This window comes from Cornus florida, unplaced genomic scaffold (assembly GCF_030987335.1).
Source record: "Cornus florida cultivar Cherokee Brave unplaced genomic scaffold, ASM3098733v1 CherokeeBrave_3.0.0_Hap2_Chr08, whole genome shotgun sequence".
In the NCBI taxonomy this organism is placed as follows: Eukaryota; Viridiplantae; Streptophyta; class Magnoliopsida; order Cornales; family Cornaceae; genus Cornus; species Cornus florida.
The window spans coordinates 53803380-53875468 of NW_026775578.1; the positions used below are offsets into that span (position 1 = coordinate 53803380).

The 72089-nt window shown below is 35.3% G+C and overlaps 1 protein-coding gene and 1 long non-coding RNA gene across 4 annotated transcripts; one reads left to right on the forward strand and one right to left on the reverse strand.

The window, feature by feature from the left end:
• Window positions 1-10480: 10480 nt before the first annotated feature.
• LOC132271753 (uncharacterized) lies at window positions 10481-31306 on the reverse strand. Of its 3 annotated transcripts, none has more exons than XR_009469804.1 (8): window positions 30627-31306; window positions 26969-27119; window positions 22006-24905; window positions 18492-18630; window positions 16129-16285; window positions 14126-15928; window positions 11313-11474; window positions 10481-11042 (listed from the first exon to the last, which is right to left on the reverse strand). It is a non-coding gene; the product is annotated as an uncharacterized LOC132271753 (long non-coding RNA). The 3 variants fall into 3 exon arrangements; XR_009469803.1 differs by having other exon boundaries at window positions 16129-16288; XR_009469805.1 differs by lacking the exon at window positions 18492-18630 and having other exon boundaries at window positions 16129-16288.
• A 10489-nt stretch (window positions 31307-41795) lies between these two features.
• LOC132270275 (putative F-box protein At3g25750) lies at window positions 41796-44628 on the forward strand. Its single transcript, XM_059771462.1, has 3 exons — window positions 41796-41799; window positions 41878-42016; window positions 43437-44628. Exons 1-3 carry the CDS (start codon window positions 41796-41798, stop codon window positions 44626-44628), a joined length of 1335 nt encoding a protein of 444 aa, XP_059627445.1.
• Window positions 44629-72089: the final 27461 nt, after the last annotated feature.

Genomic DNA, 72089 nt, shown 5'->3' on the forward strand with positions numbered 1-72089 from the left:
AATTAAGTTCGGTTAAATGGGGATTCCCTTTCATGTACTAAAGAATTGGATGACATTCATAAAGGAAGCCTATGTAGTTCTTTGAGTTTTATATTTTTTATTTTTAAAATTCCCTGGCATGTCTTGAAGTTACTCTTGAGGGCTTGATCATATTAAATGATCTGAGTTTGGTTGAAAGTAAATCTATTGTTGATCAATGTTTAACTTTTTATTGAGTGCTAGATTAATGAGTTGTCGCGTTCACTTGTGATGCCAAAACTGATTGGTAGTAGATAATTTGATTGATTCCCCTAGATAGGTTTTTATTTGTATGGCTGTTAAAGTAGTTCTTTAAAGCATGTTACTTAGATATTCTTTATTAAAATGTTTTGCCAAATTTATATACAATATCTGTGTTTCAGATGCATTGGGTTGCTGGTTGCTGGTTTTGATGATTGGATCTAATTTCATTGTAGAGGCCAAAACCGAACAACTTGAGTAATCACCTTCCTAACATATGTTTAATGGTTTTTGAGGCTGTAGCTCCAGTCATCAATTATTATTATTATTTCTTACACATGTTTACTCTTTCTTTGAATTAGTCCGTCATCCCTTGTATGTCCTGGATCTGCTAGTAACTCTTTTCCAATAACTTTTTGGTGCATGAATGATGGTCTTGTGCATGTGTGGTTTCTAGATTGAGTGATTCTTGCAGTGAGAATTTTCATCCGGTGATGTAGATAATTGCTGTAACAGAAGAAATTTACATAGCTGCAATTATGTTTCTTTTCTTTTGTCGGCACTATGAGCCTGACTTGTTCAATGAATTCTAAGTTTTGCTTCATTTGTTGTTCTCTTTGCAGGCAAGAATCTTAGCACTGAATTCATCATATATCCTCACTGCAAGTGAATGAGAAAATGATGGCGGATGTATAACAACAGTCTAAATAAACAGCTGCAGGAGCCCCTTTATGCCAGCCTTTTTCGCTAACCTACGAACAAACAGAGTAAGAGAGACATTTTAAGAGATAATGTGATCGCCACTCAAACTATTTTATTAATTTTCCCCCAATTACCCAAAGTACTATTCTTGTACTACACCCCTCTCACTATGCACAAAGCTATTCAAACCCAAAAAGAACAATCATCTATCTCTTAGAATGTTTCTCTGACTCTATCTTCTCTTATAGATTACTTTTATTTCTCTCTTGCAATCATACTCTCTAGCTCTCTCTTCTCTCACTTCGTATTTATACAGAGTTTTCATTGAAATACATAGTCCTGTAACTGGAAAATCAGTGTCAACTCTCTCTCTCTCTCTACATATAAGCATATTATACATATATAAATATATGTGTGTATTAGAGCTGAATGATTTATCAGCATGCACTGAACTCTGTTTCTCTCTTAAAAATATATTTGCCATACCTGTGCTGTTAGGGTTAAAATTAATCAATGCATGTAGTTGATTATGAAGCATAAGCAGCTATTGGAGCTCAAATGGGAATCTAAAGCAGCTATTGAAGCTGAATTATGTTCGATTGGGGCTCAGCTATTGAAGTAATCAATCAATGCATGTGTTTGATTTGGGCCAACTGATTTCCTGCGGGCAATAAGGTTAGAAATTTTGATTACGTGCACATGATTTTCTATTTCTCTGTTTGGTTGTTTTGAAATGAAATGGAAATTGTGCTAGATCATGTTTATGGTTTTTGAACACTTCATTTGAAGAGTTGAAAGACAGAGATTGAGCATGGTTTTTGTATAAACTCTTTGCATTTGAGAAGTTGGAAGAGAAAGATTGAGGAAAAAAAATGATTGATCTGGTTTTCCTTTATGTTTATCGTAATTTACACTGTCATACAAACCACACATATTTCATTTAATGTATGTAGTATAGGTTGGATAGCAAAGTTCTTCAAACAAGTGCAACATTTATCATTCAATTTTTATAGTTTTAGTGTGAATATGGTTATATTAGTAGTTACCAATCTCAGTAGAAAATTTATATCATCATACACGACTTTAAGAGTTGAAAGAGAGAGATGAGGGGGAAAAATGATTGATCTGAATTTCCTTTATGTGTATTGTAATTTACACTATCATGCAGACATGTTTCATTTAATGTATGTAGTATAAACAAATGCAACATTTATCTCGTCATACATGACTTTACGACACATGTTTTGATGCTTTGGAATAATGCCAAGGACTTTCAGAAGTTATTTCGATGGTGAAGATAATAGACATTTTGTTAGGATATAATTTAATAATAGTTCGAAGCAAACAACAAGGAAGCTTAGTGGCCTGCAGGTCATAACATAACCATTGGTTTGGCATGGTTTCTAAATCCTGTTTTGTTGCACATATTTGGCAGAATTTTCCAGATGTATATCTAATAAAAGAATAATTAGAACTTGTTGAGTTGCCTTAAAAGGTGTCATGTGGACTAACGCAGACCTCCTTTTCATCTGTTTCATCTACCAGGGTATGTTTGTCTGCACAGGTCAAATGCCTCTCTATATGATTCCTATTTCAGCTTATGAACACCCTGATGTGAACTCAGCTTATAACAATGTAATCTGATCAGTTGTGTTTCACAAAGTAAGTGTTCTTACCTGATGTTGATTTTTGAAAGCACCGATTCGATTGTTAGTGATTAATCTTAATAACTGATATTCTGCTTTTTTTATTTATACTTTTCTCATCTTCTAGAAATTGGTTAAGTGATTCTTATGTTGGTGTAAACTTGATGCAGACACTCAGAAAATGCAACAATTATTGTTTATTTCGGTGAATAAATTTTGTTCTCTCTCTTCGACTATAAGCAACTTTCCATTTATTGGATTTTGCAATTGCATTTTGGCATGAGTTTTAGCCTTTTACTACAAATGGAAAAAATCATTATGAGTATGCTTAACACTATTACAGACTCCACTAATTTGAGCTTTATGTGGTCATGGTAATTTCAGAACTTTTCCTTTATTGGTAAATTGGATAAAAGAAGGAAATAAGTTAAGTACTTGTGACCATTCAAATTTAAGTATATAGGTTCTTCCTCCCCTGTAATTTAGCTGAGGCCTAAACTAAAATTTCGAAATGCAAACTATCTTTCTAAAATTTATAAACTCAAATAGTGAAATGGTCATTTGGTATAACATTTCTTTGAATTCTAGTGAATTCATGGATTTGTTTAATGCTTAAAAAACAACTGAGTCCTTTCCTCACTCTTCAGAAGGTGTTCTAGTCTTTTGAGCTGAAAATAGAAAAGAAGATTTGATCTTATCCCTTACTTTAAGCTCCAATATTTGTGCTCAAGTTAGTATCTCAAAATTCTTATAGTTGGCATTTTTAAGCTCCAAGTAGTGTTATATACTTCAATTTTTTAGGGTTGAGAATAAGAAGGCTACTTGAAGGAGACAAACCGTGACTTGATTTTTATTTATTTATTGAGTGGCATGCATTACTGGGTCTCTTTATCGTTTGGCAAATGAAAGACCTTTCTGCTATATAACCAAATGCACATAGTTTACAAATAATAAATGGTGTTTCAAACCAGATATCATTTTGTAAACTTAATCTATTACATTGAAGTAAGCCTATTATCATCTCCTTAACTTATGTTGTTCGGTCAGATGATAAAGGTGTCGATGTGGTACCAAGTTAAGACTGAATGTTAGTTACTATCACTAGCAATGCCAGATGAAAATATGAATGTATTGTAAAATTTAGATGAATTCTTTTGCTAATATTTTAACTTTCACAGTAATCTATAACTAGTGCAAAGAACACTATTGATCTTGTGACTTTTTAGTAGTTTAGAGTTGAGACATTTTCTATTTCTTGAGGTTGCCAGTTTATAATTATGTTTGGTCAAATGTGGATTCCTTTTCATGTACTAAAGAATTGGATGACATTCATAAAGGAAGCCTATGTAGTTCTTTAATTTTTTATTTTTAAAATTCCCTGGCATGTCTTGAATTTACTCTTGAGGGCTTGATCATAATAATGGATCTGAGTTTGGTTGAAAGTAAATCTATTGCTGATCAATGTTTTAACTTATTATTGAGTGCTAGATTAATGAGTTGTCGTGTTCACTTGTGATGCCAAAATTGATCAATAGTGATAATTTGATTGATTCCCCTGGATAGGTTTTTATTTGTATGGCTGTTACAGTAGTTCTTTAAAGCATGTTGCTTAGATATTCTTTATTAAAATGCTTTGCCAAAATATATATAATATCTCTGTTTCCGATGCATTGGGTTGCTGGTTTTGATGATTGGATCTAATTTCATTGCAGAGGCCAAAACCGAACAACTTGAGTAACCACCTTCCTAACATAAGTTTAGTGGTTTTTGAGGCTGTAGCTCCAGTAATCAATTATTATTTTTATTTCTACACATGTTTTCTCTTTCTTTGAATTAGTCCCTTATCCCTTGTATGTCCTGGATCTGCTAGTAACTCTTTTCCAAAAACTTTTTCGTCCACGAATGATGGTCTTGTGCATGTGTGGTTTCTAGATTGAGTGATTCCTGCAGTGAGAATTTTCATTTGGTGATGTGGATAATTGCTGTAACAGAAGAAATTTACATAGCTGCAATTATTTATCTTTTCTTTTGTCGGTACTATGAGCCTGACTTGTTCAATGAATTCGGAGTTTTGCTTTCATTTGTTGTACTCTTTGCAGGCAAGAATCTTAGCACTGAATTCATCATATATCCCCACTGCAAGTTAATGACGAAATTATGGCAGATATAGCAGCGGTCTAAATAAACAGATGCAGGAGCCCCTTTATGCCAGCCTTTTTCTCTAACCTACGAACAAACAGAGTCAGATAGACATTCTAAGTGATAATGTGACCGCTACTCGAACTATTTTATTAATTTTCCTCCAATTACCTAAAGTACTATTCCGTGAAACTCATTTTTCCTGGACTACACCCCTCAGACTATGCACAAAGCTATTCAAACCCCAAAAGAACAATCATCTGTCTCTTAGAATGTCTCTCTAACTATCTTCTCTCATAGATTACTCTTATTTCTCTCTTGCAGTCATTCTCTCTAGCTCTCTCTACTCTCACTTCGTATTTATACAGAGTTTTCATTGAAATACGTAGTCATGTAACTAGAAAATCAGTGTCAACGCTCTTTCTCTCTTTACATATAAGCATATTATACATATATAAATATATGTGTGTATTAGAGCTGAATGATTTATCAGAATGTACTGAACTCTGTTTCTCTCTTAAAAATATATTTGCCATACCTGTGCTGTTAGGGCTAAAATTAATCAATGCATGCAGTTGATTATGAAGCATAAGCAGCTATTGGAGCTCAAATGGGAATCTAAAGCAGCTATTGAAGCTGAATAATGTTCGATTGGGGCTCAGCTATTGAAGTAATCAATCAATGCATGTGTTTGATTTGGGCCAACTGATTTCCTGCGGGCAATAAGGTTAGAAATTTTGATTACGTGCACATGATTTTCTATTTCTCTGTTTGGTTGTTTTGAAATGAAATGGAAATTGTGCTAGATCATGTTTATGGTTTTTGAACACTTTTCATTTGAAGAGTTGAAAGATTGAGCATGGTTTTTGTATGAACTCTTTGCATTTGAAAAGTTGGAAGAGAAAGATTGAGGAAAAAAAAAATGATTGATCTGGTTTTCCTTTACGTTTATCGTAATTTACAGTGTCATACAGACAACACATATTTCATTTAATGTATGTAGTATAGGTTGGATAGCAAAGTTCTTCAAACAAGTGAAACATTTATCATTCAATTTTTATAGTTTTAGTGTGAATATGGTTATATTAGTAGTTACCAATCTCAGTAGAAAATTTATATCATCATACACGACTCTAAGAGTTGAAAGAGAGAGATAGGGGGGAAAAAATGATTGATCTGGATTTCCTTTATGTGTATTGTAATTTACACTATCATACAGACATATTTCATTTAATGTATGTAGTATAAACAAATGCAACATTTATCTCATCATACATGACCTTACGACACGTGTTTTGATGCTTTGGAATAATGCCAAGGACTTTCAGAAGTTATTTCGATGGTGAAGATAATAGACATTTTGTTAGGATATAATTTAATAATAGTTCGAAGCATACACCAAGGAAGCTTAGTGGCCTGCAGGTCATAACATAACCATTGGTTTGGCATGGTTTCTAAATCCTGTTTTGTTGCACATATTTGGCAGAATTTTCCAGATTTATATCTAATAAAAGAATAATTAGAACTTGTTGAGTTGCCTTAAAAGGTGTCATGTGGACTAACGCAGACCTCCTTTTCATCTGTTTCAGCTACCAGGGTATGTTTGTCTGCACGGGTCAAATGCCTCTCTATATGATTCTTATTGCCAGCTTATGAACACCCTGATGTGAACTCAGCTTATAACAATGTAATCTGATCAGTTGTGTTTCACAAAGTAAGTGTTCTTATCTGATGTTGATTTTTGAAAGCACCGATTCGATTGTTAGTGATTAATCTTAATAACTGATATTCTGCTTTTTTTATTTATACTTTTCTTATCTTCTAGAAATTGGTTAAGTGATTCTTATGTTGGTGTAAACTTGATGCAGACACTCAGAAAATGCAACAATTATTGTTTATTTCGGTGAATAAATTTTGTTCTCTCTCTTGGACTATAAGCAACTCTCCATTTATTGGATTTTGCAATTGCATTTTGGCATGAGTTTTAGCCTTTTACTACAAATGGAAAAAATCATTATGAGTATGCTTAACACTATTACAGACTCCACTAATTTGAGCTTTATGTGGTCATGGTAATTTCAGAACTTTTCCTTTATTGGTAAATTGGATAAAAGAAGGAAATAAGTTAAGTACTTGTGACCATTCAAATTTAAGTATATAGGTTCTTCCTCCCCTGTAATTTAGCTGAGGCCTAAACTAAAATTTCGAAATGCAAACTATCTTTCTAAAATTTATAAACTCAAATAGTGAAATGGTCATTTGGTATAACATTTCTTTGAATTCTAGTGAATTCATGGATTTGTTTAATGCTTAAAAAACAACTGAGTCCTTTCCTCACTCTTCAGAAGGTGTTCTAGTCTTTTGAGCTGAAAATAGAAAAGAAGATTTGATCTTATCCCTTACTTTAAGCTCCAATCTTTGTGCTCAAGTTAGTATCTCAAAATTCTTATAGTTGGCATTTTTAAGCTCCAAGTAGTGTTATATACTTCAATTTTTTAGGGTTGAGAATAAGAAGGCTACTTGAAGGAGACAAACTGTGTCTTGAATTTTTTTTATTTATTGTGTGGCATGCGTTACTGGGTCTCTTTGTCGTTTGGCAAATGAAAGACCTTTCTGCTATATAACCAAATGCACATAGTTTACAAATAATAAATGGTGTTTCAAACCAGATATCATTTTGTAAACTTAATCTATTACATTGAAGTAAGCCTATTATCATCTCCTTAACTTATGTTGTTCGGTCATATAATAAAGGTGTCGATGTGGTACCAAGTTAAGACTGAATGTTAGTTACTATCACTAGCAATGCCAGATGAAAATATGAAAGTATTGTAAAATTTAGATGAATTCTTTTGGTAATATTTTAGCTTTCACAGTAATCTATAACTAGTGCAAAGAACACTATTGATCTTGTGACTCTTTAGTAGTTTAGAGTTAAGACGTTTTGTATTTCTTGAGGTTGCCTGTTTATAATTAAGTTTGGTCAAATGTGGATTCCTTTTCATGTACTAAAGAATTGGATGACATTCATAAAGGAGGCCTATGTAGTTCTTTAATTTTTTTATTTTTTATTTTTAAAATTCCCTGGCATGTCTTGAATTTACTCTTGAGGGCTTGATCATAATAATGGATCTGAGTTTGGTTGAAAGTAAATCTATTGTTGATCAATGTTTAACTTATTATTGAGTGCTAGATTTATGAGTTGCCGTGTTCACTTGTGATGCCAAAACTGATCGGTAGTGATAATTTGATTTATTCCCCTGGATAGGTTTTTATTTGTATAGCTTCTTTAAAGCATGTTGCTTAGATATTCTTTATTAAAATGCTTTGCAGAGGCCAAAACCGAACAACTTGAGTAACCACCTTCCTAACATATGTTTAGTGGTTTTTGAGGCTGTAGCTCCAGTAATCAATTATTATTTTTATTTCTACACATGTTCTCTCTTGCTTTGAATTAGTCCCTCATCCCTTGTATGTTAGTAACTCTTTTCCAAAAACTTTTTCGCCCATGAATGATGGTCTTCAGCAATTGTATGATTAATATTGTTTGGCAAGTTTTTTTTTTTAATGGAATTGGGGGGGAAAGTGAATTCATTTTGTCAACTGAGATTATGGTTCCAGTCCAAGTGCAAAGGTAATCAAAAGTTAAACTGTCATATAGAACAACTGGAAACAATAGAAACTAGGTTAAAACAGTCCAGCAAAACAACATCAACTAAGAACGCAAATTAAAACTAGCAACGAGCTTTCTTCTTGCGTGTTCCAAAGGCTTGAGATGTCCGCAAAGCCACCTTTAGACCCACCAGCTATAAGCTATCAACCATTCCTACCCGCTTACAATCCTAATCTGTCAGTGAGCCCACCCCCGGTGTTCCACCACCTCTGCTTCATTTCTGAATTTGATGAGGCATGAGGCACACTCCGGTTCATTTCTGTGTTTTGAGGCTTGATGATTCACCAAAGCCGATTGTGTGCCATATAATCTGTCACATAGGCTGCAAGAAAATGCTTCCGACCTTTGCGGCCCGGGTGCACAGGCACACATTCTAGGGTTCTCTACATTGTGAACCACAATGAAACCAAAACAATTCTTGCATGACTTGTTGGGCATCTTTTTGACTGCAATATCAAATGGCTACACAACTCAATATATATGACTGGAATCCAAATATTAAATAATCCATTAGAGGAGGACAAATTTAATTGCTGGTTTAATATATTAAATAATCCACCACACTTTTCAAATAAACAAGTGAGTGTAAATACTAAATAGTTTTAGTGCTCCAATAATTGTGCCGGAAGACCGAAAATTGAAAGGAAAAAAAAAATTAATAATAAAAAAATAAGAGACACTAAAATATAATTTCATTACCATATCCCAACCCAATTGCTTCTGAGACCCTTGCAAGTTTAACTTTATGTACTAGGGCTATTTTCTTTGCTCTATATTTTCTTGGTGACCAAACAAAGCAATGGAAAGTGAATCACTCAATTGCATAATAAGTGACTTCATAAATGCTATCAAATACCAGTATCACACAACACACCATGTTGGTATCTAATCAAATTGACCAATCAGGAGCCCATCTTAAGAGAGGATATTCTTGTTAATTTTTTAAAATAGCGCAAGTCTTGAACATAAAAAGATACATGGGTTAATATATATATATTACATAAAAAGATACATGGGTTAATATATATATATATATATATATATATATATATATATATATATATGTATATATGACAAAATGATTGGGAAGAATAATGATCCAATAAAAAAAACTCTTAACTATTAGAATCTAGAAATTAACAAATCAAACAATTTAAAACCAACACAAATCAGGTCCAAAACATACGGAAGTAAAAATACTCCATCTCATCACATGTCATTCAACAATACAAACCACGAACTACAACACAGAGTTGATGCAAAGATGTACCAAATTTACCATAAACCTAAACTAAATAGTTGCAGCAGTTTGAACTAATATTTATTCCCAAAACAAACATGGATGCAAAACAAAATAATTATAGACTGAAAAATATTACCAGCAAGAGTAAGCCCGTTTTTTATTAAAAAAAAAAACCCACAATCAACATAAAACTAAAATTCCAAAAACAAAAAAACAACTTTGCTAAAAGAATATATAGATTACCTCAATATGAAATGATACGATTCAGGTTCAAGACAAATAATCTCGCAAGATCCTAAAAATGCACTGCCAAACAAGGAAGAATATGATTTAGAGAGAAAAAAAAAAAACACATAAGGTGAGGAAGGGTATTGTGTGTGTGTGTGTATATAATGGTCAAAAGGCAAGTATAATGGAGCTTGTGTGTGTGTGTGTGTGTGTATAATGGTAGACAGATAGATAATATATACCTATTATATGTGTGTATAATGAAGTTCTCTGGCCAGCCCCTATTTTGCAGCTGTAGTGTGCTATGCAGAGTAAGAGATAGAGACTGGGAGAAGCGTGCTAGAGAGGGGTTTAGTGCAGGAAAGATACTGTGTGTATACATAATGGTCAAAAGGCGTGCTAGAGAGATGGTAATGAAGCCTCTCTTGTTTAAGAGCCAAAAATGGGTAGCTTTGCCCAATCGGTTTCTTTTCGCCAGAGGTCCCTAAATACTCAATATGACAATGATGTGCCCTTCGAATACCAAGGGGCAATGCCATTTAAAATGTCCACAAGCTTGCTCTTAATATATATGGATGTGCAAATATATATATATATATATATATATAGAGAGAGAGAGAGAGAGAGAGAGAGAGAGACCAGTATTAACCTTTGATGCTGCAGTCAAAGACGTTTACATCAATTGTTAGCTGGCCAGCATCATTTGAGTTCAGATGCTTTTAATAGCTGCTCCTTATGATTCATAATCAACCACATGCATTTGTTTATCTAGTGCTAAAAACACATGTATGGAAAATATGTTTCGTTGGGAGATGGAAAGAGAGGTTTGTACAATTAAGGAAAAATAAAAGATGAGGTTTGTACATGCTGCTAAATCAGATCAGCTCTAATACACATTTTTTTATACAATATACATGTTTATATGCTCAAGCAAGCATGAATTAAAATTCACGAATTAAATGGACTATTATCCTATTATTATTTCAGTAAGATGAAGGACATCTCCCTCTTAATTCACGAATTAAAATCACTCTAATACCAAGGCAAGGAACCACAAATTGGCTATGTAGCAAGTTTTGTTACTTTGGCACACATTAGGCTCCAACAACACAACACGGTGTTCCCTTCGAAAGATTCAAAAATGACCGGTTCAATAGGCTTGAAACTGCTCGGCCTGCAGCTTCTTCACTTCCTGAGCAAAAATTGACTCATCAAATTTTTGCCTAAAATATTGAAACAAATCTAACCAAATTTTCCCACCCCTACCAAGCCAAAAACAAGAAAGAAAGGTATTTAACTTACTTCAGGGAAACCAGATTTATTTTTCCTCTCTCTTTCAATTCTTAAAATGCAAAGAATGCTTACAAAAACCATAAAAATCATGTAGCACAATTTCCATTTCATTTCACAACCACCAAACAAAGAAATAGAAAATCAACTGCAGGAGATCAAATTTTCTCACCTTATCGCCCCACAATAGCTGAGCCCTAACCGAAAACAGTTGAGCTTCAATAGCGGCTTTAGAAAATCCCACGCTAATTCTGAGTTTTTCCAGCAGATAAACTGCTGCCATATAGTTTGAGAATTCTCAGCAATTATGACTGCTTAAGCTGCTACAAAATGTCTACAAAATGGCAAAAAAATATCATGATGTATCAATACAAATATAAAAAATATATAAAACAGTAGCTAGTTGACACGTTACTGGCAGAAACTAAAAACAATGAAGCCCTACTAACAGGATAATTACTGAGATGAATCTAGAAACTTCTTAGTTTGATGTCCACTCAAATGATCAAAAACAACTAACAACAATGAAGCCCTACTAACAGGGTAACATGATGTCTATTCCATTAAATTTCAAAATGATATAAACTCAGTTCCCAACAAGTTCAAAGAAAATTTGAATTAGGGAGCAATTATTCCAAAATATGTAATATAAAGTAATTTAACTGCGTCACATCCTAACATATAGATTAAACCATACGGAATTAAGAAAACACGTGTTATCCTATTCTTCAAGCAACCAGAAAATAGAATATTAAAAACACAAAAAAATAAAATAAATAAAAGCTAACAATGGTTCTGCCATTCATTTTAATAAGTGCATAATTTTCACTTCAACCTTTTTTTTTTTTGGAAATTAAAGCAAAAACACACCCATTATCTGTAATATGTCCCTAGTGGGACTAAAACTCTCAACCTCCCCTTTTGGTTCAGGCTAAGGAATGTGTGTGTGTGTGTGTGTGTGGGTGGGTGGGGGGTGTTTGGGGAAGAGAGAGATTGTACCATTGGGCTGGTGGGTGGGGGGTGTTTGGGGAAGAGAGAGATTGTACCATTGGGCTAGAGGCCCTTTGGTTGTCAAGTGCATAAGTTGCTACTTGCTACCATAGACTCCTCAACAAAAATAAGTGTCATGCAAAGAACACATGAAGCATTAGTAACTAGATCAATAGCAAATAGAAATGGTTTTAACTCTAAACTACTAAAAAGTCACAAGCTCAATAGTGTTCTTAGTGCTAGTTATAGATTACCATGAAAGCTAGAATATAAGCAAAAGAATACATCTAAATAGTACAATACTTTCATATTTTCATCCGGCATTGCTAGTGATAGCAATTATCACTAGCACACTCAGATCCATTATTATCAAGCCCTCAAGAGTAAATTCAAGACATGCTAGGGAATTTAAAAAAATAAAAAACCCAAAGAACTACATAGGTTTCCTTCATGAATGGCATCCAATTCTTTAGTACATGAAAAGGATTCCACATTTGATCATGAAGTGGAATCCACATTTGACCAAACTTAATTATAAACAGGCAACCTCAAGAAACTACCATGTAACTACCAATCAAGCAAGGCTACTTGGCGCAACCCAGCAAGGCTCTTTCATCATACACTGAAGGTAACAAACTGTGACAAGTTTGAGAAATGTCATTGACACACCAAACACTGAAAAAAAGATTGACGAAAAATATACACACTACTAAAAAAGAACAGAAAAAATAAGATAGAGAGAGTTGTCAGGATTCACCATTTTTGCACGACAAGATCTGGTTCTCTCTTGCGATTAGGGTTTAACAACGTCGAAGCGCAAACCCTAAAAACTATGGCAGCCCCAGTCGTGCTCGAGAAAAGTTTGATTATATATTAGGTTGTTAAATGCTTGGAGACACCATCGTCTATTGTTGATATTCTACCAATTGGCACCGTATATATCAAGCCTAGTTACTCATGCGCCAATGTGGTTTTCTAAGGTCTACCCCCAATGAAAATCTAAACCCTAGCCCACAGTGCGTGTGTAGCCCAACCCACAAAAGTATTTGGATAATAAAAAATACGTTAATCACTATAGGCCTCACTGAAATTCGTTTATCACTCAAAGTTTATCACTATAGTGAGGAAAGGACTCAATTGTATTTTAAGCATTAAACAGATCAATGGACTCACTGAAATTCAAAGAAATGTTGTACCATATGACCATTTCACTATTTGAGTTTATAAATTTTTGAGAGATAGTTCGCATATTGAAATTTCAGGTTAGGCCTCTGCTAAATTGCAGGGGAGGAAAAATCTATATGCTTAATTTTACATGGTCAAAAGCACTTAATATTTTTCCTTCTTTTACTCACCATCGGAATAACTTCGAAAATACTAAACCAAATCCGAAAATACACTGCGTTAGTCCACATGACACCTTTTAAGGCAACTCAACAAGTTCTAACTTTTCTTTTATTAGATACAAAATTGGAAAATTCTGCCATGCCAAACCAATGGTTATGTTTTGACCTATACTACTTGTCAGCATGTCGATTGCAGGTCACTAAGCTTCCTTGGTGTATGCTTCTAACTTTTATCAAATTCTATTTACCAGGAGAAAAGGAGGTGAACTCCATGGCATTATTCCAAAGCATCAAAACACATGTGTTGTGAAGTCATGTATGATGACTGATGAGATAAAATTTCTTCTCAGATTGATAACTACTAAGATAACCATATTCACACTAAAGCCATAATATTGAATGATAAACGTTGCCCTTGTTAAAATAACTCTGCTATCCAACCTATACTACATTAAATGAAATATGTAGTGTAAATTACGATAAACATAAAGAAAAACTAGATCAATCAATTTTTTTCCCACAATCTCTCTCTCTCTCTCAACCCTTCAAATGCAAAGAGTTCATACAAAAACCACAAACATCATCTAGCACAATTTCCATTTCATTTCAAAACAACCAAAGAGATAAATACAAAATCAAATTTTCTCACCTTATTGTCCAGGAAATCAATCGGCCCATATCGAAATAACTTCCATAGCTGAGACCCAATCAAACACAATTGAGCTTCAATAGCTGCTTTAGACTCTGATTTGAGCTCCTATAGTTGTTAATGCTTCATAATCGACTACATGAAATGATTAATTTTAGTCCTAACAGCATAGGTATGGCAAATATTTTTTTAAGCGAGAGTTCGGTACATACTGATAAATTAGCACTAATACACATATTTATATATGTATAATATGTTTATATGTAGAGAGAGAAAGAAAGAGTTGACATTGATTTTCGAGTTAAAGGACTGGACTACGTATTTCAATGAAAATTCTGTATTCTTGCTATGAAGTGAGAGAAGAGAGAGGGTAACTGCAAGAGAGAAACAAGAGTACTCTATGAGAGAAGATAAGAGTCAGAGAGGCATTCTCGGAGACAGATGATTGTTCTATCAATTTTTTTGGGCTTGAACAGTTTTGTGTGTAGTGCGAGAGAGAGGAGAGACGGGCGTAGAGCAGGAAAGAAAAGTTCACAGAAGAGTACTTCGGGTAACTGGGGGGAAATTAATAAAATAGTTTCAGCAGCGGTCACAATATCTCTTAGGCAGCAGTTAAGAGAAAAAGGCTGGCATAAAGGGGCTCCTGCAGCGGTTTATTTATTCCGCTGCAATACATCCACCATCATTTCCTTATTAACTTGCAGTAAGGATATATGATGAATTCAGTGCTAAGATTCTTGCCTGCAAAGAGAACAATAGATAAAAGCAAAACTCGTAATTCATTATAAAGTCAGGCTCATAGTACTGACAAAAGAAAATATACATACTTGCAGGAACCACTCAATCTAGCAAACCACACAAGCACATGCACGAAAAAGTTTTGGGAAAATAGTTCGTAGCAGATCCGGGACATACGAGAGAATGAGGGACTAATTCAAAGAAAGACAGAACATTTGTAAGGAAAAAAAAAAAAAAATTGATTACTGAAGCTACAGCTTCAAAAACCACTAAACATGTGTTAAACAAGTCGTTCGGGTTTGGCCTCGGCAGCTTTCACCATTAACAGAATGATATCAGAAGTACTAAGTTATGCACTGAAATTAGATCTAATCATCTAAACCAGTAACCCAAATCTAAAGAATATTTATAAAAATTTGGCAAAGCATTTTAATCTTCACATGCTTTAAAGAACTACTATGACAGATATACAAATAAAAACCTATACAGGGGAATCAATCAAATTATCTGCTGCTGATCAGTTAGCTGGCCAGCATCATTTGAGTTCAGATGCTTTTAATAGCTGCTCCTTATAATTCATAATCAACCACATGCATTTGTTTATCTAGTGCTAAAAACACATGTATGGAAAATATGTTTCAATGGGAGATGGAAAGAGAGGTTTGTACAATTAAGGAAAAATAAAAGAGGTTTGCACATGCTGCTAAATCAGCTCTAATACACATTTTTTTATACAATATACATGTTTATATGCTCAAGTAAGCATGAATTAAAAATCACGAATTAAAAGGACTATTATCCTATTATTATTTCAGTAAGATGAAGGACATCTCCCTCTTAATTCACGAATTAAAATCCACCAAGGCAAGGAAGCGCAAATTGGCTATGTAGCAAGTTTTGTTACTTCGGCACACAGTAGGCTCCAACAACACAACATGGTTCAATAGGCTTGAAACTGCTCGGCCTGCAGCTTCTTCACTTCCCGAGCAAAAATTGACTTATCATAGTCGAATCTTAGCAGTTTGCCTAAAATATTGAAGCAAATCTCACCAAATTTTCCCACCCCTACCAAGCCAAAAACAAGAAAGAAAGGTATTTAGCTTACTTCAGGGAAACCAGATTTATTTTTTCTCTCTCTTTCAATTCTTAAAATGAAAAGAATGCTTACAAAAACCATAAAAATCATGTCGCACAATTTCCATTTCATTTCACAACCACCAAACAAAGAAATAGAAAATCAACTGCGGGAGATCAAATTTTCTCACCTTATCGCCCCACAAAAACTTCAATAGCTGAGCCCTAACTGAAAACAGTTGAGTTTCAATAGCGGCTTTAAAAAATCCCACTCTAATTCTGGTTTTTTCCAGCAGATAAACTGCTGCCATATAGTTTGAGAATTCTCAGCAATTATGACTGCTTAAGCTGCTACAAAATGGCAAAAAAATATCATGATGTATCAATACAACTATAAAAAATGTATAAAACAGTAGCTAGTTGACATGTTACTGGCAAAAACTAAAAACAATGAAGCCCTACTAACAGGATAATTACTGAGACGAATCTAGAAACTTCTTAGTTTGATGTCTACTCAAATGATCAAAACAACTAAAAACAATGAAGCCCTACTAACAGGATAACATGATGTCTATTCCATTAAATTTCAAAATGATATAAACTCGGTTCCCAAGAAGTTCAAAGAAAATTTGAATTAGGGAGCAATTATTCCAAAATATGTATATAAAGTAATTTAACTGCCTCACATCCTAATATATAGATTAAACCACAAGGAAATAGAAAAACATATTTTCATCCGGCATTGCTAGTGATAGCGACTAATATTGAGTCTTAACTTGGTACCACATCAACACCTTTATAATGAGACTGAACATCATAAGTTAAAGAGATGACAATAGGCCACTTAATAAAAAAATCTAGACACAGTTTGTCTCACTTTTCTATTTTCAGCTCAAAAGACTATAACACCTTTGGAATAGTGAGGAAAGGACTCGGTTGTTTTTTAAGCATTAAACAGATCAATGGACTCACTGAAATTCAAAGAAATGTTGTTGTACCAAATGACCATTTCGCTATTTGAGTTTATAAATTTTTGAAAGATAGTTTGCATTTTGAAGTTTCAGTTTAGGCCTCTGCTACATTGTAGGAGAGGAGGAACCTATATACTTAAATTTAAATGGTCACAAGTAACTTTTTTTTTTTTTTTTTTTTTTTTCCATCTTTATTATGTAACCAATTAAGGAAAAGTTCTAAAATTAACATGACCATATAAAGCTCAAAATAGTGGAGTCCATAATTGTGTTAAGTATACTGAGAATGATTTTTGCCATTGGTAGTAATAGGCTAAAATTCATGTCAACATACAATTTCATAATCAAATAAATGGAGACTTGTTATAGTCTAAGAGAGAGAACAAAACTTATTCACACCCAAATAAAAAATAATTATTGCATTTTCTCAGCGCCTGCATCATGTTTACACCAAAATAAGAATCACTAAACTAATTTCTAGAAGATAAGAAAAAGTATAAATAAAAAAGGAACAATATCAGCTATAAGGATTTATCAATCTATATAACAATCTATACTTTCATAAATCAACATCAGATAAGAACACCTAATGAGTACACATCAGTGTGTTTATGAGCTGCATAATTGCGCAGAATTGTCTGCAATAAGAATCATGTTGAAGGATATATATAAAAGTTGCACCCTCTCTAACAGCTTAAGCTTTTGGAGTAAATGGTTGCTGATATTGTATCAGAGCCAAAGGTCTCGAGTTCAAACATCACCGTCACCCTAATTAAAAAAAAAATTTGAAAAACACGAGTTGAACCAAAAAGAAGGCCACATGTGAGGGGGTGTGTTGAAGGATATATATATAAAAGTTGCACCCTCTCTAACAACTTAAGCTTTTGGAGTACATGGTTGCTAACAACTCATATATAGAGGCATTTGACCCCTGCAGACAAACTTACACTGGTAGCAGAAACAGATAAGAAGACGGGCATTACTAAACAAAATCCGAAAAATACTGTGTTATCCACAGGACACCTTTTAAGGCTACTCAAGAAGTTCTAATTTTTCTTTTATTAGATACAAAACTGGAAAACCAATGGTGTATGCTTTTGACCTGCATTACTTATCAGCAGATCATGTCGATTGCAGGGCACTAAGTTTCCTTGGTGTATGCTTCTTTTACCAGGAGAAAAGGAAGTGAACTCCATGTACAAGACTCTATCCTAACAAAATATCTATTATCCTAACCATCGGAATAACTTCTCTTAGCATTATTCCAAAGCACCAAAACACACATGTCGTAAAGTCACGTATGATGAGATAAATTTTCTTCCGAGATTGATAACTCCTAGATGTTGCACTTGTTTACAATAGATACATTAAATGAAATATGTTTGTATGAAAGTGTAAATTACATTTAACATAAAGGAAAACCAGATCAATCATTTTTTCCCCTCAATCTTTCTCTTTCAACTCTTCAAATGCAAAGAGTTCATACAAAAACCAAAAACATCATCTAGCACAATTTCCATTTCATTTCAAAACAACCAGACAGAGAAATAGAAAATCTTGTGCAGGAAATCAAAATTTCTTACCTTTTTGCCCGCAGGAAATCAGCCTGCCCAAATCGAACACATGCATTGATGAGAACTCCAACAGTTGAGCCCCAATCAAACACAGTTGAGCTTCAATAGCTGCTTTGGATTCCGATTTGAGCTCTAATAGCTGCTTATCCTTTATAATCGATTACATGCATAGATTAATTTTAGCCCTTTTTTATAATTAATTAATTTTAGCCCTTAACAGCACAAATATGGCAAATATATTTTTAAGAGGGATGGAAAAAGAGTTCAGTACATGCTGATAAATCAGCTCTAACACACACATATGTAGAGAGAGAAAGAAAGAGTTGACATTGATTTTCCACTTACAGGACTAGGTATTTCAATGAAAATTCTGTATTCTGGCTATGAAGTGAGAGAAGAGAGGGAGCTAGAGAGAGAATGACAACAAAAGAGAAATAAGAATAATCTATGAGAGAAGATAGAGTCAGAGAGACATTCTAAGAGATAGATAGAGACTGGGAGAGACTAGAGAGAAGGGTTTACTGCAGGAAAGATAAGCTTCACGGAAGAGTACTTTGGGTAATTGGAGGAAAGTTAATAAAATAGATTGAGCAGCGGTCACACTATCTCTTAGGCAGCGATTAGAGAAAAAGGCTAGCATAAAGGCATTCCTGTATATTTGCCGAAAGAAAGAGAGAAAAAAAAAAAAAGTCAGGCTCCTGCAGCAGTTTATTTAGATTGCTACTATACATCCACCATCATTTCCTCATTAACTTGCAGTGAGGATATGAGATGAATTCAGTGCTAAGATTCTTGTCTGCAAAGAGAACAATAAATGAAAGCAAAACTCAGAATTCATTGAGAAGTCAGGCTCATAGTAAATTTCTTGTGTTACAGCAATTATCCACATCGCCGGATGAAAATTCTCACTGCAGGAATCACTCAATCTAGCAACCACACATGCACAACACCATCTTTCATGCACGAAAAAGTTTTTGGAAAAGAGTTACTAGCAGATCCAGGACATACAAGGGATGAGGGACTAATTTAAAGAAAGAGAAAACATGTGTAATATATAAATAATAATAATAATTGATTATTGGAGATACAGCCTGAAAAGCCACTAATCATTTGTTAGGAAGGTGGTTACTCAAGTTGTTCTGTTTTGGCCTCTGCAGCTTTCATCATTAACAGAATGATATCAGAAATACCAAGGTCTGCACTGAAAATTAGCTCTAATTATCTAAACCAGATACCAAATCTAAAGCAGCAACCCAACGCATCGGTAACTGAGATACTATATATAAATTTGGCAAAGCATATTAATAAAGAATATCTAAGCAATCTTCACATGCTTTAAAGAACTACTGCGACAGCCATACAAATAAATAAATAACAGGGGAATCAGTTTTGGCATCACAAGTGAACATGACTACTTATTAATCAATCGCTCAATAATATGCTAAACATTGATCAGCAATAGATTTACATTCAACCGAACTCAAACATTGATCAGCAATAGATTTACTTTCAATTACACTCAGATCCATTATTATCAAGCCCTCAAGAGTAAGTTCAAGACATGCCAGGGATTTTAAAAAATAAAAAATAAAAAACCCAAAGAACTACATATGTTTCCTTCATGAATGTCATCCAATTCTTTAGTACATGAAAAGGATTCCACATTTGATCATCAAAAGGATTCCAAATTTGACCAAACTTAATTATAAACAGGCAACCTCAAAAAACTACCATGTAACTACCAATCAAGCAAGGCTACTTGGCGACAACCCAGCAAGGCACTTTCATCATACACTGAAGGTAACAAATTGTGACAAGTTTGAGAAATGTCATCGACACACCAAACACTAGAAACAAAGATTGACGAAAAATATACACAGAACAGAAAAAATAAGATAGAGAGAGTTGTCAGGATTCACCATTTTTGCACGACAAGATCTGGTTCTCTCTTGCAATTAGGGTTTAAGAATGTCGAAGCGCAAACCCTAAAAACTATGGCAGCCCCAGTCGTGCTCGAGAAAAGTGTGATTATACATTAGGTTGTTAAATGCTTGGAGACACCATCGTCTATTGTTGATATTCTACCAAACGGCACCATATATATCAAGCCTAGTTACTCATGCGCCAATGTGCTTTTCTAATGTCTACCCCCAAGGAAAATGTAACCCTAGCCCACCGTGCGTGTGTAGCCCAACCCACGAAAGTAATTTGGATAATAAAAAATGCGTTTATCACTATAGGCCTCACTGAAATTCGTTTATCACTATACATTTATCACTCTAGTGAGGAAAGGACTCAATTGTTTTTTAAGCATTAAACAGATCAATGGACTCACTGAAATTACAAGAAATGTCGTAACCACATGACCAGTTCACCATTTGATTTTATAAATTTTTGAGAGAGAGTTCGCATTTTGAAATTTCAGTTTAGGCCTCTGCTAAATTGCAGGGGAGGAAAAATCTATACACTTAAATTTAAATGGTCACAAGCACTTAATATTTTTCCTTCTTTTACTCACCATCAGAATAACTTCGAAAATACTAAACCAAATCGGAAAATACGCTGCGTTAGTCCACAGGACACCTTTTAAGGCTACTCAACAAGTTCTAACTTTTCTTTTATTAGATACTGTTAGAAGATGCTATATTTGGAATATATTATTATAGGAATCCTTCAATTACTCCTTGACAGAATATTTGATATGAGAATATCACAGGAGAGATTTTAGCCTATAATAGAATATTGATTGGAGTGATTTATGGTATTGATTTTAGAAATCTTCCATTAATGTATTTTCCATATTTATCACCTCTATTCATTCACCTATAAATAGAGGTGATCATTGTATACAAAGATTAAGAGAGAATATATTATAAAGTGATGTAGCCCTTTGGGCTCTTTGTGCCGTGGATGTAGGCCCTAGTGACTAAACCACGTAATATCCTTGTGTTCTTAGTGTTTCATTTTTCTCTTCGCTTCCGTTTTGTGCTTTACAACAGATACAAAACTGGAAAATTACGCCATGCCAAACCAATGCTTATGTTATGACATGTATTACTTGTCAGCATGTCGATTGCAAGTCACTAAGCTTCCTTGGTGTATGCTTCTAACTTTTATCAAATTCTATTTACCAGGAGAAAAGGAGGTGAACTCCATGGCATTATTCCAAAGCATCAAAACACAAGTGTTGTAAAGTCATGTATGATGACTGATGAGATAAATTTTCTTCCCAGATTGATAACTACTAAGATAACCATATTCACACTAAAGCTATTAAATTGAATTTTAAATGTTGCCCTTGTTTAAATAACTCTGCTATCCAACCTATACTACATTAAATGAAATATGTAGTGTAAATTACAATAAACATAAAGGAAAAATCAATTTTTTTTTTCCCACAATCTCTCTCTCTCAACCCTTCAAATGCAAAGAATTCATACAAAAACCATAAACATCATCTAGCACAATTTCAATTTCATTTCAAAACAACCAAACAGATAAATAAAAAATCAAATTTTCTCACCTTATTATCCGCAGGAAATCAGTCAGCCCAAATCGAAAGAACTTCCACAGCTAAGCCCTAATCAAACTTAGTTGAGCTTCAATAGCTGCTTTAGACTCCAATTTGAGCTCCTATGGGTGCTTATGCTTCATAATCAACTACATGCAATGATTAATTTTAGTCCTAACAGCATAGGTATGTCAAATATTTTTTTAAGCGAGAGTTCGGCACATGCTGATAAATTAGCTCTAATACACATATATTTATATATGTATAATATGTTTATATGTAGAGAGAGAAAGAAAAAGTTGAGATTGATTTTCCAGTTGAGGACTGGACTACGTATTTCAATGAAAATTCTGTACTCTTGCTATGAAGTGAGAGAAGAGAGAGAGCTAGAGAGAGGGTGACTGCAAGAGATAAACAAGAGTAATCTTTGAGAGAAGATAGAGTAAGAGAGGAATTCTCAGAGATAGATGATTGTTCTCTAAATTTTTTTGGGCTTGAACAGTTTTGTGTGTAGTGCGAGAGAGAGGAGAGACGGGTGTAGAGCAGGAAAGATAAGTTTCACGAAAGAGTACTTTGGGTAACTGGGGGGAAATTAATAAAATAGTTTGAGCAGCGGTCACAATATCTCTTAGGCAGCAGTTAAGAGAAAAAGGCTGGCATAAAGGGGCTCCTGCAGCAGTTTATTTATACCGCTGTTATACATCCACCATCATTTCCTCATTAACTTGCAGTAAGGATATATGATGAATTCAGTGCTAAGATTCTTGCCTGCAAAGAGAATAATAGATAAAAGCAAAACTCAGAATTCATTATAAAGTCAGGCTCATAGTACTGACAAAAGAAAATATACATACTTGCAGGAACCATTCAATCTAGCAAACCACAAATGCACATGCACGAAAAAGTTTTTGGAAAAGAGTACGTAGCAGATCCGGGACATACAAGAGAATGAGGGACTAATTCAAAGAAAGAGAAAACATTTGAAAAAAAAAAAAAATTTGATTACTGAAGCTACAGCTTCAAAAACCACTAAACATGTGTTAAACAAGTCGTTCGGTTTTGGCCTCGGCAGCTTTCACCATTAATAGAATGATATCAGAAGTACCAAGTTGTGCACTGAAATTCGATCTAATCATCTAAACCAGCAACCCAAATCTAAAGAATATATATATAAATTTGGCAAAGCATTTTAATCTTCACATGCTTTAAAGAACTACTGTGACAGATATACAAATAAAAACCTATACAGGGGAATCAATCAAATTATCTGCTGCTGATCAGTTTTGGCATCATAAGTGAAGACGACTACTCGTTAACCAAGTAGCTCAATAATAAGCTATTCATTCATCAACAATAGATTTACATTCAACCAAACTCAGATCCATTATTATGATCGAGCCCTCAAGAGTAAATCAAGACATGTCAGGGAATTTAAAAAATAAAAAATTCAAACAACTACATAGGCTTCCTTCATGAATGTCATCCAATTCTTTAGTACATGAAAAGGAATCCACATTTGACTATACTTAATTATACTCTGGCAACCTCAAGAAATTGCCATACCACGTAACTAGCAAGCAAGGCTACTTGGCTGCAACCAAGGCTACTTGGCTGCAACCAAGCAGATCAAATATAAGAAAAATGTAGTCTAAAGAAAAGAAAAGAAGAGAAATATATATATATATATATATATATATATATATATATATACATATATATTCTAGCTCAGGAAATATTTATAATACAAAAAAGAAATGAGAAACAACCACAATAATATTTAATTAAAGGTCTTGCAAGCTTGATCTCACATTTTGAAAAAACAAGAGATAAAAATAGATTACTTTATCACAAAATGATAAGCAAAAAAAAAACTAAATTAAAATAGATTTGACTAAAAGACAATCCAAAAACAAATTAAGTCTATACTCATTTTCCTAAAACAGTTGGCACAATCCGAATTGAGGGTGGCATATGGTTATGTGAAGGATCAAGGATGTAATGGGTCCCAATGCTTCCATTCTCTATGTTGAAGATACCAATGTCGCGGCACCCAGATGCGGGATAGTATACAATGATATTATAATCTTCTGTGTAGAATATTGAATTTGCCTGACATCCGGGCCATTTGGAAGTTGAAACACAAATGGAATGGTTATCTCCCCAAAACAGGGTGGTGTCTCCGCCCAAGTTATTCACTTCAACCCGCATAGGCCAACCTTGCTCAAATTGCTCTAAGAGCAACTTGAAAACCTAAAATCTCTTTTTATCTAATGTAAGTCCAAGCTTCATCTCCTGCTCAAATAAATGCCAGGTTAGAACGACAACCACAGATGGCGGTAACAATATAGTTATTAGGATACGAAGCAGGGTCAACTAGCGATATAGTGTTTGCAACTTCAAGCTCAACCTCAGGAGGAACTGCGTCAATCTCGTATAAGATCTCACCATCACTATCACCGCCATTTTCATGAGGAGGTTCAAATTCTAAGCAGTCTATTATTGGAGGAAGCTCAATGGTGGCGCCAATAAAAATGATTCATTAGAGTTACGCCCAAGGATTCTTCCACAGTAAACAGCCAACCATGTAAGGAACCAGAAAGCCTCTTTCTGTAAGGCACCCGTAAATGAAAATCATATAGCTCATTATGAGTGATGCTATATAGACTACGTCTTTTGTCGGTATCATCTTTCCAAGGCACCATCAAGAATGGAACTAGTCTAAAAAACTTATTTTGAATGAATTTAAGTTTGTTGTCAATTGCCACACACTGCTATGGTTTGCAAACCACACCAAATCGAACATATTCAGAAACGAAACCAACTTGTCCAGAATCATATCCGATAAGTTCTTTGGCAGGGATGCCCAATCTGACTCCTCCATTGAACTCATCATGTTTATCTGGCTAATAGCACTGCAATGTCAATCAAAGAATCTATATAATCACAATACATTATATCTGCAATACTCAATTCGAATGGGTTTACAATTTTAAACTAATTGATTCACAAAAAACTTGCTGCATATAGTATGAATTAGTCATTGGTGCAATACCTCTTTCATCATACACTGAAGATAACAAATTTGCTACTAACAAATTCAAAAAAACTATTCTAATAAAATTCATTTTCAACATTAAAATCTAATTGAGCCACTACCAAATCCAAATCCCATAAAAACTATATATATTGTGAATATGAACAACCAAAAAAAATTACATCAAGGCAGCAATATTATTTAATCTTTATATGAACATATATATTTACTAATCAGGAATTATATGAATTATATATATATATATATATATATATATATATATAGTATGTATATATAAGTTCTGGAATATATATACACACACACAAGTAGATCACACCAATCACTTGAAAAGGAGATATATTAGGGTTATACATCATATGAATATGAATACATGACCGAATAATAGTAAATTCAGCTAACAAAGTAGGTAAAAGTAGAATAAGAATACACACAAAGGTTGGAGCTTAAAATAAAGGAAAAGATCAACTCTTCTTTTCTATTTTCAACTCAAAAAACTAGAACACCTTCTGAATCGTGAAGAAAGGACTCAGTTGTTTTTTAAGCATTAAACAGATCAAAGGACTCACTGAAATGCAAAGAAATGTTGTTGTACTAAATCACCCCTTCACTGTTTGAGTTCGTAAATTTTTGAAAGATAGTTTGCATTTTGAAATTTCAGTTTAGGCCTCTGCTAAGTTGCAGGGGAGGAGGAACCTATACGGTTAAATTTTAAATGGTCACAAGTACTTTATTTTTTTCCTTCTTTTATCTAATTTACCAAAAAGTTATGAAATTAACATGACAACATAAAGCTCAAATTAGTGGATTCGGTAACTGTATTTAGCATACTGCTAATGATTATTGCCATTGGTAATTAAAGGCTAAAACTCATGCCAACATGCAATTACAGAATCCAATAAATGGAGACTTGCTTATAGTGTAACAGAGAGATCAAAACTTACTCACCCAAATATACAATAATTGTTGCATCAAGTTTACACCAAAATAAGAATCACTTAACCAACTTCATTTAAGATTTATCACTAACAATCTATGCTTTCAAAAATCAACATCAGGTAAGAACACCTACTTTGTGAAACACAGCTGATCAGATTACTTTGTTATAAACTGACTTCACATCAGTGTGTTTATGATCTGCATAATTGTGCAGAATTGTCTGCAATAAGAATCACATACAGAGGCATTTGACCAGTGCAGACAAACTTACCTTGGTAACTAAAACAGACAAAAAGGAAGGGCATTACTAGACCAAATCCGAAAATAGACTACGTTAGTCCACAGGACACCTTTTGAGGTTACTCAACATGTTCTAATTTTTCTTCCATTAGATACAAAACCAGAAAATTCTGCCAAATATGTGCAACAAAACAGGATTTAGAATTAGAAACCATGCCAAACCAATGGCTATGTTATGACCTGCATTACTTGTCAGCAGATCATGTCGATTGCAGGGCACTAAGCTTCCTTGGTGTATGCTTCTAACTTTTATCAAATTCTATTTACCTGGTGAAAAGGAGGTGAACTCCATGTACAAGATTCCATCCTAACAAAATTTCTATTATCCTCACCATCGGAATAACTTTTGAAAGTCCTTGGCATTATTCCAAAACATCAAAACACGTGTCGTAAAGTCATGGATGATGAGATAAATTTTCTTCTGAGATTGATAACTCCTAAATGTTGCACTTGTTTATGCTACATACATTAAATGAAATATGTCTGTATGACAGTATAAATTACAATAAACATAAAGGAAAACCAGATCAATCATTTTTTTTCCTCAATCTTTTTCTTTCAGCTCTTAAAATGCAAAGAGTTCATACAAAAACTATAAACATCATCAAGCACAATTTTCATTTCATTTCAAAACAACCAGACAGAGAAATAGAAAATCATGTCCAGGAACTCAAATTTTCTTACCTTATTGCCTGCAGGATATCAGTCTGCACAAATTGAACACATCCATTGATGAAAACTTCAATAGTTGAACCCCAATCAAACATAGTTGAGCTTCAACAGCTGCTTTAGATTCCAATCCAAGCTCCCATAGCTACTTATGCTTCATAATCGACTACATGCATTGATTAATTTTAGCCCTTAAAAGCACAGGTATGGCAAATATATTTTAAAGAGAAAGAGATAGAGAGAGAAACAGAGTTCGGTACATGTTGACAATTGATCTCTAATACACATATTTATATATGTATAATATGTTTATATGTAGAGAGAGAAATGAAGAGTTGATATTGATTTTCCAGTTACAGGACTATGTATTTCAATGAAAATTATATTCTTGCTATGAAGTGAGAGAAGAGAGAGAATGGCTGCTAGAAAGAAATAAGAGTAATCTATGAGAGAAGACAGAGTCAGACAGACATTCTAAGAGATAGATGATTATTCTTTTTGGGCTTGAATAGCTTTGTGTGTAGTGAGAGAGAGACGGGAGAGAGACGGGTGTAGTGCAGGAAAGATAAGTTTCACGGAAGAGTACTTGGGGTAAGTGGGGGAAAACTAATAAAATAGTTTGAGTGTCGGTCAGCGGCGGCTAGAGAAAAAGGCAGGAATAAAGAGGCTCCTGCAGCGGTTTAGTTAGACCGCTGCCGATTAGTCCCACTCTGTGCTTCCAGCTTTCCTAAGTGAGTTAGTCAATAGTGAGTTAGTCGGTTAAGGGGTCTCTCGAGCCGGAAGTTCCGTTCACACTCCTATAAACATCTGCCATCATTTCCTTATTAACTTGCAGTGAGGATATATGATGAATTCAGTGCTACGATTCTTGCCTGCAAAGAGAACAATAAATGAAAGCAAAACTCAGACTTCGTTGAACAAGTCAGGCTTATAGTAAATCTGTTGCGTTACAGCAATTATCCAGGATGAAAATTCTCACTGCAGGAATCACTCAATCTGGCAACCATCTTTCATGCACAAAAAAGTTTTTGGAAAAGAGTTACTAGCAGATCCAGGACATACAAGAGATGAGGAACTAATTTAAAGAAAGAGAAAACATGTGTAAGAAAAAAAAATTATGATTACCGGAGTTGCAGCCTAAAAAACCACTAAACATGTGTTAGGAAGGTGGAAAGTCAAGTTGTTCGGTTTTGGTCTACACTGAAATTAAATCTAATCATCTAAACCAGCAACCCAATGCATCGGTAACAGATATTATACAAAATTTGGCAAAGCATTTTAGTAAAGAATATATAAGCAATCTTCACATGTTTTGAGGAACTACTGTAACAGCCATACATATAAAAACATATCCAGGGGAATCAGTTTTGGCATCACAAGTGAACACAACTACTCATTAATCGAGCGCTCAATAAAATGCTAAACATTGATCACCAATAGATTTACTTTCAACCAAACTCAGATTTATAATTATGATCGAGCCCTCGAGAGTAAATTCAAGATATGCCACGGAATTAAAAAATCAAAGAACTACATCCGCTTCCTTCATAAAATGTCAATCAATTCTTTAGTAAATGAAAAGGAATCCACATTGCAACATGATAAGGAACCCACATTTGACCAAACTTAATTATAAACTGGCAACCTCAAGAAATTGCCATACCATGTACCTAGCAATCAAGCAACGCTACTTGGCGCAACCCAGCAAAATCAAATATAAAAAATGTGGTCTTAATTCTTGGCCGAAGGACTACTGACAGCACAATAGATGAGAGCTGGATTGCATTACAAGGACACTTTAACCATCAAGAATTATGATTCCATGTAATTTCCAACCCTCATTTTAAGGAATTTGATTCATGATGCTAATAGAGAAAAAAGACTGTAACTTTCTTCTACGGAAAAAGACAATAAATTTCTTAAAAGGAAAAAGACAGTAACTTTCTTATAAGAAAAAATGAATTGCAGCTCAAAAATATTTATAATACCATAAAAATTGAGAGAAACGCACAATAATATTTAATTATATGTCTTACAAACTTTATCTCACATTTGCCACAGCAAGAGATAAAAATAGATTTTTTTTCACCACATTAAAATGATAAGCAAAAAAGATTAAACAAATTAGATTGACCAAAAGTCATGTGAAACAAATTAAGTCTATACTGAATTTCCCAACACAGTTGGGACAATCCAAATTGAGGGCGGCATATGGCTATGTGAACAATCAAGGATGTAATGCGTCCCAAAGCTTCCATTCACTATGTTGAAGATACCCATGCCGCGGTGCCCAGATGGGGGATAGAATAAAACGTCAATAGGATCATCAATATAGTATATGGAATTCGGTTGGCATCCGGGCCATTTGGAAACTGAAACACAAATGGAATGGTTATCTCCCAAAAACAGGGTTTCTCCACCCGAATTCTTCACTTCAACCAGCATATGCGACCCCTCCTCAAATTGGTCTAAGAGCAACTTGAAATTCTTAACCCTGAAGTTACATGCTGTGAATCGTCTCCAAGTTTTAAAAACCTTTGTACAAGAAGGATTTACCGGTAGATGATTCAACAAGATACTTCTGTTCAGAATATGGAATAGTCTGCATTGCAATCCCCTCCACTTGCGGAGCCTTACTCTCCCCAGCCCTTCTATTAGCATCAATCATTAGGATTTTATTTCTAATATCAACTGCAAAAATCCGGCATTTATAATATACGACATCAAAGATGGGCTTAAATCTCTCTTTATCTTTGTAAGTCCAAGCTTCATCTCCTGACCAAATAAATGCCAGGTTACAACAATCACCATAGATGGTGGTAACAATATAGTCATTGGGAGACGAAGCAAAGTTTGACAATATAGCCTTTACAACTTCAAACTCAGCCTCAACACCATCGTTGCCATTCTGATGATTTCTGAGAGGTCCATAATTGGAGGAAGCTCAATGGTAGCGCCAGAGAACGGATTCATTAGAGTTACGCCCAAGGATTCTTCCACCGTAAACAGCCAACCATGTGAGGAACCAAAAAACCTCTTTTTGTAAGGTACCTGTAACTAAAAATCATATAGCTTATTATGAGTGATGCTGCACAGACTACTCCTACTATTATCTTTTGAAGGCACCATCAAGAATGAAACTTGTGTGGAACATTTATTTTGAACAAATTTAACTTTGTTATCCATTGCCACAGACTGCCATGATTTGCAAACCGCACCAAATCAAACATATTCAAAAAACAAAACCAAATCGTCCAGAATCATAAAGCGATGCCCAATCTGACTCCTCGATTGTCATATCCAGTAAGTTCTTTGGCAGGGATTGTGAGGTCTTATACAAGATTGGTGCGATATTGGTGCAATACCTCTTTCATCATACACTGAAGATAACTGCTACTAACATATTTGAAAAAACTATTCTAATAAAATTAATTTTCAATATTAAAATCTAATTGAGCCACTACCAAATCCAATTCCCATGAAAAAAAACTATATATATTGTGAATATGAACAATCAAAACAAGTTAGGCTGCAATAATCTTAATCTTTATATGAATATATAAAGTATGCATATATAACTTCCGGAATATTAATACATAATAGTAAATTCAGCTAAGAAAGTAGGTAAAAGCAGAATAAGAATATAGGGTTTATTTGTCTATGGAAAACCAACCTATTCCTCTGTTGTACTTGCCGAGTACAGAAATCACTCCGAAGATTCATTAGGATATCTTGCAGCTCCACGTCGGCACCTCCCCTTTGCTAACGCCGATGGCTTTCCCGCAGTCACCGTCTCACAGTCGCCGTGCTGCAACAATCCCCACCCAACAGATGGAAGAAGCGTCTGGAACAAGCGACAATGAGCACGGCATCGGAGATGGAGACACGCGCTGTCTGCAAGTGAGGCGACAGCAAGTTCACAGCGGTGATGAGGTCGGGACGGCGATATTGAGAGAGAATGTGGCTGAGGACGCGGCGGTGGTGAAATTGAGAGAGAAGGCGGGTGGACTGGCGGCATCGCGCAGAGAGAGAGGAGGGGGAAACGAAAGTGGGTTAGGGTTTTTTTTACAAAATTACATTAACGAGGACGACGACTTCCTCTAGCATCAGTGGCGAAGTGGCAATGAGAACACCAATCACCTCTAGCACCAGTAGCGATGAGGACCACGACCGCCTTGTTCTCAAATCCATCCCTCTCCGCAATGACGATGACATCCTCAACGACTCTGTATCATCTTCCCTTACTCATTCTTCACTGTCTCGCTCGTACCTTCCACGCCCACGCTTCCCATCAGATCGCGTAAGAGGTTTTTGTCTTAGGCTATGTTTGGTGTGGGTTCGAAGGGAAGGATAACAGTTAGGATAATTTTAACCCTAGTATTTGATTGATTAACGAATAAAAAGAGAAGAAAGGATCATGTTTGGAAAAAGAAAGAAAAAGAAAGAGAAGAAAATTATGTTAATAAAATTATTATTATACCTTCTAATATTTTAAAAGATAAATTTATAAATGTAGTTATAAGGGTGATCACATATTCAATCGGTTCGGTTTGAGGTAAAGTTCAATCATAAACGATCCTTACGAATTGGAGAGATTTGAAATCGAACCGATCCGGATCTTCAATTCGAACCAAACCAATCCGTGAAATAACGAATCAGTTTGGGTGAATTGGGCTTTTCAAATAGCCCAATATAATTATACTTTATGGCCCATTAAAATCTCAAATTAGTATTAAAAACTAGTACTTAAAATTAGAAAAATAAAATAAATTTGTAAATCATATACCGGGTAACATGCTAACACTGATAGCAATAAAATTTGTAAATCATATACCAAATAAGAACAATAGATTTGTAAATTATATACTTAATAACTGGCAATATAAATTATCCAAATAAAATAATGAATAAAAAAAATAGAAATATAGTAAGTATATTCAATATTGTATATATATATATATATATATATATAATGTTAATATATTATTTAGACAACTGTTCGGATCGGTTCGAATTAGTTTTTTCAGGGCTTAATCCGTTAACCGAACTGTGAATAGTGGATTGCTATTTTTCTAAACCATCACCGAACCATGAGATCTGAAACTAAACCATACCACACGGATCAGATTGGTTCGAACCGGATTAACATATTGACGGATTATTTGTTCACCCCTACCTGTGGCCCAAGGCTGATGGGCCACCAGAAAAGAAAGAAAATATTTTTAGGGCAAATCATTTCAGCCTCACCAATCGCCTCCATCTCTATTCTCGTTGTCGACTTTGAACTTGCCATCTCTCTCTCTATCTCACTCTCTCTGCAACTGCAAACTACAAGAATCAGAAGTTCAAAACCCATATATTTCAGTTTATATATCTGTCTGCATGAATCAAAAGTTCAGAACCCATATCGGCATATCATTTCAGATTGTTCAAAAAATCAAAACCCATATCTTTCAGTTTCCATCGCCCGCTGTTCGTCGTCGTTCGCAAGCTTCAGCCGCTGGCCCTCTGTCCATCAACTCTCAAGCTTGCCCCCCCCCCCCCCCCCTCTCTCTCTCTCTGCAACTGCTAAGTTGTACGTATAGGTTTTGTTTTATTTTAATTTTTTCTAAATCAACTAATCAAGGTCCGTAATTCTTGTTTTGCAAACTAAATTCACATGTAATCAAGGGCAGATTTGGCATCAGAAATCACACACCAAACCTCTCATTCCTTTTCCTTCTATTTCCTCCCATTTTTTGGAGGATTACAAAACTTACTGTTAAGCCTATTTCTATCCCTCCAAAACCCTCCATTCCCTTCCCTTTCCCTTCCTTCCAACTTTTAGCCACAAACATGTTTTTTTATCACCCTCCATAACCTTTCTTTTCTTTTCCTCCCATTTCCACTCTACCAAACTGAGCCTTAGGGTTTGGTTTGTGACGGTTGTGTGGCTTGTAAAGAAACGGTGAAGGGAGTCTCGATTTTTAAGGTTTTAGTTTGGGATTTTTTTTTTTTTTTCATTTTTGATTTTATACATTTATTAGTATAAGGGTAGCTTTATCATTTTAAAAATATAGTGCTAACATGTGTTCATCACGTGCCTAATTCGTGGCAACTTTACCCGTGAATAATAATTGGCCAGAGAAATCAAGCGTAACTTCATCAGTGGGTAATTTTTGCAATTTTAAAAATATAGTACTGGTATGTGTTCATCACGTGTCTAATTGGCTAGATAAATTAAACGGAACTTTATCGGTGGGTAATTTTTGCAAAAAAAAATAGATAGTTCAAAAAGTTAACAGTAAAAATAGTTTAGGAAATTTTTTTTAAGAAGAGAGTAAAATTTAGGAATATTTGCACTCTATCCTAATGACATTGATCAACTCTCTAAACCCACTCCAGTGGAGATAGTAATTTTTGACAATCAATCAATTATGAAATCTATTTTGGTCCTTGCAAATTTAGTAGTGGTGGTAGCCCCCTCCTATGGTAGATGCTCATGAACACACCCAAATGGGTTTTTACAAAAAAGAGAGAGAAATTCTGTTTTTGGGTATTATTTGTGTGCGTGTATATATATAATATATGTGATTTGTTGTTGAGAGATGAGAGGAGAGGAGATGAGAGAGGTATGGTGGTGTGGTAAGCGCTGAATATTTCATATTCAAGTGCCCTTAATTGCATATTTTAGTCTATTTACTTTATCAATAAAATGTATATTATTGGCTTTTGTGTGTTTTATCTATTTTCAAGGCTTATCTCCAAAAAGGAATAAAAACAAAGTTTTAAGAGACCTCAATGAACATGGTTCATGGCGAGTTGAAGAATCAACTAAAGTGATCCTAAGTCCATAAGCAAGCTCAGCTTAAGGAAGTCGATCCAATAAGCTGGGCAAGAAAGATGAAGTGCATTCCAGAAGAACAAGGCTGGCGTCTGGACGTAGCCTCCAAAAGCATTCTTGGTGTCCAGACGCCCTGTGTAAACGTGGCTCATCAATTGCAATTTCAAAAGAAGAAATTCCAGTAGCCAAAGAAATTTGCGTCCAAATGCCCACATCTGTATTTGAACGTCCCATGCCACAAGGCTGCAGCATAGGCACCCCAACGCGCGCAAGGCACATAGTATGACAAGTTGCGTCCGAACGTCAACCTGCGAATAAATATGTTGATTCAAATTTTCAGTTATTTATCTCTCTCCTCCACTTGAATGCACGAATTTTGTGGGAATTTTGAACTAAAGTCTGACTAGGGGGAGCTATATACATATCTTTATATTGTATCTTTGATATTATTCATTGAATCATTCAAATTTGTATAATTCTAGAGAGAGAAACTGAGGAAATAGATAGGGTTATTAAGTGTTCTTGAGAGGGGCTGTTATGGGGTTGAAGATGGAGACTTTCTCTTCATTCCTTGGGGCTTTCCACCACTAGAATGAGCTTAATCCCCTAGAAGGGGGATTGAGGTAGCCTTTACCAAATAATCATGTAGTTTTTGTATTTCAATTTGGGAAATGATATTATATGTAATTGATTTCATGAATAAGATGATGGTCTACATTTAATTAGTGTTTTTACATAGAAATGGTGTATGATCTTAATTGAATTCCTATATATGAGTACGTTTATATTCAATTCTTGTCTTAAAACCATATTTACACAATCATACTCTTGATATTCTCATAGTTACAATGAGGATTGAATTCATGAAATGGATTTATTGCCATGTTATGTAGGAATTTGGATAAATTATGCTAAGGGAAGATGGACCATGTTACACCTTTAGGTTAATTTAGTTAGGTAGATGGTTCATGCCTACTAAAGATAGTTTATACTAGATGTTTTACTTTCATGTGCTAAAAATTATAATTTCAGAACCTTGATAAGTCATGCCCAAGAAAGATGGCTCATACCACAATCTAGTTTAGGTGAATGAGTCATGCCAACTAAAGATGGGTTATGCTTAGTTTTGAATTGTATGAATTTTCTGGAAATTGTTGTAGTTGTTGTATGCATCTACACATTATAGTTATATATAATTGTTTTCTCCAAGTTGATTACATAGTAGCATGATTATGATGTTTCGATGAACTCGATTGCCTAGTCTCTTCTCTTTATTAATTCAAACATTTGAATTCGTTTTAAATTCTATTTTAAGTTCATTATATGCTAAGCAACAAACAAACCAATCTTCAATCCAAATTGTGACACTTGACAAATCTAAATTAAACTTTAAATTTTGATTGCCATAAGTTAGCAATCTTCGTGGATCGATACCCTTGCTTTGCCATTTTCTACTTGAATTTTGTGCTATAGTTAATGGTTTATTATTGATACGCTTGTGGCATACATCATGGTGGCGGTAGTGGGTGGAAATGGCGGTGACTAGAGAAGGTGATAGTGGGAGTAGATGGAGAGGATAGAGGCAGGTGGTTATAAGCAAACCCAAAATGGGTTTTTCTACCTAGGATTGGGTATTATATATATATATGAGATTTGATGTTAAGACTTAAGAGTGAGAGGAGAGAAAGAGGGAGAGGTGATATGGTGGTGGTGGCAACTGTGGCTGGAGATGGCAGTGGGCTGGAGTTGGTGATGATGAGTGGAAGAAGAAAGAGGGGAGAGAATAATTGACTTTTTAGGATATTTTTTATTATAAAATTAATTACAAATAGGGGTAGAATGGATTTTTTTGTAATCACATTTAACATTTGTTAGACCACCAACGGCTTCAAGGGAGGTGAGAGCAATAAACATATCTAATTTGACAAAATTTTAAGAAAGGTCAGTATAATTTACCTATTTTTTTTTAGGTAAAGTACAGAAACACCCCATGAGGTTTGGGATAAGGCCATGCAGATACAAGTTTGCCTATTTTTGGACAACCACACCCCCTTGTGAAATTTGTCATCTAAACAGAGCTTTAAAACATGTGAAAAGTCCACTTTACTCTTCCCTATTTTATTAATTTTAATTATAAAATATCAAAATACTTAAATGACCAAATTACCATTGCCTCTTTCTCTCAATTACCCTATGCCCCCTCTCTCTCTATACACCCGTCTACTGTGCAGTCGCCACCACCCGTCCACTGCACCGCCACCGCCGCCACGTCGATTAGTACCATCACCATTCCTCACCGACGCCGTTTAGTACCATCACCGCCACGCCAGATCTCCTCATCGTTCTGTCCAAGTCCCCCCAGTTTAAGCTCAGATGTCGCTGACTTCTATGGACGACGCAACACGGAGCTCCATTGCTCCATCCCTTTAACCATAACCGCCGCCATCATCTCCCTCCTCAACCACATCCGCGGCCACCATCAACCCCGATTTGAATCTTTTGCAGGATATATATACATATGTATATGTTTTGGGACTCGATCTGAACCTTCAAAGCGTTGAGCGATGGTATATATCACCACTGTCGTCGAAGAGAAGATGTAGCCCTTGTAATTGATGGCGTCGAGTGATGATAGTCGGTGACTGTTGTGGTGGCAGCGGATTCAGCGATTTTGGCCTGGTCGAAGTTAGTGACTTAAACAATTGCTTCACCGCAAAGTTGGGGTGGTATGTGTGTGGGTGCGGCGGTAGGTGCAGTGGGTGTTATGTGGCGGTGGTTGTGCTGGTAGGTGTTGTTGTGGCAGTAGCAGTGGGTATTATGGTTGCGCGTGGTTGAGGTAGTGGCAGTGGCGTTGGTGGTGTAGTGTATATATATATATGTATGTATCTATATTTTAAAATAGAAGGATGAAGGAAGAGAGAACGGAGAAAGGAGAGAAGAAAGAAATGGGTTACTAAGGTTAGAAGGGTAAATTTAAAATTTAAATTGGTCAATATAAAAGTCAGAGGGCAAAAATATCAATTCATTATTATTGCGGTGTCTTTGGTAACTGTATGAAACTTGAGAGGATGTCATTATCCAAAAATAGAGTAAGTTGTATATCTATGTTAATTTTCTGACAAACTTCAATGGGTGTTGTTGTACTTTAACCCCCCTTTTTTTTTTTCTTTATTTATTTATTTTTAACATTTACACCATATATTCCAAACAACGCACGTTTTCCTAGATAAACTTATTATTAACCACTCCTCTTTTTCTTTTTTCTTTTTTTTCTTTTTTTTTATTTTTTATTTTTTTATGTTTTCATGTCATGTGATCAGGTTCATATGAAACCAAGGCACACAAGTTGTGTGTGTATATATATATATATATATATAGGTTTACACATAAATGTTTTTTTTTTTTTTTTTTCCTTTCCTTTTCTTTTCTTTTCTTTTCTCTTATTTTAGTTCTAAACCATCCCTCTTCCTATTTAAACTTTTACCCACTACAAAGCATTACCACGTAAATGCAACCAAGTATTATAAAAAAAACATTTTTTTTTTTTTTTTGAGTTTTTACAAGTGAAATGGATCATTTTATGAGTTATTGTTGACAATTTAAAAGGTAAATTAGTCATTTTTTGATACTACGATAATTTGTTGACGAGTTGTTGTTTTATTAGTGGTTGAAGATATCTATTGCTTTTAAACACATTGTCAATGTTATGTGTTATTTTTTTTTGACTTATGATGATTTACAATTATGTGTAATTGCTTAAAATATAAATTTTAATATTTATTTAAAATTAATATTTATATCTTATGATTAAAAATAACTTAAATGAGAAATTGCATCTCCTTAAATTTTATTATTTACTCTTAGAAATTTGTTTGTTGCTAATAAATGTGAAAAAGATAACACATTTTATTTCATAAATATCTAAAATTTAAATTAGTCAAAATAAGTTACTAATTAATTATTCAATTACTCAAAACAAATTGCTAACTAATTATTTGTAAAAGGGTTAATATTTATATCTTATGATTAAAAATAACTTAAATGAGAAATTGCATCTCCTTAAATTTTATTATTTACTCTTTGAAATTACTTTGTTGCTAATGAATGTGAAAAAGATAACACATTTTATTTCATAAATATCTAAAATTTAAATTAGTCAAAACAAGTTACTAATTAATTATTCAATTACTCAAAACAAATTGCTAACTAATTATTTGTAAAAGGGTTATGTATAAACTATTATCTATATCAATTGATACTATTATTACAGTTTCAATATTTCAGTAATTATTTATAAATATAAAAAAATATTTATTAATTAATATAGAAGAATTTTTAAAAGAGTTTCTATAAAACTCTAACACAAATTACCTATTTAGTATGAGTTTTTATTTTTTCAATTAATATAAAGTGTTTAGAAGAGTTTCTATAAAAATACTCAATAATTAAAATTAAATTAAATTAAAAGAGTTTCTATAAAATTCTAACACAAATTACCTATTTAGTGTTTAGAAGAGTTCCTATATGAAAAACTCAAATTAACTATTTATTATGAATTGTTTAATAAAATAAAATCTAATTAAATAAGAAAATATATATATATATATACACACACACATCATAGTAGAGTTAAGAGTTTCTATAAAAATCTGACACAAATTACCTATTTATTATGAGTTTTTATTTATTTTTAATTAATATAAGGTGTTTAGAAGAGTTTCTATAAAACTCAAATTATATATTTATTATGATTTTTTTTAAATAAAAATAAATCTAATTAGACAAGAAAATATATAATTTATCGTTGTAAAGATTTTGTAAAGTTATTATCATTATTTAATCTTGTAATCTATTTATCTTAATTAATATATCAATGTAATTATTTTAAGAAATTAATTTTAATTATCATCGAGAAATCTAATTAAAAAAATAAATAATTTAGCCGCTTTAATTAGACAAGAAAATTTATCTATCTATAGATTAAAAGTACAAGGAGTGTCAATAATTTCAAATCATTATTAAAAATAAAAAAATAATTCATATTTTATTTTATTATTTATCTTATTATTATATTTTCTTCAATTTTGTTAAGTTAGCGATAATCAGGTTAATAACCAAGAAATCTAATTGTGTGGTCTGTGTCCCAGCATTTTGCTTTGCTACGTGAGCGTGATCGAGTGCTGACTGAGATATTGTCCCTGTCCCTGGTCCTGCCCAATCCCCCATCTGGATCTCACAAACGCCGTCATCCTTCTCTTGTTTAACATTTTAACTAAAACTCAATAAAAAAATTCAATTAAAAAATTATACTTCTCTTGTTTAATATATATATTAGAAAATCGTACTTCTCTTGTGGATATATATATTAGAAAACCATATTTATCTTCTTTAACATTTTAACTAAACTCAATAAAAAAATCCATCAAGGTAAACATATAAAATTAAAATATATGCAACAAACAAAAGAAAGAAAGAGGAAATAATATAAAAGGGTAAATAATATGTCGCGCAAGCCACTGTTGTAATTAATGCATCTTTTCTTATTTTATTGGAATTATGAAATTGCAACTGATTGATAAGATATTTAAAAACTTACCTATTATTACAGAAGTTATGCATACAAATCTTTTTATTTTCTTTTTGCCAGTTATTTTACATATTTTTTGTCCTTTAGTTTAATTAGAACACAACTTCAATAATAAGTTAAGTTTTTTAACTAATTGAAACACAAATAATAGGTAGGTTTTGATAAGCGAAGATATTAACATAAAAAATTATCGTAATTATACACACACACGTCCATATAAATATATCGTAATTATACACACACGTCCATATATATATATATATATATATATATATATATATATATGCGTACACATATGAATCAATTTATGGTTTTTTCAGATTTATACTTTTTATTATAATCTATCTATCCCTATAATACATTTTAAAAGAGTAATAATACCCTGACTAATCCTTGTTGTATTAGAATTCTTAGAAGTTTTTCATTTATTCCTTTCTTGATTAGGGGAGGAATTGTAAGCAACTATATATATATACACACACACACACGCAAACACATCGACACAGCTTCATAAATCTCACTGTACTCATTGTTAATTGTGGAAGTTATTATTGCATACTTTGGTAATTAGTTCTTTAAACTATTCATATTCTTTATTTTCGTTCTCTTTTTTTATTTACTTATTCCGTTTTAAGATTATAATGTTGTTTCTTATTGTTTTTTACCTACTTTGCTATTATTCGATCATGTATTTATATTCATATGCTTAAATAGTTTCATATATAATTTTAATATATCATCAACTAATTGTATCATTTTATATAAATAAAATAAAAATACTTTATTTTAGTAGATTATATAACTACGTGTTGAAAAAATAATAATAATAATAATCACTTTGCGTCAATATTAGCTTCTGCCATGAAACACAAACGTCTTGGTTCAGTTCCGGAACAAGTAGATACTGTGCGCAATTTCAGCATTGGCGGGGGTTTAACATGCAATTTACTGACTTTTATACATCATCCTTAATCCCTAAAAAATTTAAGTAGGTTGTTTAGACTTCAAAGAGTGTCTTTCTATTACTTGCAATTTAAGGGTTACATATGCCAAAAAAATGTGATCGGGAGATTGGGAGGGTCTTTTTCACATTGATATAGATGAGGGTTCAATTTACAATTCCAAATAGTTTAGGGTATATTTTTTCAGGATTTTATGCACTTTTGCCTTATTTTTGTTTTCAAAACTTGATTCTTATAGTGGTAATTGAATTTATACTTTATCCTTTTCAAACTCCAGTTGCTTGATAAATTGCTATTAGCGGTTGAAGATAATCTATTGATATATATATTATTTTAAAACATATTATCAGAATTGTGTGTTAATATATATATTTTTTTGACCTATTATGATTTACAATTATGTCTAATTGCTTATAATAAGAATTTTAATATTTATTTAAAATTAGTATTTATATCTTATGATTAAAAATAACTTAAATAAGAAATTACAACTCCTTAAACTTTATTATTTACTCTTAGAAATTTGTTTGTTGCTAATGAATGTGAAAAGGACAACAATTTCATAAACATCTAAAATTTAAATTAGTCAAAACAATTTACTAATTAATTATTTAATTACTCAAAACAATTGCTAACTAATTATTTGTAAAAAGGTTTTATATATATATATATATATATATATATATATATATATATATATAAAATTTTGTATATGAAAAATTAATTAAAATTATAAATTAAATTTTGAGTTTCGAGCACCTGCTTTTTACTAATAATATGATTATGTAAAAATGTTAGTTAAGGAAGTTATCAATAATGATTTTGTTAAAATGTTAGTGAAGATGTAATTATTATTATTTCATATATATATATATTTTATTTAAGATTGCATGTTAAACCCCAACCCATACATGATACACCACTATCACCGCTCCATCGCCCTCACACCGTTGTCGCTTTGGTGAACGATTCATCACCACTATTGACTCCCTTGTGGTCGTCGCCGTCAACATCTCTGGTCTCGAGGCAACCTTCCTGTGATGACGCGACGGGCTTCTCAACCATCGCCTCGTCTTTGTGGGAGAATTCATCGCCGCCACGACAAAGCAATTTCGGATCAGAATTGCAGAATCGCCTCGTCTTCGCCGGATCAGAATTGCAGAGACCATCTGCAAACCCTTTTCATCAAGATCTTCACCAAACTCGCCCGAATCGGAACGAGGATCGAACTTGTCGTGGCATGATTTCATTGAACGAGAATTGAACCAGATCCGCTGCCGGAAAAGTACGATTTCATTGTCCGGCCGGTGATTGGCATCGAGGGATCGACCGTTTCGCCGTCGCATGCCGCCCTTTGCGATTACAGACTTGAGGACAACTCGTGACATGATTTTTCGATGATGTAGTGCAAGCGCTGTAACCCAATTGCTGCCACCGGTGCGATTGTTTATGAATTTCTCTAACTTGGGTATGGGTATTGTGACGGGATGGGATTTTGGGTTTGGTTTTAGGTGGGGGTGGTGATCGAGGTGTTGGGTGGGGGCGGTTGTAGCCGCCGGTTCGCAGTTTGGTTTTGGGTGGGGTGGTGGTTATGGAGGTGTTAGGGTGGGGGCGGTTGCAGCTGCTTGTGCTGGCATTGTTGTCACCGTTGGAGAGGCGGTGGTCTGGATGTCATCAAAGATGCCGTTCCGGTTTCCTTCAATTTTCTGGCCACCCACGCACAGTGGTCGGCGGCGGCGGAGGCAAAAGTCATGCTTACATGGTTTGATGTTGCTCAATCAAACCAAAAATGTAATATATCTGGCGATGGATCGCGATTGGCAACCCAATCGCAAGAGCACGATCACCAAACAAACCAATTCGCCACCGTTAAATTCTGAACCCATAATTGCCAAACCTATATGATGTTGGTATTAAAAATAAATATTTTAATTTTAAGATTAAAAATGTAAATTTACCTACATGCACAATATCTGATTTGTGTAATTTGCCCTTATTTTTATTATAATATATCTATCCTATTAGAATTCTTGGAACTTATCCTTTATTCCTTTCCTGATTAGGGGAGAAATTGTAAGCAACTAAATATATATATATACATCTACGCAGCTTCATAAGTCTCACTGTATTCATTGTTAATCGTGGAAGTTATAATTGCAAGCTTTGGTAAGTTCTTTAAGCTTTCTTTCTTTTATTTGTTTTTATTTACTTATTCCGTTTAAGATTATAATATTATTTTTTATTGTATTTTTACTTATTTTTCCATTATTCGATCATGTATTTATATGTTTAAATAAATTCATGTATAAACTTAATATATTATTAACTAATCATATCATGTTACATAAATAATTTTTATTTTTTATTTTAGTGAGTTTAATTTATCACTCCGTGTGGTGGAAAAAATAAAAATCATTACTTGTCAATATTAAGACTTGCTATGAAACACAACCGGCTAAGGGTATTGCGATACAGTTTTGGAACGACAAGGATATTGTGTGCAATTTCCTTAAATAAACTCTCGTTTTTCTATTTAAGGAAAGATTATATCTTTATATAACGAAATAAACTCTGGACATTTATACATCTACTACTCATAAGGTTTGCATCCCCGCCAAGTGTGAAGTTTAAGATTATTTAAGGTAAGTTGTTTTGATTGTTTATATTCAATATATATATATATATATATATATATATATATATATATATATATATATATATATTGATATTGTTTTTATGGGTTGGGACGGATTGTGACTTGAATTTGGTTGTGGCTCAATCAGATTTTAATATTGAAAGATTAGTTTTTTCAGATTTCTTAGTAACCAGTTTGTTATGATGAAAGAGGCATTACACCACTAACTTATTCATACTATATCCTGGTTAACCACCAATAAGTTTGTTAAGTTATTTATTTATTTATTTTGTGAATTATTTAGTTTAAAATTATAAATCCCGTTTGAATTTTTGCCAATTATTTGAGTATTGTAGATATAATGTAAGTTATTAAAATTATAAATCCCATTTGAATTTTTGCCAATTATTTGAGTATTGTAGATATAATGTAAGTTTTTGTGATTATTTAGATTCTTTGATTTGTTGACATTGCAGGAAATTAATGGGCTCAATGGAGGAGTCAGATTGGGTATGGCTTCCAAAGAACTTATTGGATATGATTTTGGACAAGTTGGTTTCGCTTTCTGAATTTGTTCGATTTGGTGCGGTTTGCAAACCATGGCAATCTGTGGCAATGGAGAACAAACTTAAATTCGTTCAAAATAAGTTGTCTAGACAAGTTCCATTTTTGATGGTGCCTACGGAAGATAATAGTAACGTAAGACGTAGTCTATATAGCATCACTGATAATAAGTCATATGATTTTCAGTTACGAGTGCCTTACAAAAAGAGGCTTTCTGGTTCCTCATATGGTTGGTTGTTTACTGTGGAAGAATCCTTAGGCGTAACTCTAATGAATCCGTTCTCTGGCGCTATCATTGAGCTTCCTCCAATTATGAACCTCTCAGAAGTGGAACCTCATCCTAATCACATTGATGTTAGGCCTCTTGAGGTTGAGTTTGAAGTTACAAAGGCTATATTGTCAGCCGACCCTGCTTCGTCACCTAATGACTATATTGTTGCCGCCATCTATGGTGATTGTTGTAACCTTGCATTTATTCGGGCACGAGATAAAGCTTGGACTTACATAGATAAAAAGAGATTTAAGCCCCTCTATGATGTCATCTATTATAAAGGCCAGATTTTTGCAGTTGATAATAAATATAGTGTCATAATGATTGACCTTAATAAAAGAGTGGGAGAGAGTAAGGCTCCACAAGTGGAGGTAATTGAACTCCGGACTAATGTGTATGGTGATCCGACATATCTTGTCGAATCATCTAGTGGGGATTTACTTTTTGTACAAAGGTCTTACGAATTTAGAGACGATTCACAATATGCAACATTAGGGTTTGAGGTTTTCAAGTTGCTCTTAGAGCAATTTGAGCAGGGTTCGCCCATGCAACTTAAAGGGAAGAACTTGAAGAACTTGGGCGGAGACACTCTGTTTTTGGGAGATAATCATTCAATTTGTGTTTCAGCTTCCAAATGGTCTGGATGCCAACCGAATTCCATATACTATACCGATGATAATATTGACATTCTAAACTATCCCTCGTTGGGGCGCCGTGACATTGGTATCTTCAACATAGAGAATGGAAGTTTTGGGACACATTACAACCTTGATCCTTCACACAACCATATGCCTCCTTCAATTTGGATCCTGCCAACTGTGTTAGGAAAGTGACTACGAAAGTAATTTCTTGAGTGTCCGTTTAGTCCAATCTATAGTTTCTTTTGTTTTTTGTTTTTTGTTTTTTTGTTTTTTTATTGTTTTGTGCTGAAACAAATCTATTTTTTACTCCAATCTATTCTAAAGTTATATTAAAATGTAAGATCGTGGTTCTGAGACTTCTAAATAAATATCATTTGTAGTTGGTTCTCGTAATTTATTTATCATTATCATAAAATATGACTAGAGATCGAATTATTTATTTATATTGTTAACATAGAAGTGCTTTGTTTTTGTTTTTTTTTTTTGTCTGTCAGCATCATGAATAATATTCCTTAAAATCAGGGGATGGAAACACTTAAACAATGCTTGATAATCAAATTATCTTATATAATGAAGTATGAGTTAGAGGTTCTTGAATTTGAATTTTGAATTTTGCTCTTGAGAAGATGACTGGTATGAAGTTAGTTGTATTCTATGCTACTGAAGTATTGTTCTCTGCCAATTTGATCCATAGCAAGTGATAAGAGTTGTCAAGAAAGGTACTTAAAGTGGTACATCCCACACATATATGTTGTTCCTTCACTATATCAAACATGCAGCACTTGCTAGATTGCTACACCATTCACCAATGGAATCCTCACACAAAAAGTGAGATCCTAACAACCATCCTCTCCATCACAACTTCCGGTATCTTCTCATCATCATCGTTGTTCCCATAATATCTTTTTCCGGTGACTGTCCTGTTGTTTGGAATGCTCTAGCTTTTCTGTCGGTGCGAGTGCTATGGCAAAGCCTTTGGCTTCAGCAAGCAACTTCCATGTGTTTTGAATGGAAGTATGGATTTTTAATGGTTTTTGGATAGAGGGTTGGGGCTTCAGCAAGCAACTTCCATTTTAATTTATTAAGAGATAATGTGACCGCCACTCAAACTATTTTATTAATTTTCCCCCAATTACCCAAAGTACTATTCTTGGACTACACCCCTCACTATGCACAAAGCTATTCAAACCCAAAAAGAAGAATCATCTATCTCTTAGAATGTCTCTCTGACTCTTATCTTCTCTCATAGATTACTTTTATTTCTCTCTTGCAATCATACTCTCTAGCTCTCTCTTCTCTCACTTAGTATTTTAAGAGAAATGCTTTTTGGGAAGGGATAATTGGCTGGAAGAAGGGAACAAACCAGACATCAGTTTCAGGTTTGTCAAGTTTGTATTTTGTTGTGTGTAACTTGTTCTGGTGATTGTAATTTATGGTGTAATGATACAGACATGATTTGAAACTAGCATTGAAAATATAGAGCAATAATGAATGAGAACACCATTTGCCCAGCAGGTAGCCATAATAAAAAATTAAAACTGTCTTATAGATTAACAGAAACTAAGTTAAAACTGTCATATTTTCAAGTGTACTAACAGAAACTAAGAACGCAATCAACCATCCCTACAAGCCCACTTACAATCCTAATCTCTCAGTGAGCCCTCCCCCGGTGTTCCGCCACCTCTGGTTCATTTTTGAATTTGATGTTACACGAGGCACACTCCGGGTCATTTCTGTGTTTCGAGGCTTGATGCTTCACCAAAGCCGATTGTGTGCCACACAATTTGTCACATAGGCTGCAAGAAAATGCTTCCAACCTTTGCGGCCCGGGTGCACATGCACACATTCTAGGGTTCTCTACATTGTGAACCACAATGAAACCAAAACAATTCTTGCACGATTTGTTGGGCATCTTTTTCACCTGCAATATCAAATGGCTACACAACTCAATATATATGACTGGAATCCAAATATTAAATAATCCATTAGAGGAGGACAAATTTAATTGCTAGTTTAATCCATCTAGCAGTAACTCTAGCATGAATGGGAGGCTGAACTTATATATATATGTGTGCGCGCGCGCGCGCGCAGGCTTACATATACATCTATGCATATAACACAAAGGAAGAGTTTAAATACACTGCTGTGGCCACATGGTGCTTGTGTCTATTGGCTCAATCCTAACACAAATGCGGATGATTTTCACACAACAAAGACGGTTACTTTAGTCGATAATTAAAATCTAAAACATCTATCCAAGAATTCTTACACCTTTGAATTATAGTCCCACTTATACTTAACAGTAAATAAATCTTGGAGTCTTTTAAGCCCGAATTTTCTGTTCAAATGTCATTTTGCTCCAATAATTGTGCAGGAAGACCGAAAATTGAAAGGAAAAAAAAAATCATAATAATAAAAAAATAAGACACTAAAATATAATTTCATTACCATATCCCAACCCAATTGCTTCTCAGACCCTTGCAATTTTAACTTTATGTACTAGGGCTATTTTCTTTGCTCTATATTTTCTTGGTGACCAAACAAAGCAATGGAAAGGGAATCACTCAATTGCATAACAAGTGACTTCATAAATGCTATCAAATACCAGTATCACACAACACACCATGTTGGTTAACATCTAATCAAATTGACCAATCAGGAGCCCATTATAGGGTAATTTGGGCCCTGGCCTATTCGGCATTGTTTTAGCAGGCTTCGGTGGCCCAATAAGCTTTGTAGTGGTGGCCCAGTGGCTGGCCTGAAAGGGCTAGGCCAGACTTGTTTAAGTAGGCTTTGGCGGCCCAGCGACCGACCTAAATGGACTGGACCAGACTGCTTGCAGCAGTTATAAAATATACATCTTAAGAGAGGATCTTCTTTTTTATTTTTTAAAATAGCAAGTCTTGAACATAAAAAGGTACATGGGTTAATATATATATATATATATATATATATGACAAAATGATTGGGAAGAATAATGATCCAATAAAAAAAACTCTAAAACTATTAGAATCTAGAAATTAACAAATCAAACAATTTAAAACCAACACAAATCAGGTCCAAAACATACGGAAGTAAAAATACTCCATTTCATCACATGTCATTCAACAATACAAACCACGAACTACAACACACAGTTAATGCAAAGATGTACCAAATTTACCATAAAGCTAAACTAAATAGTTGCAGCAGTTTTAATGAGTGTGTAGATAGAGAATCAGATAAATATATATATATATATATATAGTTCCTTTTGTGTCTTTGTCAACTGGAAAACTGGCTTGAGAGCATATAAACAATACAAGAAAATTAATAGGCATTCTGTGAAGAACCCGTCAATAATTAAATAGGCCTTTTCTTTTCCACTCAACAAAATTTAAAAAATATAATATAAAGAGGAAGCTTAGTTGTACAACAGAGTTAAACAAAGAACAAGCAACTCATTCAGCTTAAATAAGCAGTAAATCACATACCAGCTAACAAGCAGGTGAATATGGTGAGAAGCAGAGCAATGAGCCAATGAGTCCTTGTTGTTGCCTGATCTTTGGCCAAACACCTTTAAAATGTCCAAAGTTTGTATTCTAAAAGTCTATGCAGAGTAAGAGATAGAGACTGGGAGAGGCGTGCTAGAGAGAGGGGTTTAGTGCAGGAAAGATGAGGTGAGGAAGGGTATTGTGCGAGTATATAATGGTCAAAAGGCGTGCTAGAGAGATGGTAATGAAGCCTCTCTTGTTTGAGAGCCAAAAATGGGTAGCTTTGCCCAATGGGTTTCTTTTTGCCAGAGGTCCCTAAATACTCAATATGACAATGATGTGCCCTTCGAATACCAAGGGGCAATGCCATTTAAATTGTCCACAAGCTTGCTCTTAATATTTATGGATGTGCAAATACGTTTGATATATATATATATATATATATATAGAGAGAGAGAGAGAGAGAGAGAGAGAGAGACCAGTATTAACCTTTGATGCTGCAGTCAAAGACGTTTACATCAATTGTTAGCTGGCCAGCATCATTTGAGTTCAGATGCTTTTAATAGCTGCTCCTTATGATTCATAATCAACCACATGCATTTGTTTATCTAGTGCTAAAAACACATGTAAGGAAAATATGTTTCATTGGGAGATGGAAAGAGAGGTTTGTACAATTAAGGAAAAATAAAAGAGGAGGTTTGTACATGCTGCTAAATCAGATCAGCTCTAATACACATTTTTTTATACAATATACATGTTTATATGCTCAAGCAAGCATGAATTAAAATTCACGAATTAAAAGGACTATTATCCTATTATTACTTCAGTAAGATGAAGGACATCTCCCTCTTAATTCACGAATTAAAATCCACTCTAATACCAAGGCAAGGAAGCGCAAATTGGCTATGTAGCAAGTTTTGTTACTTCGGCACACAGTAGGCTCCAACAACACAACACGGTGTTCCCTTCGAAAGATCAAAAATGACCGGTTCAATAGGCTTGAAACTGCTCAGCCTGCAGCTTCTTCACTTCCTGAGCAAAAATTGACTTATCATAGTTGAATCTTAGCAGTTTGCCCAAAATATTGAAACAAATCTAACCAAATTTTCCCACCCCTACCAAGCCAAAAACAAGAAAGAAAGGTATTTAGCTTACTTCAGGGAAACCAGATTTATTTTTTCTCTCTTTCAATTCTTAAAATGCAAAGAACGCTTACAAAAACCATAAAAATCAAGTAGCACAATTTCCATTTCTTTTCACAACCACCAAACAAAGAAATAGAAAATCAACTGCAGGAGATCAAATTTTCTCACCTTATCGCCCCACAAGAACTTCAATAGCTGAGTCCTAACCGAAAACAGTTGAGCTTCAATAGCGGCGTTAGAAAATCCCACGCTAATTCTGGGTTTTTCCAGCAGATAAACTGCTGCCATATAGTTTGAGAATTCTCAGCAATTATGACGGCTTAAGCTACTACAAAATGTCTACAAAATGGCAAAAAAATATAATGATGTATCAATACAAATATAAAAAATATATAAAACAATAGCTAGTTGACATGTTACTGGCAGAAACTAAAAACAATGAACTCCTACTAACAGGATAATTACTGAGATGAATCTAGAAACTTCTTAGTTTGATGTCCACTCAATTCCATTAAATTTCAAAATGATATAAACTCGGTTCCCAACAAGTTCAAAGAAAATTTGAATTAGGGAGCAATTATTCCAAAATATGTAATATAAAGTAATTTAACTGCCTCACATCCTAACATATAGGTTAAACCATAAGGAAATAGAAAAAAACATAATAAAATTCTAGACAACCATTCTGCACATGTTATCCTATTTTTCAAGCAACCAGAAAATAGAATATTAAAAAAAAAAAAAAAATTAAATTAAAAGCTAACAATGGTTCTGCCATTCATTTAATAAGTGCATAATTTTCTCATCTTTTTTTTTTTTTTTTTTTTTTTTTTTTTGGGAAATTAAAGCAAAAACACACTCATTATCCGCAATATGTCCCTAGTGGGACTAAAACTCTCAACCTCCCCTTTTGGTTCAGGCTAAGGAATGTGTGTGTGGGTGTTTGGGGGAGAGAGAGATTGTACCATTGGGTTAGAGGCCCTTTGGTTGTGAAGTGCATAAGTTGCTACCATAGACACCTCAACAAAAATAAGTGTCATGCAAAGAACACATGAAGCATTAGTAACTAGATCAATAGCAAATAGAAATGGTTTTAACTCTAAACTATAAAAAAGTCACAAGCTCAATAGTGTTCTTTGTGCTAGTTATGGATTACCGTGAAAGCTAGAATATTAGCAAAAGAATTCATCTAAATAGTACAATACTTTCATATTTCCATCCGGCATTGCTAGTAATAACGACTAATATTGAGTCTTAACTTGGTACCACATCAACACCTTTATAATGAGACTGAACATCATAAGTTAAAGATATGACAATAGGCCACTCAATAAAAAAATCTAGACACAGTTTGTCTCACTTTTCTATTTTCAGCTTAAAAGACTGTAACACCTTATGAATAGTGAGGAAAGGACTCGGTTGTTTTTTGAGCATTAAACAGATCAATGGACTCTCTGAAATTCAAATAAATGTTGCTGTACCAAAATACCATTTCGCTATTTGAGTTTATAAATTTTTGAAAAATAGTTTGCATTTTGAAATTTTAGTTTAGGCTTCTGCTACATTGCAGGAGACGAGGAACCTATATACTTAAATTTAAATGGTCACAAGCACTTTTTTTTTTTTCCCCCCTCTTTTATCTAATTTACCAATTAAGGAAAAGCTCTGAAATTAACATGACCATATAAAGCTCAAATTAGTGGAGTCCATAATTGTGTTAAGTATACTGAGAATGATTTTTGCCATTGGTAGTAAAAGGCTAAAATTCATGTCAACATGCAATTTCATAATCCAATAAATGGAGACTTGCTTATAGTCCAAGAGAGAGAACAAAACTTATTCACACCCAAATAAACAATAATTATTGCATTTTCTCAGTGCCTACATCATGTTTACACCAAAATAAGAATCACTAAACCAATTTCTAGAAGATAAGGAAAACTATAAATAAAAAAGGAAGAATATCAGCTATAAGGATTTATCAATCTATATAACAATCTATGCTATCAAAAATCAACATCAGATAAGAACACCTAATGAGTACACATCAGTGTGTTTATGAGCTGTATAATTGTGCAGAATTGTCTGCAATAAGAATCATGTTGAAGGATATATATAAAAGTTGCACCCTCTCTAACAACATAAACTTTTGGAGTAGATGGTTGCTAACATGGTATCAGAGCCAAAGGTCTCAAGTTCAAACCTCACCGTCACCCTAATTAAAAAAAATTGAAAAACACGTGTTGGACCAAAAAGAAGGCCACATGTGACAAAATCCAAAAAATACTGTGTTATCCACAGGACACCCTTTAAGGCTACTCAAGAAGTTCTAATTTTTCTTTTATTAGACACAAAACTGGAAAACCAATGGTGTATGCTTTTGACTTGCATTACTTATCAGCAGATCATGTGGATCGCAAGGCACTAAGCTTCCTTGGTGTATGCTTCTTTTACCAGGAGAGAAGGAGGTGAACTCCATGTACAAAACTCTATCCTAACAAAATATCTATTATCCTCACCATCGGAATAACTTCTCTTGGCATTATTCCAAAGCATCAAAACACGTGTCATAAAGTCACGTATGATGAGATAAATTTTCTTCCGAGATTGATAACTCCTAGATGTTGCACTTGTTTATAATAGATACATTAAATGATATATGTATGTATGAAAGTGTAAATTACATTTAACATAAAGGAAAATCAGATCAATCATTTTTTCCCCTCAATCTTTCTCTTTCAACTCTTCAAATGCAAAGAGTTCATCCAAAAAGCATAAACATCATCTAGTACAATTTCCATTTCATTTCAAAACAACCAGACAAAGAAATAGAAAATCTTGTGCAGGAAATCAAAATTTCTTACCTTATTGCCGCAGGAAATCAGTCTGCCCAAATCTAACACATGCGCATTGATGAGAACTCCAACAGTTGAGCCCCAATCAAACACAGTTGAGCTTCAATAGCTGCTTTAGATTCCGATTTGAGCTCCAATAGCTGCTTATCCTTCACAATCGACTACATGCACAGATTAATTTTAGCCCTTTTTTATAATTAATTAATTTTAGCCCTTAACAACACAAATATGGCAAATATATTTTTAAGAGGGATAGAAACAGAGTTCAGTACATGCTGATAAATCAGCTCTAATACACACATGTAGAGAGAGAAAGAAAGAGTTGACATTGATTTTCCACTTACATGACTATGTATTTCAATGAAAATTCTGTATTCTTGCTATGAAGTGAGAGAGGAGAGACAGCTAGAGCGAGAATGACTACAAAAGGGAAATAAGAGTAATCTATGAGAGAAGATAGAGTCAGAGAGACATTCTAAGAGATAGATAGAGACTGGGAGAGACTAGAGAGAAGGGTTTAGTACAGGAAAAATAAGTTTCATGGAAGAGTACTTTGGGTAATTGGAGGAAAGTTAATAAAATAGTTTGAGCAGCGGTCACATTATCTCTTAGGCAGCGATTAGAGAAAAAGGCTAGCATAAAGGGACTCCTGTATATTTACCGAAAGAAAGAGAAAAAAATAAGAAAAGAATAAGTCAGGCTCCTGCAGCAGTTTATTTAGATCGCCACTATACATCCACCATCATTTCCTCATTAACTTGCAGTAAGGATATGTGATGAATTCAGTGCTAAGATTCTTGTCTGCAAAGAGAACAATAAATGAAAGCAAAACTCAGAATTCATTGAACAAGTCAGGCTCATAGTAAATTTCTTGTGTTACAGCAATTTTCCACGTCGCTGGATGAAAATTCTCACTGCAGGAATCACACAATCTAGCAACCACACATGCACAACACCATCTTTCATGCACAGAAAAGTTTTTGGAAAAGAGTTACTAGCAGATCCAGGACATACAAGGGATGAGGGACTAATTTAAAGAAAGAGAAAACATGTGTAATATATAAATAATAATAATAATGATTGATTATTGGAGATACAGCCTGAAAAGCCACTAATCATTTGTTAGGAAGGTGGTTACTCAAGTTTTTCGGTTTTACCCTCTGTAGCTTTCATCATTAACAGAATGATATCAGAAATACCAAGGTCTACACTGAAAATTAGCTCTAATCATCTAAACCAGATACCAAATCTAAAGCAGCAACCCAACGCATCGGTAACTGAGATATTATATATAAATTTGGCAAAGCATATTAATAAAGGATATCTAAGCAATCTTCACGTGCTTTACAGAACTACTGTGACAGCCATACAAATAAATAAATAACAGGGGAATCAGTTTTGGCATCACAAGTGAACACGACTACTCATTAATCAATCGCTCAATAATATGCTAAACATTGATCAGCAATAGATTTACATTCAACCGAACTCAAACATTGATTAGCAATAAATTTACTTTCAACCACACTCAGATCCATTATTATCAAGCCCTCAAGAGTAAATTCAAGACATGCAAGGGATTTTAAAAAGTAAAAAATAAAAGACCCAAAGAACCACATAGGTTTCCTTCATGAATGTCATCCAATTCTTTAGTACATGAAAAGGATTCCACATTTGACCAAACTTAATTATAAACAGGCAACCTCAAGAAACTACCAATCAAGCAAGGCTACTTGGCGATAACCCAGCAAGGCTCTTTCATCATACACTGAAAGTAACAAATTGTGACAAGTTTGAGAAATGCCATCGACACACCAAACACAAGAAACAAAGATTGACGAAAAATATACACAAACTACGAAAAAAGAACAGAAAAAATAAGATAGAGAGAGTTGTCAGGATTCACCATTTTTGTACGACAAGATCTGGTTCTTTCTTGCGATTAGGGTTTAAGAATGTCGAAGTGCAAACCCTAAAAACTATGGCAGCCCCAGTTGTGCTCGAGAAAAGTGTGATTATATAATAGGTTGTTAAATGCTTGGAGACACCATCGTCTGTTGTTGATATTCTACCAAACGGCACCATATATATCAAGCCTAGTTACTCATGCGCCAATGTGCTTTTCTAAGGTCTACCCCCAAGGAAAATCTAAACCCTAGCCCACCGTGCGTGTGTAGCCCAACCCATGAAAGTAATTTGGATAATAAAAAATGCATTTATCACTATAGGCCTCACTGAAATTCGTTTATCACTATACATTTATCACTCTAGTGAGGAAAGGACTCAATTGTTTTTTAAGCATTAAACAGATCAATAGACTCACTGAAATTCAAAGAAATATTGTACCACATGACCATTTCACTATTTGAGTTTATTAATTTTTGAGAGATAGTTCGCATTTTGAAATTTCAGTTTAGGCCTCTGCTAAATTGCAGGGGAGGAATAATCTATACACTTAAATTTGAATGGTCACAAGCACTTAATATTTTTCCTTCTTTTACTCTCCATCGGAATAACTTCAAAAATACTAAACCAAATCCGAAAATACGCTGCCTTAATCCACAGGACACCTTTTAAGGCTACTTAACAAGTTCTAACTTTTCTTTTATTAGATACAAAACTGGAAAATTCTGCCATGCCAAACCAATGGTTATGTTATGACCTGTATTACTTGTCAGCATGTCGATTGCAAGTTACTAAGCTTCCTTGGTGTATGCTTCTAACTTTTATCAAATTCTATTTACCAGGAGAAAAGGAGGTGAACTCCATGGCATTATTCCAAAGCATCAAAACACAAGTGTCGTAAAGTCATGTATGATGACTGATGAGATAAATTTTCTTCCCAGATTGATTACTACTAAGATAACCATATTCACACTAAAGCTATTAAATTGAATTTTAAATGTTGCCCTTGTTTAAATAACTCTGTTATCCAACCTATGCTACATTAAATAAAATATGTAGTGTAAATTACGATAACCATAAATGAAAACTAGATCAATCAATTTTTTTCCCACAATCTCTCTCTCTCAACCCTTCAAATGCAAAGAGTTCATACAAAAACCATAAACATCATCTAGCACAATTTCAATTTCATTTCAAAACAACCAAACAGATAAATAGAAAATCAAATTTTCTCACCTTATTATCCGCAGGAAATCAGTCAGCCCAAATTGAAAGAACTTCCATAGCTAAGCCCCAATCAAACACAGTTGAGCTTCAATAGCTGCTTTAGACTCCAATTTGAGCTCCTATAGGTGCTTATGCTTCATAATCGACTACATGCAATGATTAATTTTAGTCCTAACAGCATAGGTATGGCAACTATTTTTTTAAGCGAGAGTTCGGTACATGCTGATAAATTAGCTCTAATACACATATTTATGTATGTATAATATGTTTATGTGTAGAGAGAGAAAGAAAGAGTTGACATTGATTTTCCAGTAAAAGGACTGGACTACGTATTTCAATGAAAATTCTGTGTTCTTGCTATGAAGTGAGAGAAGAGAGAGAGTTAGAGAGAGGGTGAGTGCAAGAGAGAAATAAGAGTAATCTATGAGAGAAGATAGAGTAAGAGAGGAATTCTCAGAGATAGATGATTATTCTATAAATTTTTTTAGGCTTGAACAGTTTTGTGTGTAGTGCGAGAGAGAAGAGAGACGGGTGTAGAGCAGGAAAGATAAGTTTCATGGAAGAGTACTTCGGGTAACTGGGGGGAAATTAATAAAATAGTTTGAGCAGCGGTCACAATATCTCTTAGGCAGCAGTTAAGAGAAAAAGGCTAGCATAAAGGGGCTCCTGCAAAGGTTTATTTATACCGCTGCTATACATCCACCATCATTTCCTCATTAACTTGCAGTAAGGATATATGATGAATTCAGTGCTAAGATTCTTGCCTGCAAAGAGAACAATAGAAAAAAGCAAAACTCAGAATTCATTAAAAAGTCAGGCTCATAGTACTGACAAAAGAAAATATACATACTTGCAGGAACCACTCAATCTAGCAAACCACACATGCACATGTGTTGTTGGCTTCCTTGATGGAGTCGCCACAACCAACAAAGCTTGAAAGTTATGTGTGAATTTAGGAGGTGGCCAAGTTTTACATTTATAAAAAGCCACTACTACCTTTCTCTACATAAAATATAGATAGGGCGAGTAGGATCGTCCCAAGGGATGGTGTATCGAATTGTGAAACTATGGTAATTAGGGTTAGTAGGTCGAGTGATCACACAATTGTTGATTGATTGGTTGATTATACTAAATGAGCTAAACTATAATAAAGCAATGCAATAAGATAAATAGTAAGTAAGAAGGAAAGGTCTTGGGGTGTAGAGATCACCACCAAACAATACTATTCCAAACCATAATCAAGTGACTAATGAGGGAAATGAATGTGTTGCAACAATGTTGTGTGTGTAAAAGACATTCAATTGGTAAGGGTGACTCAACAAGTGCAAATTGTCTCAATCTACATGTGTGAGGCCACAATACATCTATTGGTAGAGGAATATATTGTCTAAACATCATGTGAAGATAACAAAATAACAATTCAAGTCATTGAACCTTTCATTAAGCTCATAGTCCAAGCAATCCATAAGGATGACTTAGTTAAACATGCATTATCTAATCATCATGTGAGAGGTACAAAATATCTATTGGGAGAGGAATAAATTGTCTAAACACATGTGAAAGATACAACATATCATAACTAATCATTAATCCTTCATTAAGCTCAAAATTCTATTACACCACAATATTAGAGCATATGCTTCTTGTATTCAAAAACATGGAACATCAAAGAACAAGCATGAATTGTTTCCCCAACTAACACTACACTACTTAAAAGAGAAACGCAATCCATCAAGGAATAAGTATGAACCATCTAGAGACATAACAAGAGCATTACATTAAGAACTTCATATTTTGGCAATCTCAAGATTAAAGGCATTAATACACATAGACATGCATCAATAACATTAAATCTAGAGGTGAGCATCTACTCTAGCATACATAGACATATAGATAGAGAAAATGATCAATTAGAAGCATTAATCCATAGAACTCAATGAATAATCAAGATCTTCATAAGTTCAAGAATCAAAATATGCATTACAACACAAATCCCTCAAAATTACACAAGATTAGGTAAAGAAAGCATATTTGGGGCTAACTCTAGCCCCAAGAAGATGTCTAGCCACTCATGGTAGTGATGATCCAATCCTCAAGGGCTAACTCCTTGGCTGCTCCTTATTGGTGAAGATCTCCTCTAATGGTGCTCTAGCTTCCTCCCTTCTTCCTCTCCAAGAATAGCCTCCAAGGTGATTTTCAATGTGTGACAAGAGACTCTAGACCCCCCTCCAAAAAGTGTATCATATTCCTTATATAGGTAGGTCAAATACACCCTATGATGAGTTGTGGTCGTGCAAGGCATATTCTCCAATGATTGGGTGAAGGACGGAATAAATGAGTTGGACTTTAACTTTTTCTCGCTGGAGGAAGTTCGATCGATCGAACCTTAACTTGGATCGATCGAAGATGGGTTCGATCGATCGAACTGAATCTTGGATCGATCGAAGTGGTCTGACTCCTCCGGATAAGAACAAGGCTGAGATATTTCGAAGATATTTATGAGGAAAAGGACAAAAGTGGTTGGTAGGCGTACAGCTGTGGATAAGATCAATCATTTGAATAGGAAAAAATAGGGTTCGATCGATCGAAGGTGATGTTGGATCGATCGAACTTGAAATTTCAGCAAAGGCCAAGGTTGGATCTATCGAGAAGTACTGTGATCGATCATAGATGTTCGATCGATCGAACTCTAAGTTGGATCGATCGAACTTTTTAGCTGCACAACTTTGATTCCTTTTTGCTCCTTGCTTTCTCCACTTTGCTCCCTCCTTTGGTTTATCTCAGGATTGCTTCAATTAAGCTCTTATTTGGCTGAGTTAGCTCAATTTTGGGATTAGTGCCTGAAAATATAAATAACACGTAATAAGTTTAAAATGGCAAAGTAAGATAAATAAAGGTACTAGAATGCTTAAGCTTAACGGGTTTAAATGCGCACTTTTCAGTGCTCATCACACCCCCAAACTTAAATATTACTAGTCCCTAGCAATGAACTAAGAAGTAAAGGAATGAAATGAACAACTAAACAAGTATAAACTGGAAAGTAAGTAAAATGATAACACCATTTTCGTAGGGAACACGATTGCATTTAGCATATGCAACAAGCCTTTTAAACCCCTAGGTTACCCCTAGTGGACGAGTGAAGTCTCGTGAGGGTTTCCAGAAATGGTACCCACAAACATTAAACTCATTCTTTCAAAAGAGGCACCAATATTGCAAACAAGCATTGGGAGAAAACTACCTCAAGTATGCAATTTTTCAACCGTTTCCAAGCAATCTCCCAAAATCTCAACATCAAACAAGCAAGTCTGGTCCTCCGCACATCAAGAAAATGATCATGAAAATCAAAACAAGTCTAGAATCCATGTGAGAGGTCCGGCATCAAGTGTGTTGCTATCTTAGCTAACTAGAGAAGTAATCACATCCTTACCCTCAAACTAGCACACAAATCTAGTACCGATCATCAAGATAAGAGAGTGGACCTTTTATTAAAGCTTTATTGTTCTAGGTGCGCTTATTCTTTTCACTCTATTTTTTATTTTATTAATTTTTTTTTTTTATTGAGGATCAAAGATGGAAGTATTGTGCAATGTGTTGATCTCTTAAGCTTTCTAGAAGATTCATGTAGCGAGCTTTAGGTCAATGACTCCCAAACCAGATGGCTTTAGGGCATTAGGTGTTAAGACACCCCTACGGACTTACAAACTTAAATCAACTAGGCTACAAATCAAGACAACAACCATCTAATCATTTCCCACTTCTCGCCTTTTGGGAGAAGTCCTCACTTTTATTGCTTTTGCAACTTCTTCTTCTTCTTCTTCTTTTTCTTCTTCTTCTTTTTTTTTTTTTTTTTTTTTTTTTTAATCAAGTATTAACCTAGAGTTTGGGCCCTCCACCTTTTGGCGCGAGAAGTTCACTGCTTAATGAGGCAAGAATCCCGGCTACTCAATGAAAAGGGGTTGTTATCCACCTTTATCAAGAATGAAAGCTTTCAATGCACTACTAGCCCAATTGGGATATAACCAATTCAATAATCAACAAAGCATGTACCCCACAATTGAATGCTAGCGTGCGCCGGTGCTAGTGTAGAATCCTAGAATGAATCTCAAAATAATCACAAATTCAGGATGATGTGGACCATAAATGCAAGCAAGATATCAATCTTTTGAAAAAATTACTCCTAAATGGCATCCTCAAGGCATATAAGGAGTATTGGACTCTCAAGTCGAGCAATTTTTAAATTTTAAGCAATATAGTCCTCAAAAGATCAAAATCAAAGCTAGAAATGGACCAAGTATAGAAATATCCCTCAAATACACAAGACATGCTCAAAATTTGAATTTTAAAGTAACACTGAAATATACACCAATACCCCCAAACTTAAACTGCACATTGTCCTCAATGTGTGAAGAGAACAAAGGAAAAAGTATACTAGTGCTTTAGACATGAATGATCGGGATAGAAGTATCCAAAGTGGGTGGCATGGCTCCCCCAAACTTGGGATAAACTGTGGTCCTGAAAAGTTTGCACTCGGATAAACTCATTAGATAACAAGATAGGATAATCAGTGCACAGTGGACATGCAAGTGTAAAATGGGATAAATAGAAAATAGAGAGAGAGGTGTAAGAGTGGTCCTGAAAAATTGGGCAGCACTCTCTCACTGAAGTCATTGTGGTGTACCTGATGGAGTCAAACATACAAATATGAGATACTAAGAGACATCCATAATCAAAAAGCAGTATATAGAGAATATAAAGTGCAGGTACATCAATAAAATAATAAAGCCAACAGACCGGCCGCAAAGTATAATACAGTAACAGTGACAGTATAATACAGATCCAGAATAAAAGAAATGAAGGCATAGAACAACTGGAAGTGGAGTCTCAGGAGGCCTGATCGTGAAGATCTGCAGTGGCTGGAGGTGCAGGTGCAGGTGCAGGTGCAGGTGCAGGGAGTCGGCTGGAGAGATCGGCAACACAAGCCATGACATCCGCCCTGAAAGAAGTGAACTCAGCTCGGTGGGCAGTGATGTCGACTCGCATGGCTGCTACGTCCTCCTCCAATGTCTGCAAGCGTGCTCCGAATCCGGGAGTGGGAACTGGAGACTCAGGCAGAGATGCCTCTGAAGAAGACTCCTGAACTCGCTCCTGAGCAGCGGCTCGATCACTGGTATCATCGGCATCAGCATCATCTGTAGCATCGGCATACTCCTCCGCAAGTCGCTCCAGGTCAATGTCCATGCGATCGGTAGCCGGACCGACTGGTATGTCGTCCGCTGCGATATCTGCTGCTGCTGGAGGTGCCGGCTGTGCCTGGGCTGCCTCCTCCTCATCCAGTTCAGCTGCTGCCTCTACAGCTGGCTCCTGAAGACTCCGAATAAGAGCATTGTAGCTCTTATTCCAGTCGCTCCTCCTATAGAAGCTGGACCGTGCAAGGGGCTCCTCATCTGGGGGCACTCTGTAGCGCTGGTCAAGAAGGATCTGAGTGATGAGGTGTCCGAAGGGCAGGACCTTGGACCGCTTAGGGTCCTTCCTGGAAATGAAAGAATCATACAGCAACCTCATCACGCTCCAGATGAGGACTGGGATAGATTCCCAGCAGCCCGTGTAAAAAGCGTAAAGAGCTGTCAAGTAGTCATGACGCCTCTGGATCTTGTGGCCCGCCATGTAAATGTTTTGGAAAAGAACTGTGTCGATGAACCAGAGGAAGTCAGGCAAGAAGGTCCTGGTGGTGAATGTCTGACCACCGGCATGATGGCCTGTCAAGGAGACAGCCATGTCAGAAAATGAAGGCCTATGCAGCCTCGGGTATGTCTCTGCAAGCTTAGGTGGACACCGGTGTGGGCACCGGCAAGCACGGGCCGGAGTGTCAACTGTGATGACAATCTCGTGGCCGTCCAGTGTAGTGATCATCTCCGCGGTAGATCGTGGCGAGGGCCGGAGATGCTGAAAGAATAGTCGCACCAGTCGCGGGTATACAAGGCCGGTGACTGGGGCAAAGATGGCTGAGAGGCCCCATTGCATGATATCCTGATAGCCAGACCGGGTCAGGATAGACTCGGAGAAGTACTCAGTATCGAAGTATGACTCCTGAGCCACGGTCATAGCTGCATATCTCGGCAGCAACTGGTCACGGCACTGAGCCGGTAGAGGTGGCTGCGGTGATGGCATGGCGGCTGCATCTGCCTGATGGCGCACAGGAGAAGGTGATGGTGTGAAGGCTGGAGGAGCCTGGGATGTAGATGGCATGTGGTTAGCTCCCTCCTCAGCCTCGTGGGATGGGGACTGAGGGGGAGTAGCCTGTGCGGGCTCCGCCTGAGCATGAGATGGCTCTGCAACCATCTCTATCCTGGGCCGTATATGTCTGCGGGGTCGCTGTGGCCCCGAAGATCTCCTGGCTGTACTCTTGTACCGTGGAGGCATGATCTGCAAAAAGACAAGAAAATTTTAATATAAGTCAGTGCCAGATATAAGAATTTAAGTGCATAATAGAAACATGTATGTCAAATAAGATAGACAAAATACGGATGACATGAATCTATGATAATAATGAAATGTGAGTCATGCTAAGCAATGTAGGTATGAAATGCATCCAATGTGGAATATCACAGGCATTGTGCATATAAAGATAGCATGAAGATGACACAAGATGAATGGAGTGTGTATGTGTGATAAAGTTCGATCGATCACCGAAAATTTTCGATCGATTGAAGTGAAAAAGTTTAAAAGTTGGATCGATCGAAGTGAATTGGATCAATCCAACACTTGGATCGATCGAAGCATGAAAGTGCACAAGATTGGATCGATCGAAGATAGTGAAATGAAGTTCACTACTTCGATCGATCGAAGAACAAGTTCGATCGATCGAACTGTGAGAATGCCGAATCTGAAAAGTCGCAGATCTGTGAGATCTAGAGCACGGGGCCCACACAAACGTGTTTGTGGGCCCATCTACACACCAAACATCCCATCCTCAACACCCAAACACTCCCCAAATGCCAAATCAAATCAAAAATCCCCAATTTTGGTTCGGCCGAATGCATGTGTGTATATGTATATCATAATCATGAAATTGATGCTTCAAAATGGATGATTAATACACATACAACATAAATCAATATAGAAAATCATGAATCATGCATCGATTAAACTTTTAAATCAAGAAATGGCTCGCGGTTTACCTCAAAACCGAGAGGGATGAGATGAGAGAGAGGGTGCGAAGCCGCGGTGAAAATAAGGCTCTACCTGGCCGGAATTGGCTCGCCGGAGATGAGGAAGATGATTGGAATGGAGGTTGGCCGGATTGAGATGAGATTGAGAGAAGAGGGAGACTAGGGTTTGGTTTCCTTTTGAAGTTGGATCGATCCAGAGTGATCGATCCACCTCGGTTATATTTTTAAAAACACGATATGCAGAGTTCGATCGATCGAAGATGGAGTTCGATCGATCGAACTTAGGTCTCCACTCTTAATGGCATTTTTTTTTTTTTTTTTGAAATAAATTTTGAAAAATCAAAGGGAATTAAATTAATGAGATGCAAATTTCGATCGATCGAAGAAAGATTTCGATCGATCGAAGAGGATAAAGAATGTACAAGTTTAAGGGTTCAAGAGTTGATACGTGCTGGAACCTTGGATCGATCGAACTTGGAATTCAATCGATCGAACATGAAAAATTTTGAAAAGTTCCGAGAGCATGCATTTTGGAATTTGGATGCAGGTCCAAAATTTTTCTAAGTGTTGGGACTCATGATCGATCGAACCACATGTTGGATCGATCGAAAGGTAGTTCGATCGATCGAAATGGTTTACGATTGATCGAACTTTTGAAAATTTGGAGATCCCGAGAGCATGCATTTTGGAATTTGGATGCAGGTCTAAAATTTTTCTAAGTGTTGGGTGCAAAATAAGATCTGGATCGATCGAGTCCATAGTTGGATCGATCGAACCAAAGTTCGATCGATCGAACCAAAACTTGGATCGATCGAAATTATGCCTAAATGCTCAAAATGACTTGAATGCTTATGCAATCCCTTACTCAGTTCCTTCCAATGTATATGAACCACAAAAACAGTATCTAGACTTCGCAAGAATCAAAATGCAAGATAGAAATGAGGGAGGAATAGGGTTTTGACATCCTACGAATTTGGGTGCTAGTGTTTAACGTCTCTAGCAAAACCTAGGGTTCTTTTAACCCGGATCAAAGATCTTGCAATGCATCCCCTCCTTTTTGGGATGAGAGATGTTTTGAGTTCCACCCAACAAATGGTTCTTGGAAGAACTTGTTGGATTTAACTCAAAAGATGTTTTTAAGTTCTTATCAAAATCTTCATCAATATGTTTATACACCGGGTCAATAAGATTTGCAGCCTCTAAATGTCTTTGAAAGACTTGACCCTCTATGTATGGTTTCAATCTTTGCCCATTCACCTTGAAGATGTTCCCCTTCTTCAAGTCTTGTATCTCTACCGCTCCATGCGGTGCAACCGAGATAATTTCATGGGGACCTTCCCACTTGGTTCTCAATTTACCGGGAAAGAGTTTTAACCTAGAGTTGAAAAGCCAAGCCTTTTGACCGGGTTCTAAGGACTTCTTCACAATATGCTTATCATGGAAGGCTTTGGTTCTTTCTTTGTAGAGCTTGGCATTATCATAAGCATTGTGCCTTAGCTCTTCCAATTCACTCAATTGAAGTAGCCTATTCTCTCCGGCTTTGGCTAGGTCAAAATTGAGCTTTTTAACTGCCCAAAAGGCTTTGTGTTCTAGCTCAACTGGAAGATGGCAAGGCTTCCCATAAATAATTCTATAAGGGGACATGCCAATGGGAGTCTTATATGCCGTACGGTAAGCCCACAAAGCATCATTTAGCTTTCTTGACCAATCTTTCCGGGTGGTGTTAACCATTTTCTCAAGGATATGCTTAATTTCCCGGTTAGACACTTCAATTTGTTCACTTGTTTGAGGATGGTAGGGAGTGGCTACTTTATGAGTGACGGAGTACTTAAGAAATAATTGCCTTAAGAATTGATTGCAAAAATGCTTTCCTCCATCACTTATCATAGCCCTTGGCATACCAAAACGAGCAAAGATATTGGATTTAATGAATTGAATGACCACAGAGTGATCATTCGTTTTGGTAGCACAAGCCTCAACCCACTTAGAAACATAATCAACGGCAAAAAGAATGTATTGATAACCATATGACATAGGAAATGGACCCATGAAATCAATGCCCCAAATATCAAAAATTTCAACAACCAATATATTGGTTAATGGCATCATATCTCTTTTAGACATTGTTCCCATCTTTTGACACCTCTCACACGACTTGCAAAAGTTGTAGGCATCTCTATGAATAGTGGGCCAAAAGAGCCCACTTTGAAGAACCTTTAGGGCGGTCTTCTTTGCACTAAAATGCCCACCACATGCAAGTGTGTGGCAAAACACTAGGACACTTGGGATTTCACTCTCCGGAATGCATCTTCTCACAATTTGATCGGGACAATAGCGGTATAAAACAGGGTCTTCCCAATAGTAATTCCGGATGTTGGCAAAGAAACGATTTTTGTCGTTCTTTGACCAAGAGGTTGGAAGCTTGCCTATTGCCGAATAATTCACAATATCAGCGAACCAAGGCATTATTCCATTTGAGACTTGAAAAAGTTGTTCATCCGGGAAGGAATCATGAATTGGAGGACTAGGGAAAGGCTCTATTTGTAATCTGGAAAGATGATCAGCAACCACATTTTCGGTGCCCTTTTTGTCCTTGATTTCAAAATCGAATTTCTGGAGGAGTAAAATCCATCTAATCAATCTAGGTTTTGTTTCCTTCTTTGTTAAAAGATGTCTCAATGCAGCATGATCAGAGTAAACAACAACCTTAGATCCTAGCAAATAAGAGCGGAACTTATCAAGAGCATATACTATAGCAAGTAATTCATTCTCGGTAGTGGAGTAATTCAATTGAGCTCCTGAGAAGGTTTTGCTTCCATAGTATATGGCACAAGGGAGCTTACCTACTCGTTGGCCCAAAACTGCCCCCATGGCATAGTCAGAAGCATCACACATAATTTCAAAGGGCAAAGACCAATTAGGAGGTTGCATGATAGGAGCAGATGACAATGAAGTGCACAATTTATGAAAGGCGTCTAGGCATGCTTGATCAAAGACGAAAGGAGTATCCTTGGTAAGAAGATTGCACAAAGGTCTAGCGATTTTGCTAAAGTCCTTGATGAAGCGGCGATAGAAGCCGGCATGACCTAGAAAAGAGCGAACTTCCCTCACCGTTGAAGGTGGGGGTAGTTCAGAGATGAGTTCAACTTTCGCCTTATCTACCTCAATTCCTCTTCTAGATATGACGTGACCCAAAACAATTCCCTCTTGAACCATGAAATGGCTCTTTTTCTAACTAAGAACAAGGTTTGTTTCACGGCATCTTTTAAGCACTAAGTCCAAATTTTTGAGGCAAGCATCAAAGGAAGACCCAAAAACAGAAAAATCATCTATGAAGACCTCAAGATACTCTTCCACCATATCCGAAAAGATAGACATCATACACCTTTGGAATGTAGCAGGAGCATTGCACAAACCAAAAGGCATCCGTCTATAAGCAAATGTGCCAAATGGACATGTAAAGGTGGTTTTCTCTTGGTCTAATGGGTCAAGGGCCACTTGGTTGTAACCGGAATATCCATCTAGGAAGCAATAGTATTGTTGCCCCGCCAATCTCTCTAAGATTTGATCAATGAAGGGTAAAGGGAAATGATCCTTTCTAGTGGCGGCATTCAATTTTCGGTAATCAATGCACACACGCCATGAGTTGGCGGTGCGCTTAGAGATTTCCTCACCTTTAGCATTTTTAACCACGGTAATTCCTGACTTTTTGGGAACTACTTGTGTAAGACTCACCCATTTGCTATTGGAGATTGGGTAGATGATTCCGGCATCCAAAAGCTTTACTACTTCTTTCTTAACTACCTCTTTCATGTTAGGATTCAATCTCCTTTGGGCATCCCTAAAGGGTTTTGTATCCTCTTCCATGAGTATACGATGCATACAAATGGAAGGATCAATTCCCTTAAGATCCGCCACACTCCACCCTATAGCTTCTTTGTTTTCTTTAAGTACATTAAGTAGAGCATTTTCTTGGTCCTCATCTAGGCTTGAAGAGATGATAACCGGAAGAGTGTCGTGAGGACCTAGAAATGCATACTTAAGATTAGAAGGCAAAGTTTTTAGCTCAAGAGTTGGTGGAGATACCAAAGATGGAACCGGAGGAGTACTAGAAAGTGAAGGAAGAGGCTCAATTGGAGTTTTCCATGGTGGACAATTCAAACTTGCTACGGATTCCATTATATTGCTTACTTCATTGATTGAATTTTCATTATCAAACCCACAACTCTCATACATTTCAAGAAGACATGAGGCAAGAGGATCATCGGATAAAAGAGATGAGAGATCATCCTCAAGCGGTTGTTTCATGATCATTGTGGAAATTGATTCCTCAACAACCTCATCTAACACATCAATAACATAACACTCATCTTCATCTATGGGATGTTGACTTGCATTGAAAACATTGAGTTTGACCATCATGTTGCCAAAAGAAAGATCCATGATTCCGGATCTACAATTGATAGTGGCATTGGCGATGGCAAGGAATGGTCTTCCCAAGATGATTGGGATTTGGGTAGTGGAATTAGCAACCGGTTCAGTGTCTAACACTACAAAATCAACCGGAAAGTAGAATTTATCTACTTTGACAAGGATGTCCTCAACCATACCCCTAGGTGTTTTGACGGATCTATCGGCCATTTGAAGCACCACCGAGGTTGGCTTTAACTCATTTAACCCCAATTGGACATACACAGAATAAGGAATCAGGTTAACACTTGAACCTAAGTCAAGAAGAGCTCTCCGGATCTCGTGATTTCCAATTACACATGAAATGGTTGGAGCACCGGGGTCTTTGCATTTGAGTGGAGTATTTTGTTGAAGAATGGAGCTCACTTGCTCCGTGATGAACACTTTCTTAGGACCTTGTCCTTTGTTCCTCCTCTTTTGTGTGCAAAGATCTTTTAAGAATTTGGCATAAGGCGGAATTTGCTTAATTGCATCTAAGAGGGGAAGATTTATGTTCACTTGCTTGAAAACATCCATCATGTCAAGTATTTTCCCATCTTGCCTCTCTTGAGGTGAGGTTTCTCTCAAAGCATAAGGGAAAGGAGCTTTTGGCTCGTGACATTTTGGCACTTGAGAAGATGATGAAGATTGAGTATTCCGATTTGGAACATTCTCATCCAAAGAGATAGGTATGGAATTGGAATTTTGATGAGTGACAACATTTGGTTGCACCGATTCACTATCCTCCTTTGGCAACTCAACCTTATTGTCAACTTGCTTACCACTTCTCAAAGTAGTGATTGCTTGTATTTAAACTTGTGAGGCATTCTCTGATGTAGAGTTTGCCTCTACACAAAATTGAGCTTTTGGGTTCCTCTCGGGTTGACTAGGTAACTTACCCACTTCCCTTGCATTCAATGCATTAGCTATGATCCCGATTTGGGACTCTAGCTTTGATATAGATTGAGAGTGTGAATGCAACAAATTTGTGTTCTTCTCTAGGCTATCCAAAGCCATTAAAACCTTATCTTCAAATGTAGAATCATTATGAAGTGCATGAGGAGAATGATGCTCCGTTTGGAATTCATACATTTGAGGATGTGAAGAATTATTCATTCTTTGATGATATGAAGGAGTGAACCCTTGAAAACTTTCATTTCTCTTGTGAGGTGGAATGTACTTGTTTTGAAAATTCTGAGCTTGAAAAGAATTTGGATGTTCATTCCACCTTGGAACATAAGCATTGGAATAGGGATGAGCAAATGTAGTATTGACTTGTTCATAGTGTTCATTATAAGCATGTCCGTGGGGACAATCAAAAGTAATGTGCAAAACACTTGAACATGTCATACAAGGCTCATACATTTGAGAGGTATGATGATGAGGATATGAATTGTTAGCCGGTTTTTGATTTAACAAGAATTGGTCAAACTTTTGAGAAAGAGTTTTAATCTCGGCTACAATTCCTATTGAACTCTCTATTTGACAAACTTGAGAATTTTTCTTCTTCTCTTTTCTTTCATGGTCAATTTGAGAAGTATAAAATTTTTGTAAAGAGTTTTCGCTCATCTTCTCAAAGAGTTGCCAAATGTCATCCTCATGTTTCCTAAAATATGATCCTCCACATGATGTATCAACAATGTCTTAATGAATGTCGGATAGGCTCTCATAGAAGGATTGAACCACTTGCCATTTTGGAGTGCCATGATGTGGGCATTTCCCTAGCAAGTCATTCAATCTTTCCCAAGCCTCATGTAATAACTCCCCTTCTTTTTGAGAAAAAGTTCTAATTGAAGTACGCATAGCATTGGTCAAGCTCATGGGATAAAACTTTTTTAAAAATTCATTTTGCATTTGCATCCAAGAAGTTATAGAATTTGCTTCCAAAGTATTGAACCAATGCTTTGCCTTGCTTTTGAGTGTGAAAGGGAAAAGGAGTAGTCTAATCACTTCCTCTGGGACATTCATGTATCTAATGGTGGAACATATTTCAAAGAATTCATTTAGATGCTTATAAGGCTCCTCATCATTTAGACCATAGAAAAGTGGACACAATTGAATAGTTTCGGGCTTGATTTCATATTGATTTGTCTCGAAATTAGGCAACATGATACAAGAAGGTGCATGGTATGCATGGAGATCATAATAGTCACGAAGTACCATTGGAGGCATTGGAGCTTGAGCTCCGAGACCGTATTGATCGGGAGGGAGGTTTTGCATGAAATGCGGGTCTAGGTAGCCAAGATTACCCTCTAGGTTTTCCATGTGAATGCCTAGAGTGAATGATCAAGTAAAGACTACAAATCACAACAAAGCAATCAAACAAACACTTCTCCTCCACAACAAGTCAAATATCATCAACTTCCTCCATATACAATAATTCCTATACTCCCATGCTTTCAATGATATGCAATGCCACCACGTGGGCCCCCGATTTAACTAAGGAGATTGAGTAAGAAGGTCTCACAATAGTCCTTTAGCACTTCAACTCCAAATTTAAAAGCTTAGCTTAGCAAAAATTTTTTAGCAACTCTTCATTTTAAGCATTTTTCCTTTGCTTTGCTTTGCTCCTTAGCTTGGAATTACTTTGCTAGCCCCTTGCTCAATGCACCTTGTTAATGAAGAACAAACTTAATAAGTAATCAAAAACAGAAAATAAAAAGAAAGTAAAGACACGATCAAAAGAGTACTAATCCTAATTGAATTTCACAATTCGACGTTGCCAATTTAAAATCCCCGGCAACGGCGCCAAAAACTTGTTGTTGGCTTCCTTGATGGAGTCGCCACAACCAACAAAGCTTGAAAGTTATGTGTGAATTTAGGAGGTGGCCAAGTTTTACATTTATAAAAAGCCACTACTACCTTTCTCTACATAAAATATAGATAGGGCGAGTAGGGATCGTCCCAAGGGATTTGATGGTGTATCGAATTGTGAAACTATGGTAATTAGGGCTAGTAGGTCGAGTGATCACACAATTGTTGATTGATTGGTTGATTATACTAAATGAGCTAAACTATAATAAAGCAATGCAATAAGATAAAGAGTAAGTAAGAAGGAAAGGTCTTGGGGTGTAGAGATCACCACCAAACAATACTATTCCAAACCATAATCAAGTGACTAGTGAGGGAAATGAATGTGTTGCAATAATGTTGTGTGTGTAAAAGACATTCAATTGGTAAGGGTGACTCAACAAGTGCAAATTGTCTCAATCTACATGTGTGAGGCCACAATACATCTATTGGTAGAGGAATATATTGTCTAAACATCATGTGAAGATAACAAAATAACAATTCAAGTCATTGAACCTTTCATTAAGCTCATAGTCCAAGCAATCCATAAGGATGACTTAGTTAAACATGCATTATCTAATCATCATGTGAGAGGTACAAAATATCTATTGGGAGAGGAATAAATTGTCTAAACACATGTGAAAGATACAACATATCATAACAAATCATTAATCCTTCATTAAGCTCAAAATTCTATTACACCACAATATTAGAGCATATGCTTCTTGCATTCAAAAGCATGGAACATCAAAGAACAAGCATGAATTGTTTCCCCAACTAACACTACACTACTTAAAAGAGAAACACAATCCATCAAGGAATAAGTATGAACCATCTAGAGACATAACAAGAGCATTACATTAAGAACTTCATATTTTGGCAATCTCAAGATTAAAGGCATTAATACACATAGACATGCATCAATAACATTAAATCTAGAGGTGAGCATCTACTATAGCATACATAGACATATAGATAGAGAAAATGATCAATTAGAAGCATTAATCCATAGAACTCAATGAATAATCAAGATCTTCATAAGTTCAAGAATCAAAATATGCATTACAACACAAATCCCTCAAAATTACACAAGATTATGTAAAGAAAGCATGTTTGGGGCTAACTCTAGCCCCAAGAAGATGTCTAGCCACTCATGGTAGTGATGATCCAACCCTCAAGGGCTAACTCCATGGCTGCTCCTTGTTGGTGAAGATCTCCTCCAATGGTGCTCTAGCTTCCTCCCTTCTTCCTCTCCAAGAATAGCCTCCAAGGTGATTTTCAATATGTGACAAGAGACTCTAGACCCCTCTCCAAAAAGTGTATCATATTCCTTATATAGGTAGGTCAAATACACCCTATGATGAGCTGTGGTCGTGCAAGGCATATTCTCCAATGATTGGGTGAAGGACGGAATAAATGAGCTGGACTTTAACTTTTTCTCGCTGGAGGAAGTTCGATCGATCGAACCTTAACTTGGATCGATCGAAGATGGGTTCGATCGATCGAACTGAATCTTGGATCGATCGAAGTGGTCTGACTCCTCCGGATAAGAACAAGGCTGAGATATTTTGAAGATATTTATAGGGAAAAGGACAAAAGTGGTTGGTAGGCGTACAACTGTGGATAAGATCAATCATTTGAATGGGACAAAATAGGGTTCGATCGATCGAAGGTGATGTTGGATCGATCGAACTAGGAATTTCAGCAAAGGCCAAGGTTGGATCTATCGAGAAGTACTGTGATCGATCATAGATGTTCGATCGATCGAACTCTAAGTTGGATCGATCGAACTTTTCAGCTGCACAACTTTGATTCCTTTTTGCTCCTTGCTTTCTCCACTTTGCTCTCTCCTTTGGTTTATCTCAGGATTGCTTCAATTAAGTTCTTATTTGGCTGAGTTAGCTCAATTTTGGGATTAGTGCCTGAAAATATAAATAACACGTAATAAGTTTAAAACGGCAAAGTAAGATAAATAAAGGTACTAGAATGCTTAAGCTTAACGGGTTTAAATGCGCACTTTTCAGTGCTCATTAACATGCAAGAAAAAGTTTTTGGAAAAGAGTTCGTAGCAGATCCGGGACATACAAGAGAATGAGGGACTAATTCAAAGAAAGAGAAAACATTTGTAAGAAACCAAAAAAAAAAAAAAAATAAATAAATAAAAATTGATTACTGAAGCTACAGCTTCAAAAACCATTAAACATGTGTTAAACAAATCGTTCGGTTTTGGCCTCGGCAGCTTTCACCATTAACAGAATGATATCAGAAGTACCAAGTTGTGCTCTGAAATTAGATCTAATCATCTAAACCAGCAACCCAAATCTAAAGAATATATATATAAATTTGGCAAAGCATTTTAATCTTCACATGCTTTAAAGAACTACTATAACAGATATACAAATAAAAACCTATACAGGGGAATCAATCAAATTATCTGCTGCTGATCAGTTTTGGCATCATAAGTGAAGACGACTACTCGTTAACCGAGTAGCTCAATAATAAGCTATTCATTCATCAGCAATAGATTTACATTCAACCAAACTCAGATCCGTTATTATGATCGAGCCATCAAGAGTAAATCAAGACATGTCAGGGAATTTAAAAATAAAAAATTCAAACAACTACATAGGCTTACTTCAT

Excerpts from the sequence above, each read along its gene's own strand:
- LOC132270275 (XM_059771462.1), top strand. Across the intron at positions 42,017-43,436 it reads TCATCAAAGATGCCGTTCCG|GAAATTAATGGGCTCAATGG; the intron begins GTTTCCTTCAAT and ends TTGACATTGCAG.